This window comes from Beta vulgaris, chromosome 9, assembly GCF_026745355.1.
Source record: "Beta vulgaris subsp. vulgaris cultivar EL10 chromosome 9, EL10.2, whole genome shotgun sequence".
Taxonomy (NCBI): Eukaryota; Viridiplantae; Streptophyta; class Magnoliopsida; order Caryophyllales; family Amaranthaceae; genus Beta; species Beta vulgaris.
In genome coordinates this window covers 33,518,386-33,590,474 of record NC_079210.1, presented here as the reverse complement: position 1 = coordinate 33,590,474, position 72,089 = coordinate 33,518,386, and the positions used below count along the sequence as shown (strand labels likewise).

The following is a 72,089-nucleotide window of genomic DNA, read 5'->3' as shown; positions in this document are numbered from 1 at the left end:
CAGCATAATCATCCACTTCTCAACCCATATTTGAGCCTTTTTATCCTATATTTTCTTAACCCTCATAATAAGTCATGGCCGAACTTTTCCCAAAGTGGAGTACATGTCTAGTTTGTGTTGAGTTGAGTTGTTTTGATAAAGTCTTTGGTTGAAAGTGAATTAATGTGCGTATATAATTGTAAAAGTTGAGGCAATTTGTGAGAGAGGAAATGCAAAAGAAATGAAAGAAAGCTCTTATTATTTCATTTGGATTTCTATTGAAATGAAAAGAAAGAAGAGCAAATTGTTCAGAAAAATGAAAGGAAAACAATGTGCTCAAAAAGTGAAAATCAAAGTTGTGTGAGATTTCGATTTGAGTTGGTGTTTAGACTATCGTGGGGGAGACTTACCCCCTAGTTTGTACTCCACTTTACCCTTTTTGCACCACATTCCTAAATTGTTATCCACACCTTTAACCTAGCCCCGTTACAACCTTAATAAAGTCCTTTTTGACTTCTATATTGGACTTGGTCAATTTAGTAGTATCGTGAGATTTTGTGCAAGTCATGATGAGGGTCATCAAAATATGGTAGAGACGAGCTATTATGGTTGAGCATCCCTAGGGAGGAGTCAAACTTGGGACATGGAAGTGGAGAGGAGTGTGAAATCACACTTAGAAAGCCTATTTTTCAAGGAGACTCGGTTGATCGGTGGATTGAATCTCCTGAGTCACTCTTGTGCTTCCTAGTCATCATCTTCCCTTTTGTGTTTAGTTGGTCTCCTAAATCTTGTTATGTACTCAGTTAGCTTGTATGTCATGTTTGTAGCTTCGCATATATAACATTTAGGCTAGTTTGTTGCATGTTCTTTTTTCTTTTTATTCTTCTTTTTCTCCTCTTCTCTTTCTTCTTTCTCATTCTTGCTTTACTTGAGGACAAACAAAATGCTAAGCTTGGGAGAGTTTGATAAGAGCGTTTCTAACAAACTTTATGAGCACTTTTTAGCTGGTTTGATCCTCTTTCCTCCCTTTTCATCCCTCTTTCTTTCTTATTTCCTTCTCTATTCTTTCACTTATAGCTTGATCATTGTTGATCATAATGACATTTTTCTAGATTTTCGGTCAATTTTGACTGGATTTCTAGCACATTCGCTTTCACCGTGTTTTCCCGTGCTTTGATTGCATGTATGACCTTTTTCGAGGTCGAGGGTTGGGAGATATGGCATAAGAAACGAATTAGAGAGGCCGAACATGGACTCATATGCACTCGCACCACTCTATAGGTGCTCGCACAAGTTGGTGCGCTCGTACGTTAAAATGGTGCGTCCCCACCAGTCAAGTAGTGCGCCCGCACCTAATAGCGATGGAGGCATGTTGGAGAACAAAAGAAATGGTGCACCCGCACCTGATTTTGGTGCACCTGCACCATCTAAATTTGCAAAAAAAGAAGAAGCATTGATCTTGGTGTTTTGAGGCCTTAGGATAGATAATGATCACATTTATGCTTTGGTATTTTAATTTCAAATGTTCTTAATCGAATTTTGAACTCTTTTATTATCCCCATGAATCAACTTAATTTCTAAGCCAAGATATTGGGTAGAAATTAAGGGGATGTGCTATTAGGGGTTCTCCGAATTCATTGAATCTCTTAATCAATTGACTAAAGACCATTCGAGAGAGGATTTCGTTGATTGATTAAGTGATTATTCTTGAGGACCATTCGAGAGAGGACTCGAGTATATTAGAGGAAAACTAAACCTCGCATAATTGTTGCCTTTGAATCACAATTGCATTAATTATCGTTGTCCACTTTAATCCATACTAGTAACCTTAACTCTAGTGTCTTTCTATTTGATATTTCATCTCGTGTTATTTGCTAGTTCTTTGATAATAGTTAGTTTTAGTTGTTACCAAATCATTTTTAAACCCCCAAAAAAACCCTCAATTAGGTAATCTAGACTTGATTGATTTTGATCAAATTCATTTTCCATGTTGATCGACCCTTGACTTGTCTTTACTACGTTCTTAGTAATTGCTTGTCAGGTTTTATAAATTTTGTTTGAAAAGGGATTTTTGGTGCCTTAATGACACACTAAACACCTCTTATCAGCTTCCCCTCCCCTTTCTCCTGTTAGTGTACGATGTTGTGGTTGTCAGTTTGGGCTTCTCCTTCCCCTTCCCTGTTAGTGTTGCGTACCCCTTTAGGTTCCTGGTGGTTGTGAGTTTACTCCTCCTTCAGTTCAGTTATTTGCAACTTGTTGTTTAGTTCTTGGTTGTGTTAGTATGGCTTAATTTTTTGTCAACTTGTGTTGCTTGATACTTTTGTTCATTGCTGGAGGTAATCTTGATCTTCAAGAGGTTGGATTTTTATGTAGTTGGTTAGGGTTTGTGTGGCAAGAGATTTCATGGATGGGGTTTGTTTTGTCCGATTTTGAAAATCGGATGGTTCTTCGAGATCTAACCATGGTTGGATTTCAGTCTCGCTTGGTAATGATTTCATCAATCATTGCCTTGACAAAACAATATCTGAAGGCGGCTCCTCAATGCGTCAATTAGCTAGGTTTATAACGCGTCAACTAATTTGAGCTTCTCATCAAAGAAGAAGCCTGAAATACCCTTCGAAAGGGGTATTGAGTTACACATGAGTGTGACTCTTCCAGGAAACCTGGTCTTAGAATCCCATGTGAAAGAAGGTCTGTTGCGAGTTCCTATACCCGCTGTTACTTTGTTGCCCCGCTTGTGAAATTAGACATCTCCTCCCACTTCTTTCGTCAAGGTTCTGGCATCATCACCGACCGGCAGCAGTGTTGCACTACAATTATCTATCAACTGAGACCTCCAGATCGAGCAATTTTATCCTAGTTTAAGCTATTTATGTTTTTGTAATTGTTCTGTAAGAGCGATTGTCGCGCAGTTTAGTTTCTTTGTATTTGGTTGTAATAGCGTTAGGCCGTACTTATGTTTTTAATTAAATGCACATTTTCCCCGTTGTCAAAAAAATGAAAAGAAAATGCTCAATTGGTACTACAAATATGATTTGATAATATTATGTTTGACAATACTAATTAAAATTATATTAATTGTATCATTTTCATAATTTTTGTATTGGTATTAGGAAGTGTTTAGTTAAATATTATAATTTGTTAATTTCCTATTAGAAAGCATATCAATAATACTAATCTATTAAAAAAGTACAAAATGTACTGAAAAAAAACCTAGCCTCTATTCTCTCTAGCTTCTTGTTCCTCTCATAATAATATTGGACTTTAGGGGACCCCAACAACAGTTTTGTTGATGGTCGAAAAGTCCCCTTAATTGGTGTTCAAATTACTTTTTCTTAGTTTACATTGTTTATAAATATTTTATCCGCATGTGATTTTTTATCCCATTAGTTTTTTTTCTTCCTTATACTCATGTGCCCTTCTAATTTTTTTGTTAGTTTCTTTTTAGTCTTTTTGCATTCGAAAAGATTTGGTTCATCACTTAAGTTTTCTCCATCGAAACAATTATAATATAAGTTGTAGAGGCATTAATTTTGAAAAAAACTACAAATAATAGATTTTTCATGACAAAATTCGAGTATAACTTTAGTTAATTACTTTAATCTAATTTTTTGTTTCTTTTATTGTAGATCTTAAAAGTTGCATGTCTAACTTATTAGGGATGTCGAAGATGTTATATCAATGATATTACTCCCTTCGTTTTCTAAAGTTCTTCCTATTTTGATCGATTTCCTCGCACATAAAGATTCAAAATAGGAACAACAAAACAAAACAAAATAAAACAAAACAGAACGGAGGAGTGGAGAGAATAATAGTAGGGAACTTTTGAAGTTTTTCTCTCGCGAGGTTTCTAGCGATTGCTGGTTGCCATGGGGAAAACTCGAGGGACAAAGAGTTCCAAAGGAATTTTGAAGGGGAAAGAGAAGATGACTGGCCCATCTTATTAATTCCAATGCACGGAAAACGAGATCCCTGGATGAATTGATTGGATCCGGAAGATTGGAGATTCGAAAATTGGAGAATAGCGAGGAAGAAGGTGAGATTTTATCTCCAAAATCTTCTTTAATTGAGTTACGAAAATAATCTGTAGATAAAAATACTTTCTCACAATGGTTAGAAGTATTGAATAGTGGGTCTAAAATTGATAAGCGAGCTTCATGGATGTAGAAATTGAAGGAAATGTTGATAATCTTTAAATTACTCATGAATTGCCTGCAATTGTTAATACTGTTAATGTAGAACCCCCTGATAATGGGAAAATAGATGATGTGATTCCTGAAATTTAATGGGATGACATTCAAAAAGAGGTAAATTTCCAGAAGCCCTCTATTGTTTGTTATGTTCTTGGGGCCAATCTGCCTTCAAATATTGTCGAAGGGTTCATACGAAGGATTTGGGGAAGAAAAAAAATTGATAGAATTCTTCCAGTTGGGCATGGGTTATTCATTGTGAGATTTCAGAGTCTGGAGGTTAACAATGAAGTTCTATCAGGAGGGTTTCAATTCTTTTATGGGAAACCTCTTACCATGCAAGCTTGGTGCCCTGAAATGGAGTGGAAGAAGAAGAATGTGGACATTTTGCCCATATGGATTGAAATTAATGGGCTGGATTTAAAGTATTGATTGGAATGAGAAGAGTTTGACAAAAATCGTGAGTCCAATTGGGAAGTATTTGCAAGTTGATCATGCCACTCCGAATAGAGAGAGATCAATGTTTGCAATAGTTCTTGTGGAAGTTAAGATGTATCAAAGCTTCCCAGACACCCTATGTTTCAGAAATGAGCGGAAAGAAATGGTGGAGCAGAAGGTGTTCTCTACCTGGAAGCCAGTTCAATGCAAGAAGTGTAATGAGTATGGGCACTTAGGGACTGATTGTGTGAAGAAACATAGAGAGTGAAGAAGATTTGGGTGTAGAAGACTACTACTATGAGCACTAATCCTGATCAGAGGCAGGTTGTTCAGGTGGATAGGCCAACTGTAGTTCAAGAGACTGAGAAGGGTCAGGGTGGGGGAGTAGTTGTTGTCACAATCAAGGACTCAACTGGTGTAGTCTGTCACACCAACTAGGAATCAGTTTTTAGGTGTTAGATCATACTACAACAGAAGAACTTCTGTATGATATTGAACAACACAAGGAGAATGAAGTGCAAGAGTGGAAATCCCTTGACAACCATGGATAATATTATGGTTTGGAATGTCAGGGGACTGAATAAGGTACAAAAGCAAATTGAGGTTAGAAAATTTATTTCTACTCATAATATAGAAAATTTATTTCTACTCATAATATCAAGCTATTATGTATCTAGAAACTAAAGTAAAGATTCCTAAGACGGGGAATCTTTACAATAACATGTGCGCTGGCTCGTGTTTCATAACTATAGTTGTGTGATTGATAGGGGAAGGATTGTTGTTGGTTGGCTTGCAGATTATTTTACTGTTTGACATCCTTAGGGATCTTTGATCAAGCAATACATTGCAAGATCACCCATGTAGAGTCTATTGATGGTTTTTTGTGCTCTTTCATATATGGGTCCAATGATAGAAATAAGAGAGAAAGATTGTGGCTGGATTTGAATCAGATGCAGACTAGTAGTCCTTGGATAGCTATAGGAGATTTCAGCACTGTCTTAAACTTAGATGAAAGAGTAGGGTCTGTTTTCAAGATGCATGAAATTCAACCCTTCGGAGACTGTGTGCTTGGATGTGGCTTAATCGACATTAAAAGCTCTAGGAGATTTTACACATGGTCCAATAAACAGGAGGAGGAGCACAAGGTGTTCTCTAGGATTGACAGAGCTATGGGTAATGGGCAATGGATTGATAGATTTAAAGGTGCTAAAATTGCTTATTTTTCAGACGGGGACTTTGATCATAGTCCAGGAGTGTTGTGTGTGTATGATGGTAGGAATTAGGGTAAAAAACTTCTAGGTTTTTTTAATATATGGGCTTAGTCTCCCACTTTTCTTGAAACTGTAAAAAAGGTGTGGGAGAGACCTGTGTATGGGTTTCTTATGCACAAATCTAGGGAGAAGTTGAAGCATCTGAAGATGAATCTTAAGCAAATTAATAGGGAGGATTTTTTAAAGGTCCAGGTGAAGGCTACTCAAGCCTATTAAAACTTGGTTAGGGTGCATAACCTTGTACATCAACAACCTAATAATGTTGAGTACACTAGAGAGAAGAAAGAAGCAGGTTGTGTTTATAGACAGGCACAAGAGATTTACCTTAGCTTTCTAAGGCTAAATAGATTGATCAAGGTGATGATAGCTCAAGGCTTTTTCACCAATCCATTAAGGCAAGAAGAAATGCAAATAAGATCCATGCCATTCAAGATGTTGCAGGGACTTGGGTAAATAAATATGATAAAGTCAAGGATGCTTTTGTGCATTTCTACCAGGATCTCCTGAATAAAACCATGGAAGATAAATGTGATGTCAAGGGTAGAATAATTGACGAGGGGCCTAAGTTATCTACTCAACAACAACACTTGCTGAATTGTAATTTTATTGAGGTTGATGTGAAGAGAGTTATGCATTCTGTCCATGATAATAAAGCTCCAGATAGGTACAATAGCTTTTTCTTTAAAAAATGCTGGGAGATTATTGGGGGGAGAGGTTTCCGTTGCTGTCCTTGATTTTTTCAACATTTGAAAGTCACTAAAATCTATAAATGTCACTTCTATTACCTTGATTCCTAAGGTAAAGAGCCTTGTGAGTGTTAGTGAGTATAGACCCATATCTTGTTGCTCTGTCATTTATAAGTGTATCACCAAGTTGTGTGAGAAATTAAAGTTAGTTTTTACCTAGTGTGGTTTCAGAGACCCATGGCCTATTGCGGCGGTTTTGACTGCGCAATAATATTTTAACATATTGCTGCGATTTCTAGCGAAAATCGCAGTAATATATTCATTTTATATTAGAATAATTCAGTATATTGCTGCGATTTTACAGAAAAACCGCAGCAATATACTCTATTTTATAATAAATAATAAGCATATTGCTGCGGTTTTTACCAGAAACCGCAGCAATAGGTACAGGTGTAGGTAAAAAAAAATTTTTTTGTGCATTTCTCATTAATTTGAGTGCAAAATTCATTATTCGAGTGTATTTGTGCATTTGTCATTAATTCCATTGAAAATTTCAGGCATGTAATTATTTGTATTACTTTCCATTAATACAGAAGGCAAAATCTCGTTAGTTTCAGGCATGTTTTGTATTACTCTTTAGTTTGAGGCATGTTTTGTCATTAATCAAATACAAAATCTCGAGATTTGATGCCGGCGAGCCGAATTTTTTTTTTTTAAAAAAAAACAGAAGTACAAACAAAACAGAAGTACAAAATTAATAAAAAAATCAAAAAAATAAAGAAAAAGGTAAACAACAAAACAGATCTTGAAACTAAAGAGTGAATGATGACAAACGACCGCGAACAATGACCGACGACCGCGAACAACGAAGGAGCGAACGACTTGGTGAATTACGAAGAAGACAACGTTAGTTAGAGGGTTTGAAGGAGACGACGTCGGTGAGAGGTGAAGAAGATGACGTTGGTGAGAGTATGAGAGGTGGAGACGACGACGTTGGTGAGAGCTTGGGAGGTGAAGACGCTGACTTCGGTGGGAGGTGAACGACGACGACGTTGGTGGGAGGTGAACGACGACGACGTTGGTGAGGGTTTGAAAAGCGAACGAAGAGGGAAGAGGTGAGAGGTGAGAGGATGAGAGGAGAAAGAGGGTTTGAAAAATGGTTGAGGGTTTGCAAATAGATGAGAGAGAACTGAAGAGGGGAGAGGTGTGTAAGGTTGAGAGAGGGATAGTGGGAAAAAAAAACCCTAACAGATGGGTTTTATATTCTTTTTTAATGATATTGCTGCGTGTTTGGGCAACAACCGCAACAATATATTAAAATATTATTTTAATATATTGTTGCGGTTCTTGACAAAAACCTCAACAATATGTATAGTCAGATATTCAATTTTTTTTCAAAATTTTTTCTGTTGATACCATATTGCTGCGGTTTTAGGTCGAAACTGCAGCAATATCTTTATTTTATATTTTTTCTTTCTTTTTACGTGATATATTGCTACGTATGGGTAAAACCACAACAATACCAGCGCAGCAATAATCAATTATTCTACTAGTGGCCAGGGGGCTTTTATTGTTGGCAGGAGCGAGCATTTTGCACAATGTTCTATTATGTCAGGACATAGTGAGAATGTATAAGAGTGGGCAAAAGTAGAAATGTTATATGATGAAGGTTAACATCCAAAAAGCCTATGACAAAGTCTGTTGGGAGTTTGTGAAGGACATGATGAAAGCCTTAAACTTCCCTAATCAGTTTATTCATCTAGTGATGGTGTGTATGACAAGTCTAACCTTTACACTTATGATAAATGGTATTCCCAGAGGGTTTTTCACTTCTAAGAGAGGATTAAGACAAGGTAATCATATGTCTCCCCTCTTATTTGTGTTATGAATGGAGTACCTAACTAGGATCATGTCTTATATTAGGAAGCAACCTCACTTTGAATTTCATCCTAGGTGGAAAACCCTTGGACTAAATCATTTGTGCTTTGTTGATGATTTAGTTTTATTCTGTAAAGGTGACTATAGATCAGTGCAGATGATTTTGCAAGGTTTGAATCTTTTTACTGCTATAACTTGTCTCAAAGCTAGCCCTGCTAAGTCCAATGTGTATGGGTGTGGAATGAGTGACCAGGAGATGTAGAAAATTGTGGATAATGCAAGTTTTAAGATTAGAAGCCTTCCTTTTAGGTACCTTGGGGTACCTATTGGTGTCAAAAAACTCACTACAAATGATTGTGAGAAGCTTATTAAGAAGATGGTAGGTAGGATCAGGGTGTGGAGCACCAGACACATCTCTTTTGCTAGCTGGAGACAATTGATTAACTCGATCTGTTCTTTTGAGTATTAGTGTGTATTGGGAACAAATCTTTCTCATTTTTAGAGGAGTTATCAATCAGATCAATGCTATTTGTAGAGCATTTCTTTGGACTATGACCTACCAATATTCCTAAGCCTGGCTATGTGAACTGGAAAAATGTCTGTAGGCCAAAAGCTAATGGTGGTCTTAGTTTTAGGTCTTTGATGCACTAGAAATTAGCTATGGTAGGTAAGTAGGTATGGAACATTTCAAAAAAAGATAATAATCTTTGGGTGAGGTGGGTACATGTTATTTACATTAAAGAGCGGGACTAATATCAATTTACAGCCCCTTCCTCTGTCAGTTAGGCTGTGAAGTTTATTTGCAAAAGTAAACAAGAGATCAGTGTTCAGATTGGTACTAACTGGTTGACAGATGGATCATATAATACTTCTGATTTGTACAAGAAGTTGCATGCTGCTGGTGAGAAACTACCTTGGTGTATTTAATCATCATAATATTCCCAAACACAACTTCATATGTTGGTTGGCAATGCATAAGAGACTTCAAACAAGAGAGAAGCTAGATTCCATTGGTGTGGTTGATAATGACAGGTATTTTATAAGTCATATTTATATATAGTTTTTAAGTGCATTTAGGTTGCATTTTAGAGCACTTAGTTTCATATTTAGGTTCAAAAATGTATTATATTCTTAAGTTATGCTTTTCTACTCCTATTTGGTATGTTTTTTGTTTTTAATAAATTCCAAGCATTGAGGACGTATTTGGAGTATGATTAGCTAAAATCGAGGATTAGGAGCACTTGGAATGAAGCTACAATGCATAAGGATCGTTTGCATATTTCATAGTACGAGTTTGAGCGAAACAAAGCGGAAAATCATTAAAAGAAATGTGAAAAAAGAGTCACGTTTACTCTTCTGATTATAAATTTTGATGTGCTAATTGAAATCGAGTAATTCCAGTAGATATGGAAACTATACTTGAACAGCTTTCCAACGATAGGTGGCACTGGCACGCCCCGAGAAAACTTCTATTCAAGCAGTTATGCCTTCCGAAAAATTGCACCGTTTCCGTTGGAATCTGCCACGCCTACGCGCGGATCACTATTCCGCCCATTTAACGATATATTCAAGACTTTCCTTATCTTGTAAATTACTTTCCTAGCCATATTAGGTTATTGAATATTATTTAGATTAGGTTTTCATTCTCTCTCTCCTCCCTCACACGTTATTTCTTTGTTTTTGTTTTAGTTTAGTTTTCTCCTCTATTTCTCTCTAGTCTTTAGTTGTATACCCTAGTTGTCATTCTTCTTGATTAATTTATGAGTTTAATTCAGTTTATTTTCTTGATTTCTTTGATTATACTTTTCTTTGTAGATTTAGATTTCTTTATTTATTTCATGATAGAGTATTTTTTATTTCTAGGGTTCGGGAATTCATGTTTATATGATATATTATTGATTGATATTTATTCATGGTTTGGTTAGTTATTGATTTCTATAATTGAATAGTGTTTTGATTGTTAATCTTGCAATCTGATCAATTGTTTGCTAATATTGAGTCATAGATCGAGATATAGTCTTACCTACAAGTAGCGAATCTGATTATGTTGAGCTACTGTACTAGCATATGTTGATTTGACAGCGTTAAGACCCGACCATAGGATTAAGTTGTGCTCTAGATATTTGATTAATTGAACTACTGATGATATTTTGGTAGATTATAAGTATAAACATGGTTAACCATTGTCCTAGATCTTTTTACTTTGATTTTCTTTATTTATTAGTTTAGAACCTTAATTCACATATTTATGATCTTATTTAGATTTCCCATAATTTAGAAGCTAGATTAAATCGACCATCTCTCTGTGGATTCAACCCTACTTACCCTACTATATTGTTAGAAGGTTTTGGAAGAATTATTATTGACAGGTGTACGACAACCTATCAAATTTTGGCGCCATTTCCGGAGAGACGGTATAATTTTATTGATTTTTTATTGTTGGTGAGACTAAATTGTGTATATATATATATATATATATATATATATTTCCTTTTGTGAATTTTTATATTATTTTTTAAAACTTTTTTTTTTTTGTATCATGGAGTCATGGTATTTTGATGATGAGGATAATTCTTTTGCTAGGCAACATAGTAATAATTCTTGGGATTCTCATGTTTACAGTTTTGATGCATCATATCAAAATCCTCCCAATTTTTGCATGAGTTCTCCTGAATTACCCCATATGTTTTGTGAACCCCGTGTACATGTTAGTAATTCTAGAGCAATGTTTTCTTTTTCGCAGTATGAGAATGAAGCATTTTGGAAGTAGTATCATAGGCTTGGTGATTTTGTTGGTCCTAATCATGAAATTGAATTGTGGGATATGTGCCTAGTGGTTTATGAAGGGTTAAATGCAGAGACTAGGATGATGGTAGAATCAACGTCTAATGGGGGATTTCTATTCCAATCACCTGATTATTGTTAGGATTTAATTGTGTGGTTGGTTAGGGATACTTATGAATGAGAGATTTCTTCATTTGCTCTTTCACCCCAAACTTACATGACACCACCCCCTTATTGCTCTAATTGTCGGTCTACTTCTCATGATTTTTCTTCGTGTGATGTGAAATTAGTAAATGGTTTTGACCCCTCTTCCTAATTTCAATGTCAATCTGCTTAGAATTCTATCCCCAACCCGTTTATTTATGATGATAGTGAGGGGTGGATAATAAATGAGAGTTATTGGGATGATGTAAAGATTGAAAGAACGACTAATGTGATGAATGTTTTGTAGGAGGAATAAGCCATAGTTGAAATTTCCTCTTCGGAGGAAAGTCAAGTTGACCATGAGGTATTTATGAGTCTTTATCGGTACCACCTACTGTTTTTGAGTCTCATGTTCCATTCTCTCAAAAACTTGATTTTATTCCTTCTTCACCTATATTAATATTATATCCTCCATCTTTCTATTTTTCTCCCCATTTGAATGACACTTATGATCATGTAACTAATGTAAACTTAATTTCTTTTCCTACTTTTGAGTCATGTAAAAATACTAACATTTTCTCTTCTTTCTATTGTAAATATAATTTTTCCTTTGATTTTTCTTTTTGTAGTTTAATAATTTTAAAGAAATAATTTTTTCAATCATCCTTTCCACCGTTACATAATATGCTCTGAGATATTTGCAGGAGCACATCATAAGCTTCTTAGAGCATTGAACTATTATGAGTGATCTACTAATCTTAATAACTTTTTGATTAATTGAATTCACTCGACTTTAGTTCTTTTAGGTTAGTTATTTTATTTTTATTTCTTATTTTTGTGAATTCACTTGAATTCTCATTTTCTTATTTTAGTTAGTTGATTTTCGTAATTTATTCTTTGTCTTTGGATTCACTTGAATTCGTTTTTTTATTAATTTATTTTAGTCCCCTAACGAGCTAACAAAATTTGTGAGTTGTATAGTCAAGGTTTGAAAGCATATATAGGTTGAAATTGCGTGTTTCGACAAATTAGGCGTAATAACAAACTTGTCTAGAGCCCGCTTCCCACCCGTCGCCCCATGGGTCTCACACGCTGCACGAACTACATCTCTCTACCCATCCCGCTGGTTCGTCAGCGTTCGTTGGCCCACCCACTGCTCGACACTCCTTCTTCTTCGTCACACAATTCTTGTTCCTCAAGCACCCTCTTCACCATCCTTTCTCTCCTCCCATGCGACGCACATCCCGCCATTGCTGACACCTTCGCAATTCCACTCTAGCTCGCCAAATCCCACCACCCAACCAGCTCCGTCATCACTTGTACATCTCCACCAACGATCACCGCCACAACTTAACGACAGTCCATCAACCTTTTCTTAGCTTCGAAATCCCGCACACTCCTCTCTGCCATCTCCCTCTCGCCACAAAAACTAGCGCCAGCGACCCCCCCTTCGCGGAACCACCATCTCCGGTACCCTTGAAATCAGCAACCACCTTTCCTGGTCCTTGTACCACTAGTCGCCCCCTGTGCGCCACCATATCCTTCTGCCTTGCTGCCGCTGACCACTTTCACATGCACACCACCATTTTACTGCGGTGTCCAGCAGCCGCGCGCCAGACCAAACCCCCTGATTTCTTTTAGTCTCTTCTCGTTTCTTGTTTTGCTTTCTTCACTTTCTCATCTTTTAAATTTGTTTTTTCTCATTATCTTTTTCTTTCTTTTTTTTAATTCCTTTTCTTTTGTTTTTCTTTTTGATTTTCCAATTGTCTTAACACTTCTTTACATTTTGATTGATCGTTGTTATAGGATTGTGCAACTTGACAACATAATAATTCAAGTTGGTCTTTAAAGAGTGGTGCTATGTAATTGTAGAGCTTATTCGACTCTTTTTTGGGTTGTAAATCTTTTTATTTTATATTGTTTATACTCTATCTTGATAAGAATTTTAAGTTTTTGCTTGGATTTTTGTTTTAATGTCATCTTGTTGAGAATCTTTGAACACATCTATTAAATTTTTGGAGTGTCTGAGTTCATGTGTGGTTTTTGTGGTGTTGCAGCTTTTGGTGGGCGACCTTGGTGATTTGGTGATCTAGGGGTTGGTTTTGGTTCCTTCTCTGAACTCGTTTTTGTAGTGAGGACACTGCATATTCTAGCTTGGGGGAGGAATATTATATATCTTTTATTGTTTTCTAATGTAGATTTCATTGCTTTAGTAGGATGTTGCACGAATTGTACTACTTATTAGAAGTGGGAGTTTACGTGTCAACAAAAAAGTTATACTGTTTTCTTAGTTGCATTAGCATATATATTTCATCTAATATTAGATTTCATCTCATTTTAGTTACATCTATCGGACTACTGCTCTCACTTTTTGAGAATCTTGTTGATATTTTACTACGATTCGTAAGCGTCATTGATCATCTCGTTCATGATTTTTCATAGAACGATTGTTTCGCAATTGATTGTTTGTGGTAAGATTGATTGATCTATCTCTGGTTCGATTTAGCTTTACTGTGCAGACACCTTAACCTAAGTGAGCTTTTGTGCCTATAAACTGACGTATCTGTGTCAATTCTGTTCTTTTGATCTTAACTTTGACTTGTTACTCCTTGATATTTGACAGTGCATACATTTTGATATGATTGAAGCGTTTCATTTGATGATCTTAACTCCATAGTTATTCTTGTTTTCATATTATCCTTCCTCTAGCCCGCTGAGCCTTTTCTGACTTTGTTTGATTGATACCTACATTACAAGCCATTGGCCTCGTTTGATTCTTGTTCCACGCCTAGCTTGGGGGAGCGAGTATTAGTTTTGGTTGAGTTTGTATTGAATTGAAGTGATTTATTTGTGGTTTAGAAGGATGGAAAAATATGTTTAGTGAGCTTTGAAATTGAATTGAAAGTTCAAAAAAGAAAAGAAAAAAAAGTTAAAAATGAAATGAAAAAGAAGCTAAGTGAAGAAAAAAAGTTGTGAATAAAGTAAAATAAAAAGGGTTATGATTGAATTTCTTGAGTGAAAAAGGTTGTTATTATATTTGGAGATTGTTGGTTGTTGCAGGAGTTGTTGTGACTTTCTTGGTCATGTTTTCAGTTATATGATGCTCCCCTTCTCGTTTTTTCCACACAATTCCCAAATTATTTTCCATACCTTTAACCTAGCCCCATTACAACCCTTAAAAGTCCTCTTGATCATTATGTATTGTATTGTTAGTATTAAGTGAGTCAAAAAGTCAAAGTTAAAGAGTATATTGCTTCATCTGAGTCGACTTGTCTAGGTTGAGTTTGATTATTTATCCTTTAAACACATGAATGATTTGAGTATACATAATTATAGTGAGGTCTGTTAGGTTTTGTTAAATCCGGCTTGGGGGAGATGGTTTGTGGTATGATTGGAAAGTCGATTGTGATACATGACATACTATGCGGCTTTGTTCGAGATTGTTTCGACGCTTGGTTTATGTAGTGATTATATCTCTTGTGTTCTCAATTAAGTGTTTAGCCTTGTTTTAGTCCCATATTGTAAGTTGTCTAACTTTTCCGATGTCTATGTCTAATTGCTTGAAGACAAACAATGGTTTAGCTTGTGGGAGCCTGATAAGTCATATTTATATATAGTTTTTAGGTTCATTTAGGTTGCATTTTAGAGCATTTAGTTTCATATTTAGGTTCATTGTTGCATTATATTTTTAGTTATGTTTTTCTACTCCTATTCGGTATTTTTTTTTTTTGTTGATGAATTTCAGGCATCGAGGACGTATTTAGAATATGATTAGCTAAACTTGAAGATTAGGAGCACTTGGAAAGAAACTACAATGCATAAGGATCATTTGCATATTTTATAGTACGAGTTTGAGCAAAAACAAAGCGAAAAATCATTAAAAGAAATGTTAAAAAAAAGTCACGTCTACTTTTCTAATCATAACTTTTTATGTGCTAATTTAAATCCAAAAATTCCAGTAGATTTGGAAACTAGAGTTGAACAGCTTTCCAACGATAGGTGGCACGACCCGAGGAGTCTTCTATTCAAGGAGTTATGCCTTCCGGAAGATTGCACTATTTCTGCTGGAATCTGCCACACGTACGCGCGGATCACTATTCCTCCCATTTAATGATATATTCAAGACTTTTCTTATCTCTTGTAAATTACTTTCCTAACCATATTAGGTTATTGAATATTATTTAGATCAGGTTTTCATCCTCTCTCTCCTCCCTCACACGTTATTTCTTAGTTTTAGTTTTAGTTTAGTTTTCTAATCTCTTTCTCTTTAGTTTTTAGTTGTAAACCCTATTTTTTATTCTTCTTGATTAATTTATGAGTTTTGTTTAGTTTCTTTGCTTGATTTCTTTAATTATGCTTTCCTTTGTAGATTTAGATTTCTTTATTTATTTCATGATAGAGTAGTTTTTATTTCTAGGGTTTTGGGAAATGGGAATCCATGTTTATATGACATGATTATTGATTTTTATATATTCTTGGTTTGATTAGTTATTGATTTCTATAATTGAATAGTATTTTGATTGTTAATCTTGCAATCTGATCAATTGTTTGCTAATATTGAATCATAGATCGAGAGATAGTTTTACCTACAATTAGCGAATCTGATTATGTTGAGATACTGTAATACTATATGTTGATTTGACAAGACCCGACCATAGGATTAAGTTGTGCTCTAGATATCTGATTAATTGAACTATTGATGATATTTTGGTAGATTATAAGTATAAACATTGTGAACCATTGTCCTAGATCTTTTTACTTTGATTTTCTTTATTTATTAGTTTAGAACCTTAATTCACATATTTCTGATCTTATTTAGTTTTCCCATAATTTAGAAGCTAAATTAAAATGACCATCTATGTGTGGATTCAACCCTACTTATCCTACCACATCGTTAGAAGGTTTTGCAGGACTTGTTAGAAGGTTTTGCAGGAATTATTTTTGACAGGTGTACGACAGCCTATCAGTGTTTAATATGCGATGCCATCAACATTTATTTTCTGATTGTACTTACAGCAGACAATGCTTGAATTTGGTGAAGAAGTGGCCGGGTTTATCCACTATCGCTTGAGACCTCACAAAACTTTTGGACTGGACAAAGAGAAGATGTAAGGGGAGCAAGTTCAGGAAGCAAGTGATTAGAGCAGGTATCATTGCCACTATTTATATCATTTGGCAAGAACGTAATAATGCTCTTTGGAATATGCAAGTAAAATCTGTAGCTTAGGTTGTAAAGCATATACAATATACGGTCGAACAAAAAAGTAGGAAATATATCGCACAAAAAATGGAGGATAGGAATATTAAATGGCTTCAGAATTTGTGATGGTTCCGTGCTCTAGTGCCTATTACCAGTCGCATTCGTATAGTTGTTGGTTGAGGTTGACCTGGTGATAAGTTGTAATGCTTCATTGAGCTTATACAATACTTGATTATCAAAAAAACAAAAGAAAACGGAAGGAGTATTATTCTTTACTGGCATCAATCTAGAGGTGGGCATGGGCCGAGCCGGCGGCCCCGCCCGTTGTCCGCTACGTTGCCGCGGGCCTGTCACGGTCAAGAAATTTTATTTCCGGCCCGCACCGGCACGAGCCCCCGTGGGCCGGCCCGCGGGACGAACGCTCCTTTCCTTTGTTTTTTTTACCTTAAAACTATCAAAAATACAACATAAAACATGGCCCGGCCCGCGGGAAGCACGAGCCTGTCTCGCGAGAAGCACGATCCCGGCCCGCGGGCCCGTGGACTAATTTTTAAATTTTCAAGCCCGACCTGGCACGGCCCGCCGATCATGGGCCCGGCCCCAGCCCGGCCCACCAATTACTCAAGCCCGCGGGCGGGCCCGTGAACAGGCCCGACCCGGTCCATGCACACCTCTACTTGATCAATCTGTATACAACAAAAACAATATGCAACTACAACCGCAAAAACGCCTGTCATGACCCCCACCAGGCACCAGGAATTGGATTCTTTCTTTAATATCCATCAAAGTCATTTTCTGTCATACCCATTACAGGGTATCTTCAACAGGCAAAGAATAAAGCTTTTAATCAGAATAAACTCATAAAGTAGCCTACTAGCCTAGTAAGGCAAAAAATGCGTTACTATCCGCATATTACCGCAATTATTTAGGACAAGCGGAGGTGTAAGACACTCGAGGAAAAAAAAAAAAAGAGAGAAAAGAAAAACCAAGTTGCAAAACTATAAGAATCCTTTGCATTTGCACTTAAGAGCAACCATATACATTATCTCCATTGCTTGACCACCTGAAGAAAAGACAAGAGAGAAGGCACAATGATGAGGGGATACAGAGACTCTCTATCACATGGAGATGGGCAACTCAGATGGGATCATCCTTTTGTTTCTCAAGATGTAAGGCTAGTAGTTGGTATTTCAATTATGTTTTCAAGTGTTAAAAATCTTTTTCTCACATAGTTTGATGTTATAATATGACTGCAGAATCCAAGATATGGCGCACCGATTGGATATAGGCCATTAGAAGAAAGATCTGTTTTAAGACCCTTTGGCCTCACTAGGTGATTTTTGTTTACCTGATTTCATATTTTCATTTACGTTAGAGATTTTTGGTAGCATAATACGTACTCTCTCAGTTCAAAATTAGTAGCCTTGGTGTTATTTCAGGATTTTTGAAATAAGGTGTCATCTTGCATATATAACTAATATAAGTAATAGTATCAGATTTTCCAAAAATTTCACTGCCTAAATCTAGTGTTAGGTAGATTATAGAAATGACCAACTATTAAAAGTATATGGGACGATTAATTCTGTATAGGAGAGCTCTTCAAAAATATTTCATTCATATCTTACTCTTTTAGCCGGTCCAAACAATGTAAAATAATGGAAAAATATTTCTGAAGAAACGATTACCACCAAAGCAAAAAAATCCCAAGTATTTTCTTATAAGTTACTCACAGTATTACCTAATTCCCTAATTCACCCGCGAATCGCGAATTGAGAAAAGCGAATTATGGTTGGTTTTGGTTCATTTTGGGCGAATTGGCGAATTCAAAAGGTGAATTAGATAGGGAATTAGGTAACACTGGTTACTCAAAATAGGGCCATGTTTAAAACTCTGGATTAACATATTAAAACAAAAAAATGTTTTCTTGAACAAAAAGTGTGTAAGATCCTGAGTTCTTGATACAAGTTGTTAGTACGAAAGTATCGACATTTTTGCACCATTGCAGTATTCCCATGGATCCTTACGCAGCAACAAGAATGATGATGCTGAGCAACAACACAGGTCACGGAGTAAGCCCTAGACTTCCACAAATACAATATTCACAGCAGCTAATACCCAGATACATTGGCCAAGAAACTGATGGCTCAAAGCTAATAACAAGAGAAGAGCAAGAGATTGTTCTTAAGAAACTCAAGAAACAAATTTATAATCCTATGCCTAAGATTCTGGCAAGAAGAGTGAGCCTATACTATAGAGATCTTAATAGAGACCCTAATAGTAAGGCGATGGAAAAGCATAGAGATGAAGAAAAGAAAAGTTGTGCTATTTGTTTAGAGGATTTTGAGCCTAGAGAAGAAGTGATGCTGACTCCTTGCACTCATATGTTTCATGAAGAATGCATTGTACCTTGGGTGAAGGAACATGGGAAGTGTCCTGTTTGTAGGGCCAATTTTTTTGAGAGAAGAGAGAATGGCTCGGCGTCGAACATCGATAGCAGACAGGTGGTTCATCAGCCTGCTGCTGATCACCGTCTTCTGTTTTCTGACGAGCTTCTCTCTGTTATTCAAGCTATGGATGAAGCTTTTTCTTGGAGATTTTAATTAGCTCTTTTGGACATTTTTAGGGGGGCATCAAACGAATGTTGTTATGTAATTATGTTATAGTGTTAAAGGAGAAAACTCCAAGATATTTGAAAATACTTGCAACCAACGTGCTCCAAATCAATTACCATTTTTGAATTGCCGAATTTTCAATTCAGCAATCAGTAGACAAACAATACCTCCCTTCTTTTTTGCCTCTTATCATCCTTAGAAAGCCCAGATCAGTTTAAATTGTAAGGTAATAGTACTGTCTTTTTATTTATCTTTTTGCACTGTGTAGATGCATTTTATTGCTATATTCCCCTCTTTCCCTCTATACTGTTAGTCTATTGCACACTCTCTCCCCCCCCCCCCCTTATGTTGGTTATTGTTTTCTTAGAAAAATGTAATTTCCAGTTCTTAAAAATGATAGGTTTAGTATAAATATGACTAAGTTTAAGTTTATTATAACCCTTAGTTATATCATATGATATCTACAAGTTGTTGATTTCATTTTTTTTCAATAAAAATTGTCCGCTGGTTAATGATCTTTTTAGGCCCAAAAGTTCAAATGTAGATGCTAGTACGCTACTTTAATAATGCTTATTTAATCACAAAATGGTTGCAAAAAGTTTGAAACTACTCATTATTAGTTGCTAAAATAAGTGCCTTAGTTGTGTTAGAGACTTAAGCAACTGATAGTCAGTAGTGGTCGCAAAATCATTTTAGCGATTGATTTGGTCTTTTGCGACTTGTTAGGCGGTTGCTAATTTTTTTTTTCCTTGTAGTGAGGTTTGTCTATACTATATTGCTCTAATAAAGCAACAAAATGAGAATGGAACAATCTTTGAAGGCATGGAAGGAGCATAATTCTATCACTTTATGAATTATAGAAAATAAATTATTACGTGGCCAAATATAAATATGAAAGTTAAACATATATTTTTAGTAGGATTGATTCATCAATCCGGTGGATAATCGACTAACTAGACATAAATAATTAAATCATTATTTTATGTTGCATCATTGACTTCCACAAAGTATTAGTATCTACCTCTATTAGGTTAATTATTCACTAAATAAATAAATTTTAGTCCATATTAATAATATATCCACAATATAAATAAAGTTTTCCTGACTAGTACAAGTATTTATTATTTTTTGACACAATCACAACATAATCACATGGTGAGCCTCCACTCATTTTATTTGCACACGTTATCATTTCAGAATTTAATTTGTTGCAAATAATATAAAACCATCTAACCCTAATTGACGAGTCCATTATTTCCCACCAATATTGAATACTTATCTTTTCTTGTCAAGGCAGTACATTTATACCCTAATGCCTTACCAATAACATCTTGAACATAATTAGCCACTTCAAATTTGGTTCTCCCACCACTCCCACAAGTACAAGCTTCAGGCAACTTGTCAAGGAATTGCACATAATAGGAAGGCCATGGATTCATCATCAAGCAGAAAGGATCAAAGGCCTTCATCCCACTAGCTGTTGTCCCATAGAACATGCTAACATTAAGTTGAAGAGCAACAGGAATAATATCATCACTAATCTCTGCAAAAAAGGGACTAAACCTCAGTAAATAAGGCTCTCTACATGTTGTCCCTTCAGGGCACATCACAATATTTCTTCCTTGTCTCAACACTTTGTGCATGATTGCGGCATCTTTCTCCCTATTCCTTGTTAAGGCAATTGTGTTAAGCGGACTCAGAAATGCGGACAATTTGCTTATGCCATAGAAAAGCAGACTGCAATTCATCCTACAGATGTATGAGATGTAGATAGAGTCGAGTACGGTTTTGTGATTGCATACATAAATCATGCCCTTTGGAATTTTATTTATACTACTAGTAGTATGTTGCATATGGATGTGTTTTAAAGAAAGAGGCATTGATGTAGGGTATCTTAGTCCAATAAAAGCTAAGATTGGAAGGGATAGTTGGTAAGGTAATAGTATTGTAATGAGTACTCTTGAGATGCTTAGGATAAACCCAAATGGTAGCCAAATAAACATAACTAGGGTGTCTCCTGGTGTGGGCATAAACGCGAGTCTACCATCATGAAATATCAAGGTTTTCGGGTACTTGTCTCTTGGAAGATTGTTCCACCTCTTCTTATCATCCTTGCTCACATAATAAATGTCCTGACAAAGATTACATACATACAAGTTATTATTGGTACCTAAAATATACCATTTTATTATATGATGAGATATTGGCGGATTTGGGTATGAGACCATAGCATTAATATTTTAGCATTTGATGCGAAATTACGGAAATATTTCTACATTGGAGTGGCTCCTAGTTCAGTTTTAGAAATTAAGGTAATATTTTACATGTCACAATATAATTTAGCTAGTTGTATAATTGAGATAGTGTCACCAAAACTTACTCAAAATCCTACTAATACCCGTAAATTTCTTTACCAGGGTTCTCCTCAAAATTCTCAAATTTGGGCCGTTCACTCATATTTAAAGTAAGGATTTTTTTATCCCAAACTATTTTGCAAGTAACTATCATATAAAAATTTTATGGTCCCAAACTACCTTATTTTTACCATTTTATTGTTGACAACTACCTAATATCGGTTTTTGGCATTGACTTTTTCTTTTAAGTTCAAAATTGTGGGAGAAAGCAAAGTTACCATTTTGAAAATTGCTTGAAATGGAGGAGATTGAGAGGGTGATTGTTTCAATTTTAGTTTAAGTAGAAGAAAATTTAATGATGGATTGGTAGTACATAGTGTCGACATAGATATGAGAGAGAGAGAGAGAGAGAGAGCGCACAAGGAAATGGGGAAAATGAAAAAGGGTTTAAAGAGGTTAAGCAAGTGAGAATCCTAGGTTTAAATATGATCCAAGATGTAAGGGGCTGCAACTGACTCATCTGGTGTTTGCAGATGATGTGATTTTGTGTATTGGGGGTGTGTTTTCTTCTATCTATCTCCAGTTACAGGCTTTTATGCTGTTTTTGATGTCTTCTAGGCTGTATATAAATGATCATAAGTCAGAGTTTTATACAGTTGGCATGTCTTCTACTGAGGTGCAGAGAGTGAAGGATGTGTCTGGCTTCTCTCATAATACTCTCCCCTTCAAGTACTTGGGAGTTCCCATATGCTCCAAGAGATTGTCTGTGACTGACTGCAGTGTTTTGGTTGAGAAAATGTGTGCAGGATCAGGATTTGGACTAGCAAGCAGCTGTCATATGCAGGTATGCTACAGCTAATTAACTATGTTCTTTTAAGAATTCATATATACTGGGCACATGTTTTTGTGCTTCCTAAAAGTGTCTTGCAATGTATTATAAAAGTGTGCAGAGCTTTCCTTTGGCACGGCTCTTACGCTATAGTGGGAAACCAAGAAGAGTAAAGTGGGAGGATGTGTGTAAGTAAGCCTAAGACTAAAGGTGGCCTTGGCTAGATATGTATGGGCCTTAGCTACAAAGCTAAATAGCCTGTAAATCAAGTGGGTTCACTCTATCTATATTAAAGATCAGAATTGGTGGGACTGTAAACCACCTTAGGGTTGTAGCTGGTATTGGAAGCAGATTTGCTTGGTAAAGGAGGAGATAAAGCATAAGATCACTTTGCAAAATCTCACAGGTATGTGAAAATTCAGTTAGAAAAGCATATATGCCAAGATGGCTAATGAAGGTAGTTCTTTCTACTGGGACAAATTTGTATGGAACAAAATTTCATTCCCCAAGCACAAACTTATTACTTGGCTTGTATTGTTATATAGCTAAGTACTGCTGATAGGATGTTAAAACTTGGGATAATGGATGATGATAATTGTCTACTGTGCTTAAATGGTAGAGAATCACATGAACACATTTTCTTTCAATGTGATTACTCTAGAACTTGTATAGATAATTTGAGAGATTGGCTGGGTATGGATAGTCATCAGTATATGTTTCAGAGAGTTGTTGTGTTCGGGAGAAAATGGAAAATTTCAAGTTTCAAGAAGATGTTTGCTGATGTAATAGAGGCATGGGTTTATTCATTTGGTGGGAAAGGAATGAGGTCATCTGGAATCATAGTGTTTGGATTCCTTCTCAGGTGATGAAGGAAGTGAAAAGCCTCATTATTATATTGAGGGTTAGTGCTATGCTTCCCAAGAAAATTTCTGCGAAAGATAGGGAATGGTTTGATTTGTTAAAATCTAGATGATTTTTTTTTGTTGGATGTTGTTGATGTTGTATGGAAAAAACTTGGTTAACCCACCGGGTAGACAACCCACCCCATAATATAAGATTGTGGTAATTATGATAGTGAAATCCAACTAGACTTAAATACTAATATTTTAATTGTCTATTAATAGCGGGTAGTCTACCCGGTGGGTTACTCAAGCAATGTCCATGTTGTATTAGTTTGCCTTTTTAGGTTGTTTCCTTTCCTTGAGAGTTAGGGGTCCAATCTAGTTGGTTTGTCTCCCTCTTGGAATTGGTTTAGGTTGTAATGGTTTTTTGGTTTTTTTTTTATATATATTCTTATAATCTTACTTAGTAAAGAAAGAGGTTAAGTTATATTACGTGATATTAAGAAAAAATAAAAATAAAAATAAAGAGTCAATGCTAGAGTAGCGGTCAATAACAAAATGTTAAAAATAAGGTAGTTCAAGATAATAATTTTTTTTATAAGGTAGTTTCTCGCAAAAATTTAAAAATTAAAGGTAGTTTGGGACAAAATATCATTAAAGTAAATACGGAAATTTTTTTAACCACAACTTCAGTAAAGTATATAAAAATATTGGCAATTACAATATAAACATAAAAGAAAAAAAAAAACAGATGAAATGACTTAAAATGTGTTGCTCATTATCGATCATCAATTTTTTCCTCAATCTAAAAAACTGTATATCATATTACCAAAGCTTGTAATTTTTCTTTTATAAATTCTAGATCTGTGTTGAATATAGGAAACTGGTAGAAATAATAGATCTTTAGTTCGAATTTTAACGTCACCATCATCAATTTCATGAAAAATAAAAGATTAAACCGTTAAAATTTAGAAATAAAATAACAATGTCAACCACCTTCACAACTTCTATCAGAAGTATGTCATATATCTCTGTTATATAAGTCAAGAGGTGAGCTACGTGTCCTCCTGTAAGGTTACTTTTCTACCCTTCACTTAGTAAAAAATGCTAATTATAAAATATTCAATTCCTTCTTGACCTATATTTATGTGTAATAACTAATAAGAAAACTTAAGATTGCCGAACTTATAATAAAATGTAATGTACACACATAACATTTTCCAAAAAGATATGCTTAAAAAGAGATATATGTGATTGAAAATTAAACTAATCTAACTAAAGTAATTCCAAATAATTAAAAAGTAATAAGAACTTACAAAGTTTCTTTCTAACTAAACTTTCAATTGCGAGCAATTACAATTTCTAAAAACATACATTAACATAAACATACCAAAAACAAAAAAGGGACAATCTCATCTTTTTATTTTTGCCTTTTATAATTGTCTTATGTGTCAATTAGGATAATTTATCATTTTATTTATTTAAAGGCTCATAGTTGTCGTTTATGTTAGTTGGGATAATCCATCTCATCATTATTTAAATATATATTCATAATTCAAATATATCAAAGAAATATACTTATACCATCCAATTTCTCAATGAAATGTTACGCAGTGAATTACACATATATTAAAGAGATTAGCATATATCATTTTATAATATCAACTTATAGTACATTCTGGTACACGTTTATTTATCACAGTGGAAAAAGTTGTGAATGATCAAATTAAAAAACAATAAAATAGTATAAGTTCATTTAGTGTTTTATTGTCAATATTAATGTTAATATGTTTTCGCACGTATCGCGTGCATATGAAACTAGTTAATGAATATGTTTTGAGGTAATGATATTAATGGAATTTTGATAAATAAAATTTGTGATAGAACCAAATTAAAATTAAAGGATTCAGTTTTGGAATTTGGAAGAAGGGAGGAATGAATATAGTTCCTCCGTACATAATGATTACAATAAATGAATATTTTACATTTTACAAATAATATTCATTTGTTGTTGTTACTATGATACAGAGGAAGTAGAAAACTTAGGGTAAAAAAGAGATAAAAAAAAAAAGAATGAGTTGGTAGTATGAGATACTGCTAGTGTCTACTTTTAATTTAAAACTAGATAACGGCCTAAAGCCAATAATAATAATAAGAGAAGTAGTTATTAGACCCGGGCTACACCCCAGATAAGAAAAATTTTCATTCATTAATATTATACTTTAAGATAATAATAGTAAAAGTTATTTGGTCTAGTGGTTAAAACTTTATTATATGTTCTTGAGGTCCCGGGATCAAACACTATACTATGCAATTTCTAGTTTTGTTTATTGTTGTGAATTACATCGAGTAAAACGCCCTTAGGGAGAGCGCCACATGGCACCGTTTCTTGTTTAGGCACGCCTTTTAATATATTAGTATAGATATACCACTTTCCTAAATATAAGGACTACTTTAGTTTATTGAGTGATCATTTTTAATCTAATAATCTATTTTGAGATCAGTTTAATGCATTAGGTATTTACCTCCTTTAATTTACTTAGTGACTAGTTTAATCCATTAAGTCACTGGTTGAATTTGTTCGGTAGGACTAGCAAGTTAATTTTGTAAAAAATATGTGCTATACTTAAACAAAGGAAGGAGAAGGAGCGACTATATTGGTGTGAAATATTTAGAGATAGTACTAGATTAGATTGAAATGGAATGAACTTACTAAGATTATATAGACTTAGATTGAGATGGAATTAACTAAACTAGATTGGTTTTATTATTTGTAAGATGTATTTTATTTTTGATTGACTTAGTTATGGTCCAACATATTTCAAAATAATGTAGGACCAGAGGTAAAGCTAAGTTTAAAATAACACATGATGCATGAACATCTAAATTATTATTTGTGGTCCAACAATATTTATTGTACGATCTATTTAATTTCAATCCTTGACTCTCGTTTGACATGTGTTTGATAAAATGCAACAAAATACGATATAGTTTTTCAATATTTTAATGCTTGCAAAAGTCTTAAATTATTCATCTATTAACTTTGTCTATAACCTTTTTATGTTATATAAAATAAGAATGCTCTTAGTTAAGATGTTGTTGGAAAGGTTTCTATATTTATTTTTATAATTTATACTAATTTGTAATTAAAAATATTAATGGTTAAAAATGTTAATTAGCAAACATAAAAATCAAATGATTACAAATATTATAAAATGGAGGGAGTATATTTTATTTACATAGTAGAAGTTTCAAAGGCCTACAAAAAAAAACCTTCTAACAATATACTAGAGTGGGTGGAGTTGATTCCACATAGAGATGGTTAACATTTTGAAAATTAAATTGGTCTACTAGAAATATATGAATAGAGCTATTTGATGTGAATAATATAAACTGTATTATTACTTGTGCAATATAATATATGAGGGTTTACTAACGAGTAAATATTCCAATTTCCAAGTTTATTATTTTGGAGAAAATTATGAAATAAAAATTAAATTAAAAGAAAATCATTTATTTCAACATGTTTTGAAATTTAAAAAGTTCAGAAATAGTAATTTTTTGAGTTTTCTGGTAATATAACATTATCAGGATGTCATCGTGTTAGTGAGCTCCATAAAATTTTGTATGACACAAAAGTAAAGTTCTTATTATTTATTGCAAATTGTTTAATTTGTTGAATTATATATGCATATACCAATGAAATTTTATATTACTTTCAGCTAATTTTTCATCATTTATTTTCCGAGAGGAGGATATCACTAGTTACCTTGCAGTAGGTGAACGGAGGTGTCTGGAAACATTTGTTGATGCAACAAATCCCAACTTTTTGACTCTGAGACATTATATGTGCAAAGATCATCTCTTGCTCGTCATTTACTACACCCACATCCAACAAACCGGTGTAATATCCACCTAAAACTTTAATCTCTCTCCCAACAATGTCTTCAATACCCAAGTAATCCATGAGGAATCCTTCAACCATAATCCTAGGCAAATTAGTGACTCCCACTTTTCTACCAAACCTCATTACCACTTCAAGGCTTCCATCACCAACATTTTCTAAGAAGAACTTAGGCAAAACCGTTCTCCCTATAGTAAATCTTGCTTTTTTGATGCCAAAAAAGCAAATAAAAATCATGGCTTTTAACCTCATTTCCTCTTTCAAAATGCACATAAATGGGTATACAATGAGCAAGACTAGGGCTCTAAGTGGCCCTCCACCTTCAAAAGCCACCAACATGAAGTAAGGAAACATTGAAAAGGATTTCAATAGTGTCTCTTCTACATTAAACAACAAGGTCTTGTTTTGAAGCACTTGATTATCTATTTTGGTAAGAGAAGCGTACTTGTGATATTTTTGTTGCATGGTTAAGAATTCAACCTCGTGACCGGTAGTAATTTGGGTTTTTTGATATATGAAGCAAGGACAAGGAATATAATCACATAAGTAGGATTTAATATGAAATTGAAAACCCCCTACTCATCACCTCATTTTTATAATGGAGCCATGTTTTTAACTTTGCAAGTACAATGAGTAAACAGTATATATAGTAGGACCCAGAAACAAGTAGTTAGGTTTTAGATTATTTTTTTTTATTGGGAAATTAAGCCAACCCAAGGGCTAACCCCTACCAAGGCTACTAGCCTTGTAGGAACTACCAGCACATTGGCTGGTAAAGCATGCTAAGGAAATACCCCAACATAATGTTGGGGGTAAGGATCCAACACCTGACCTCAGAGATCAGAGCGGAGTGCTCTACCACATGAGCTAGCTCCTCATCCTTGTAGTTAGGTTTTAGATGGTCAAGGGAATTGTTTAGCGTAAAAAAAAAACATCAGCAAGCCAGTCACTTGGAGTAGGCAAGCTAAGAAGTAGTGATTTTGGAGCGGCCACTCCTAGAGTCCTAGTAATTAGTAAAGGAGAGCATTCGAGTCTTCTTCGTGCCAGATGAATAATCTTGCAGATTGGTTTATTGCTCTTTCATTCTGGAACTTCCTAGTTTAGTCTTTTTTTTACAGGAAGAAAAAGGATTTTATTAATCATAAGGCCAAACGTCACTTACAAAAATTTCTGAAAAATTTAAAAAACTAACAGACATACATGAATCTTCATAATTGACTACATCACTGGTTTGATAAAATTTAGCCTTAAAAAATTCGCTTCATATGAAGCAATATAATTCTGTGAGTTCGTTCTGTTTCGACATTCTATCTGTTGATGCATGATTAATCTGGTGAACATACATCTGCAGTCTTCGCAACTCTGGCAAAAATCATGAAACCCTGTATCTTCTACACACCAATTAATACCTGTAAAATCAAGAGATTTATTTATGCACATGGGTATTAAAATCACACAAAAGCACAAAAAAAATAAAGGAACACACCAAAACAATTAAATCCTCCATCTTAGAATAGACTACACAGCCATATACCCTGCCAAACGCAAGATCAGATCCTTCCCTGATCGGACATGGATAGCGGCACCGGAACCTAACCCTTAAGCCCAAAAATTGATAGAATCCAACCAAGGTTTCGCAACCAAAATACCCAAGCCCAGAAGACCCGCACCAGGGTATCGATCTGCGGACTGCACGAAGGATTCCAATCCCACACAAGACGGACGTTGATCTTAGCATAGCAAGAAGGAGGAGAAGATGGGTGGCCCGTCGGCAAGGGATGGTTAGGGCCCGATCCCGGCCGACAGGCCCCCTTTCGGCCAACCACCAAAACCGGGAAAAAAGAAGAATAGAAAGAAAAGGAGAGAGAGATGAGAGAAAGAGGCCCGATCTTGGGGCAAAACCTTCAAAAGAGAAGAAAAAAACTCTCCCAAGAGATGAACCCTAGAGGGAACATTCTCCCTCTAAAAAATTAGAGAGAGAACTAGTTTTAGTTTAGGCAAGTTAAAATTCTTATAGAGCAAGATAAATGTTAAATCTGAAAATTTGCATAAGGACGAAGCAAACTGATGAGAAGTTGACAACCAGATTGATTCGTTGGGATGAGATGAAACAAAGGGGGAACAGGCAAAAAGACACAAGGAAGTGTTGATGCGGAAAGACCTAATAATGATGGGTAAAAAACTACTGGTGGCTATGATTCCAAATAGTCACCAATCCACTAGTGCAACTGTTGCAAATGAAGGAGGACAATCAATACAATCTAAGAAAATTAACTAAGTACAATGTTATGAGTAGAATGTTTGTAACTAATGATGAATGATAGGGTTTTAACGATAAAGAATAACAATGGTTGCTTTGAATGCTCTGAGTTTGCTTCAAATTATGTGAGTGAGTAACCTGTTTTCTCTAGGTCAAATATGCTTACATATAGGTAGCTCAACACGTCCAAGTTGTTCCCACAATATAGCAGGAAATAACGGCAACTAGTTGATCTTCCAATGAAACAGGTAATTTCGCCGTTGAATTCCTTATCAATTCACTTTGTTATCTCTGAATTATGGGTCCTCGCCGCTGTAGCACTAGATTAATCACTACTTCTATAACAGATAGGGCTAAATCAAAGAAAAAAGCAATGACACTGAAATAGTTTACAACGGTCAGTCACTGGTCACTTAATTAATCTGACTTAAGAAAATATTTAATTTCACAACGCTTTTCAGTTTTGTAGCACATTACGATTAGAACAATCATTCACGAAGAGCGTCTTGAGGACTGTCCCGAAGACTAGGGAGTCTTGTATGAGTATTCTTTTAAAAACTTGGTTTAGATTACCTTTCTCCGCTCTAATCAGAGATCTACTAGAGATTTACAATGTTAGCCTAGGACAAATCATACCCCAGGTTTCGAGGGTATTGAGTGTGGTTGAGATAATAATGTCTTGTGACAATCCAATTACACTCCAAGATCTGATGTATAGCTACGAGGTTAGGGTTAAGAAGCATAGGCTATCTCTTCATGTTAACGCAGGAATGACCATGTTGGTCTAAGGGACAAATGTAAACGACACGGGTTGGAAGAATCATTACATTTTTGTGAAGGAATCGTCGTTGGGATATCTAGGAGATTTCCTAAGAGGAGGATCGAATTTGGAAGGTTGGGTACCGATTTAGTCTTGATTTTTGTACTTTGCGTCATTAACTTGGTGCTCACATCTTGATCTATGCAGATATAGAACCGCGTTTGGTGGACTGTCATGAAGATTCAAGGCACAAAAATGACTAATTAGTTTCAAGAAAATGATCCCAATCAACCAAGGATCTTGCTCGTCAATGGCATCTGGTACATGTTCGATTTCTGACTTTTGGTTTGTTTTCTGACGTCTTTGCTAGTCGACTAACATAATGAGTCATCTGATAGGTGTTTACGCTGAATTTCGCCTTCGCGACGTGAGGGATTATCAGGGAAACGACACAAAGGAGTGTTGACGCGGAAAACCCCAATGAAGGTGGGTAGAAACTGCGGCCACCAATCCACTATATGCAATTGTCACTCACAGTGAATGACAATCAATACAATCTATGCTATTTGATCGAAGTACAAAGATTACTTATTCGAATGAAAGTAAATAAAGTATTGTGCAGTGTAAAGTAATTTTCAAACGAGGGTTGTAATGTGTGCCTTTTTGAATAATCCTTATCTCCACTTGCCTTACAGCTTAAATACTCTTTACGAAGTCATGACGTAGTTGCAGCGAACCTCCAAGGATCTCAGAGGTAGCTCTCTGCACGATCTCTGCAGAATCTCAACTGAATTCCTATCTTGGTGCCTCCTTCTTTTGGCTTTATTTCCATTGGTGACATGGCAAACAATAATCGATGCGCATACCTTATTCTTCGGACAATCAGTTTGATCCTTGACTCCGTCAGAACGTCAACGTTGGACCTGGAAGAGTGTCAACCTGGAATTTCAGACATAACAGTTTGCCCCCAATTGTTGAAATAAGGAAATACCAACAGTCATGAAATAATTGTTAGTCAAAATACTTCCAGCGTAATAAGAACACCGATCACAGCTCATTATCATCTTGTTAGGAGATTTGTCAATAGATAAAGAAAAAGTTATCACAATTATATAATTTGTTAATTTTGCCAAAGATAACCCAAAATCCACCGGAGAAAGATAAAAATCATAAGAAAAGATAACTCAAAAATCCACATTTAATATATATTTGTTGCATGCTGATTATTATTGTTGATACTATAAGAAAAATATGCCAGAACCGCTTCCCTGTTGCCAGGTAATCTCCGTGCTCTTTATCTCCAAATTTCAATTTCTGTCAATTCCACTTTCTGAACTCATGGCTCCAAGTAGGCATAACATTATAAACTTTGTTAAGAACCAAGAAAAAACCAAAGCAGAAGAGAAAATTGTAGAAAAAAGGATGAAATTGACGAAGAGAAATCACTATGTCGCAAGAAGATCTAATAAAATTCCTAGACTTAGGAAACATACCTATTGATACTGTCTTGAGGAACGCTGAATCTCGCGAACGACCGGAAATGTGTCCATATGGCTGGGTGATACTTAATGAATATCCCTTCAGGCTAGGTCTTAGGCTACCCTTTCGCCCATAGTCATAGAATCAATGTAAGTTTACCAAATTAGCCCTGGACAAATCATGCCCCAGTTATGGAGGATTCTAAGCATAGTTGATAGAGTAACAGCGTCTTCGGAGGAGCCTTTTACTCTTCATGATTTGTTTCTTTGCTACAAAATTAGGGTTAGAGCCAAAAATAGGTTAGCCCTACATGCTAGGACAAGACATGACGCATTGGTTGGAGGAGTTCAATCGAACGACAGAGGTTGGAAGAAACATTATGTTTTTGTCAAGAAGTCATCTTTGGGAGACGTAGGAAAACATTTAATCGGAAGCTGGAACGTAGAAGGGTTGTGAACTTTTTTTATAAATTGCTCACATGTCATGACGTTAAAGTTATTATTACGTCGCTTCTTTTGCAGATCTAGACCAAAATTTGTTGACACACTGCGAAGAATCTGAACAGTTGTGCGAGAAGTTTTAAAGAGTAAAAGAAGAAGAAAGGTACGTCATGAGAGTAACTGTCGTTAGCTAAGACAATTGCTCTTCAATGGCTTCGGGTAAGCGTTTCCCTTCATTGTTTTTAATTCCATCGTCACTGCAGTCTATTTTCTGACTTAATGATCAATTTGCAACAGAGTCTTCTCAATCACGACCAAGAGGGTCGATGGAGGACAACTAGTCTCTGAGACGCTTCGTAAGGAAAAGGGAATGGGAGCTATCTATCGTGTCGGCGTTTGCTTATTTTGACAAGTAGCAGCATGCAGACGTCATTCATGTTAAGGACGATGATTATGACGTCGCCCAAAAAATACGCAAAACTGACTTCATTGGCCCTCTTAACGAAGGAGGTCCGTCGTACACTATGACAGTTCCCAATGACTTCATGTCATTAGATAAGATGATTTGGCTGGAAGCAGAAAGACTTCTATTCTCTTGCGCTAAAGATCGTTTACAAGAACTTACCTCGCCCACGCTTATGTCAGATAGCTTAGAACTCGTCTTCCAGGTATGCTAATCAAGATTATTTTCTTTTTTCCTTTTTTGTTTTAAATACATCGGACGGGGTCGCTTATCTTTCATCTGTTGTTTTGCAGGCTTCACAACATTTCCTCATGGTGAAAAATGAAATGTCGTTGTTGTTCAAAGCACACCAGGCGATGAAGTCTAGAGCTAACAAAAGCGAGTTAGCTTTGAAGGGTAAAGAGGTAGAATTGAGGAAAACTTAGCTGGAGATGGTCAAGATGGGGGAGAAGCTGAAGAAGAATGGTGAAGAACTGAACAAGAAGGCAGATGAAGTTGAGGAGGCATCGCGTCTAGAAATCGAAGCCCTTCAGGCACAAGTCACTGCTAAAAAGAATGAACTCGACCTGCTAGAAGCTGAGGTGATCACACAAGTGAGGGCGAAGCTGATGTACCAGTTTATGATGAAGCGAACAACATCATAGGAGCCATAAAAGAAAATCGATTTGTACCTCGATTGCTTAAGAGGTATGAAGGATTTGATGGACCCCGAGGACCTCAAGGTGACGGTTGATTATTCATCAAACATTGATCAGCCAGAGTGTGGAGTTTTCACCTCATGTGCTGCTTTTACAATGTTGGACATCCTTCTAGAAGCTAACGCACTGAAGGGAGTCGTGTCGGAGGTTCTGTCGTCGGCTACGCCAGCTGGAAGGGGATCCGATGACACTCGTAGCATCTAGCCATCATGCGTTGATTTTCATTTGGAAAATTGACTAAAAGAATACCAACTGATTGGTCCGCTCAAAATAATCCGAACTTTGGGTTATCCTGGAATAATCCAAACTATTTGAGGCACCTTCCAAAAATAATCCAAACTTTAATTTTTCTTGCATTCAATGATCCCTTTTGGGTCTATTATATATAGAAATAATTAAAATTTTGGATTATTTTGAGAAAGTACTCCGAATAGTTTGGATTATTCTAGAATAACTCATAGTTGGGATTATTTTGAGCTGAATAGTGATAGTTTGGATTATTCTTGTCAATTTTTCCTTTTCATTTAGTCTTTGGAAACATTTTAAATCTTTTGTTGTTTTGAAACAATTTATCTCTTTGGATCACCCATCATGGGAGTGTCCACAACTAAAGTACTTTTGGGCTAGTCATGGGAGTGGTCATAACGTTTGTTTGCATTTGGTCATTTGCATGAATGACGTAATGTTATGATACTATGATTGTTGTAATGTTATGTCGATTGTCTGACGTCTAAGTATGTTGGTCAGGCGATTTGGGAGCCTTTCTTTGTCGTATAGGATAGACCTTGTCGTCGTAAAAATTAAATATGCGCAAAATATGTTTACTTACTTGATGTGAACATGTCGGGTGTTTACAACGCGATGCACATTTATGATACTAAAGTCGGCCTTATAACGTTTATGAAAACTCAAGATGCTCTAGTGTCTTTATTGGCATTCTCTGGAACACTTTGTCATTCTAGTTGACTTATTATGCAAACGGTAACTGCTGGTCGCTTCGTATGAACGTCGCGATCTTTATTGAAAAACATGAGGAATCCTGTAAAAGAAACACACAATAATGTTCCGTCGTTGGTGTTTCTACGAGTCTGCGATGACATGTTCATCACTTATTGAATACAATATAAATAACTTAAAATATACTTAGGACTTAGCTAGAAAAAACATCTTTTGAGAAGGAGAGCTTCCAACTTCGAGGGACCATGGCGTCGTTGCGTCGGACTAGCTGGTAGTCACCGTTGCAAACGACTTTTCTCATTTGATAAGGACCTTCCCATTTTGGATCTAGCTTTCATGCACTGGGCGCCTGTGTATTCTGAAAGACCTTCCTTCACAAGTAGAAAAAGGATGATTTGCGTTGCCCCATTTACGTCGCATGAAAGGAAAAACGACGCAAAAGCCTAATTTGCGTCGCATGCTGTAAAGACTACGTCGCAAAACATCATTGCATAAGCACTAGATACGATCCATATGCGTCGTACCCTATGATGTGCGACGCATATAACTCATGTGCGTCGGACTTTGAGGCCCATCCGACGCACATCGCTGCATCCAAGTGACAAAATTTGAAGCCCTATTTGTGTCGCACTTGACTAATATGTGTTGCAAAGGATAATGTGCGTCGGATGCCTTGGCCCATCCGACGCAGATCATCCCAAAAGCCTAACTTAAGTTTTTTAAACCCTAGCGCCTCACTCAATTCCCTCGCACGTGTTCTTTTTTTCTAGCGCCTCTCTCTCTCTCTCGCATGTCTCTCTCAACTCTTGAGCATTTCTCATCCTCTCCTCTAAACCCTAAAATCACTCTTCTTCCCATCTAAAATCGCCATTGAAGAAATTGATAATGGCATAACACGATTTTTTTTGGCGAGAACACGATTTTTTTTTGGCGAGAACGCAATTGATAATTGAAGAAATCGCCATTGACGAAATTGATAATGGCAAAACACAATTTTTTTTGGCAAGAACACAATTGATAATTGAAGAAATCGCCATTGAAGAAATTTATAATGGCAGAACTCGCAATCGCTGAACTCGCAATTTGCGACTACACAAGTTCGAATTTTTTTCCATTTTCGATCTGATTCGTTTAGGGTTTCATTTTTTTCATTTTTTTCATTTTTTAGATCTGATTTTCGGTTTTAATTTTCAGATCTAAAAATTCGTTTTTTCATTTTTAGATATAAAAACTAAAATTTTCATGTTTACTAAAACACAAGCAGCAGGTGAGGAGGAAGATTGGAAAGACAACGCAAGCAACAACATAGTAGCGATAGCGGTGGCAGTAGCAGCACCGGCGACAGTAGTACAGCTCCGCAAAACAGAGAAGTAGCAGCAGCACTAACAGAGATTTCGGCGAGAAGGGAAACAGACATCGGTAAATACAACTTATGTTTGGTGGTCACGAAACAGAGCAACGGGAGGGATGCGAGTGATTCAATGTTAGGTTTTAGATTTTTTGGAATACAACTTCTGTTTGCAATACATACTCATTTTGTTTTCAATACATACTGCAATAAACTTATGTTTGCAATACATGCGAGTGATTCAATGTTAGTTTTAGATCTTGATGTTTGAAGGACGCATACAATTTTTTATAATAAAAAAGGCATGATTTGCATCGCATATAGTGACAAATGCGACGAAAATTCATTTTTTCAACAAAAAAATACAAGATTTACATCGCACATAGTGATTCATGCGACGCAAAAAGCTAAAAAAATGGTTGGGGTTCACAGGTCATGTGTGTCGAACATCGCTTAAGTCCGACGCAAATAGCTCTTCAGGTACGTCGTTTCCTCATCGGACGCATATCATGTATCTCGATTTGCATCGAGACCTGTGCCGTCGAACCATTGTCCGACGTAAATGATGGTCCTAGGTCCGACGCAAATCGATAATTCTGTACTAGTGCTTAACACCAAGTCACCTTCAACGAATGATTTGGCTTGTACGTTCTTGTTGAAGCTCCTTGCGACAATCTTCTGATGTGCCACCTTGGGAATCAGCGTTGCATCTCGCAATTCTTATATGGTATCTCGATCACTGAGTAGTTCGTTATGATTTTTGCTACTTTGTCATCAGGCCATACCTGGCAATTGTAATACTTATCTTAGCTGGTAGGACTGCCTCACTACCATAAACTAGTGAAAAGGGGGTTTGTCCAGTCGCAATATGTGGCGTTGTGCGATTCGCCCATAAGATAGCTGGCAACGCTTTTTGCCCATTTTCCTTTATTAGCGGTGAGAGGCTTCTTCAGTGTGTCTCTGACAGTCTTGTTGATGGACTCAACTTGTCTATTGGCTTGAGGATATCTAGGTGTTGATGTCAGCAACGTGATGCTCCACTCGTCGCATAAGTGCTTTGTTTTATCGCTGATAAATTGTGTCCCATTGTTGCATATAAATTCTGACGGGATACCAAACTTGCAAATAATGTTAGTATGTATGAAAGAAATTACTCCTTGTCGTGTACTCGTTGGAAATAATATGCCTCTATCCACTTAGAAAAGTAATCTGTTAATACTAACATAAAGACAATATGTCCTAGGGCTAGAGGTAGTTTCCCAACTATGTCCATCCCCCACTTCATAAAAGGCCAAGGAGTTAAAGAAGGGTGTAAAATTTCACAAGGTTTGTGCGTCATACTTGCATGTCGCTGACAACTATCACATCTTGTGACATACCTTGATGGAGTCTTGCTCCAGAATGGTTTCTACATGTCCCTTCGTGTATATATTTTAAGACTTGCTTCCATTGACGTTTTTCTAAGCAACGCAAACAAGGCCCAGCGACGAACTTTTTGAATAACTCCTTGGATAATGACGTATCTAGATGCTTTGAAGCGGAGCCGTCGTGCTTCTGCACTATTTGCTGGGAGTATATTGTTAGTTAATTAATCGTAAAAAGGTTTTGTCCAACTAATACTTACCTCCTCGTTGGCAGGAATGTCATCGTTAGTCGTGTCAACTTTGTTGTTTACTGGTTTGACGTCATTTGTTGTGAGATCATCATCGTCATTTTCCTGGTTGGTGCTTCTAATTGCTGCGACGATGTCTATAACGTCCTTGCATTTACTTATTGCTGACGCTGTAAGAGGGACGATGGGGACGGATGTGAACGACGCGTATCTCAAGGACGATCCTGCTTGCGTCAGGTATCTTGGTATCTGCATAATATAAAAAGGGTTAAACATTTTACTTTTACCTTGCGCGACTTCCATGTAGAGTGCCATTTTGGAATCCTTCGCAGCGGATTCGCCTTTGAGCTGACTAACTATTAGCAATAAAAATAGAGTTCTAAGTAGATTTAAATAAACATAATAAGTTTTGGATAAAGAGAACTCTTTTACAAAAATAGAGTTCTACATAGATTTAAATACGTATAAGGAGTTCTAGATAATCTAAAATTAGACTTTGATTTTGCATGAACAACCTAAATTATTATATTATATAAATTGTGTATAACTTTTGCTACATAATTTGGAATATTATAATTTTTGTTACATTGAGTATTGCTCGAAATATGCTCCGAAATAAGATCCATTTACAATATAGTTCTACAACTTATGAAAATAGATGAATGGTAAGACATTACTTAGTCTTTCTTTTAGATATATACAATAATAGTTATAATTATAGTGTACAGTATGTGACTCTAATATTTTATCATAAGTTTAACTTACATGATTAAACATATTATCTTTCAAAACCTCAGTCTTTCGAGTTTGGATCCTCTAGAGTTTTAATAAAATTCTACAAGGTAGAGTTGTATACGAACCACACATTTTGAAATCAAGAGCGTGTATTGGTGAAAGGGGGGGAAAATGTGGTGGATTTTGATGCGAAAAAATACAGTGGGTTTTGGGAAGATAATATATGAGCTATTGATTTTGTATTCAATGTTGATATTGCTCAGACCGTACATTGTAGAGTTCTTTTAGAACTCTAGAAGATCCAAAAAACACCAGCCTTACTCAACTAAATCAAAACAATTTAGTATTTCAACAAAAAATATTAAGGAAATTTTGTTATTACAACAAAAATTAAAATTTATAGCAATATGATGAAAAAATTAGAGTATGATTTTACAAAAACAACTTTAGAATATTATATAGAACTCCACCCAAACATGACATGTCATTCTTTTTAAATTTTTTTTTAAAAAAAATAGTATCTAGCATAGATATAATTATATATAAGGTGTTTTTAATAAATAAGGATTACACTCTGATTTTGAATAAACAACCTAAATTATTCAACTATGTAAATTGGATATAACTTTTGCTACATAATTTGTAATATTATATTTTTTTTACCATCGAGAGTGTTTGAAATATGTTTCAAAATAAGTTCCCTATACAATATAATTTAACAACTTACGAAAATATATTTATTTAGATGAACAATAACATATTATTTATTATTTATTTTAAATACATTAAAATTAACTATAAAAATAGTGTATTATATGTAACAATAACAATTATGCTTTTCAAAATGATACTTTTAAAATTTGAGTTATATAAAGATAAAAAATAGAAACATATAGTTTTAAACCTATAGCATACTCTGATGACATTACATGAATGAAATTTTGTCAACGACATTGCAGAGGTATTATGCAATTAACTAATTATTTTATTCCCGGAAGATTTATTGTATAAATAATTATTTATGTTTTTATTTTTCATATATCTATATGTTAGATCTTATTCTTTTCTCAATGAACTTAATTCTACTTAAACTAATTGGGAAATTAAGGTTCGCGTTTCTAGACTAGTTGAGGTCGCAAATCATAAAAAAGAGGAAGTTTGCTAAGTCTTGATATGGTCATGATTGATGAATATATTTTTTCTCTTAGATTGTATTTTCGATAATTAATAGAGGTTAGTTTGATATTTAATCTAATTTATTCATGATACCATCATTATGATCTTCTTTTTTGCTTTCCCATCTTCTATCGTATATGCGTTTGTGTTTAGTGTTTAGTGTTTAGTTGTGGCTGACACTCATATATTTTTATTTACTCTTTCTGTCCTACATCTATTAAATTTTTATCTTCTACTTTCTTAAATCATCATTCGAGTATTTTTTATGTTAAATATGTTAGCTATTGTTAGGCGTACAATTATTGGGATAATATTTAATAATAGACTAAACTACAATATTCAACTAAACATTAAAAATAAAAAATTTATATATCACAATAACAAATCTAGAAATTAAAATATAATGACAAATACTTTTTCTTTCTTTTTCTACTGAAACAATGACTTTGGGCATGGTTTGTAAGAAAATAAAAAGGGTAGTTTAGCATCCAGGGTTAAACTAGAGTAGGGGATAAGTAAATCTTTAATAAAGTACTGCAACTTACTCCCTCCGTTTCCTAAAGATCTCCCCTCTTTCCGTTTAAGTGTGTTTCCAAAAGATCTTCCCTCTTTTACTTATTCCTTATTTGGAATTTTTTTCCCTTTTTACGCTCTCATGTCCCTATCATATGGTCCACCATTACATTATTAATTCAATTTTATTCCCTTTCTCTCTCCTACTTTAACCCCTTTTATCTGTTTATTTATCTTAACCCCTTTCTCTCTCCTACTTTACCCATCCCACACCCTACACAAGTGGATTCTCCTTGGTATATGTAGGAACAGTAACAAATAAGATCTTTAGGAAACGGAGGGAGTATGAGGCAATTTGATTAGTTAATGATGGTTTTATTAACATAAAGTAAAGGCGATGTTGTCAACTATAGTTGCTTTTTTTACCAAAAGTAAAGTGATTTGAATAGATGAAACTACTCAAAGTGGTAATTGTTGCAATAGAAAAAGAATGGAGAAATTATATAGCAATTGTTTTGAAAAATCTCATTTCATATCAACAAAAAACCAACAATGTTAACAAAAAATTTACAAAATAAAATAAACAATAACCCGTGCAAAGCACGGGCTTCAAAACTAATATTAATCCTAATAATTAAAGGTTGAAGTTGTGGCTGACACTAATATTTTTTCTTTATTTTTTCTGTCCTGGATCTATTAAATTTTACCTTTACTTTCTTAAAGTATCATTCGGGTATTTTTCATGTTAAAAATATGTTAGCTATTGTTAGTCATACCAATTATTGGGATACTATTTAATAATAGACTTAACTACAATATTCAACAAAAATGTCCTCACTTATGCTATAGTCTAACATAGTACTAATTTGCTTGAGAAGGTGATTAGTTATAGCATATAGTTCACTTCATCACATCCACACCTCAATTAACTAGCTCTCCATTGACTATCTCATATGAACTTAGATTGGAGCCTCATCCCTAAGACCTATTTTCATCATATTGTACTCTCTTTATAACTTAATTGTGTGACCTAGTTTAATACAACCCTCAATCCTAGTTGTAACCGAGACTCATCCTCTAATAGTCCGAAATTTGTGTTCACTGTCGGTTCTCCCTTGGGTTCGATCCCTTACTTGCCTTTGCTACTTGTTAGTGAATGTGTTGAGGTGTTTTATAAATTGTAATTTGGAGGGGATCCTTAGGCCTTACGACATCCCGAGTGTCAAGATCCTGCCCTGCCACCCCTGGGTCGGACCAATTAAGATCGCGGTATGTTTTATCATTGGATCCATAAATGGAAAGACATTATCATGTGTCTATAGCCACATTAAACTTACTTATGTCATTTTCTTTTGTTTTTCACTTTTAAGATTTATTTATGTTTCCAATTAATAGATTTTGCAAGTCCTAACATAATGATTATGTTGGAAGGTAAAGAAAGACCATGTTTAGATCTCTAACTCTTACAATTTCTAGTCTAGCATTTGGAAATCAGATGTTTAAACGTAGGGGGTAAGATAAGGGAACCTCATCTCCAAACTGAAAACACCGTACTTGACAAAATTTCGAAATCTAAGATTTTTAAGATCTAGCCATCTAGGTAAAAACCTTATCAAATTACCAAGTACGGCTTAGTTTGACATAGGAATGATTGGGTTATTCGAATCTATTCTGGGCGTAAGATATTTCTGAAGTTTTGGAGATTAAGATATTATAGATATTTTGTACCAACTGTATTTATGTTGTCTACTGCCTTGTGTCAATTTTCTCGGATTCTTTTAGGCATTAATTAAGGGGCCAGTTGGGTGATTTCATGTAATATGATAAGAGCCTCCTTCATTAGACATCAATCCCTTAATTATTTTTGCCAAAAAACAAAAATGCCTTGATGGTCAAATTTTACAGCTGTTACATGTTTTGGCTTTTGATAGGTCAGATATATCTCAGTATTCCCTACGTTTGAAATAACTCTTCTGATCATATGTTTCATGTTGATTTTGCTTTCCTGTTATGCCCAAGTACATTACTTACTTATTAATCTATATAATATATTTAAAGGCATTTTTATCATAGAAATGGTGTCACATAACATTCTCTAATATATGTGACGTTTTGAAATGCAACGTGAGATATTAACCACCAATCAACAATTTCAATGTTGATGTTTCAAAGTAAAACATAATAAAGTCTTAAAATTATATATAACTATAAAGACAGACACACATTTTGATCTCTATCACTTTTATTAAGGTAATAACATTCTCTTACCCTTATCGGAAGGATAATCCCTCAGGTAAGTCTACTCTTATAAATGTGTATGCTAGGATGTCCTCTAGTGATTCTATTGCCTGAAGTCAACGTCCCCTTAGTATTGTTCAATGTAGCTATGTCTTCAAAATTACATGGCACCTCCCTATCACTCCAAATTGAAAGGCTTTTCTATGGAAAATAGTTCAGAATAGGCTTCATACGTGAGAAAACCTTCACAAACGTGGTGTTATCGGATACTCAATTCTATGAGCGAATGTGCTTATTACATTGAAACTCATAATCATATTTTCAGAGATTGTACTGTTACTTCATCTTTCCGCAACCAAAATAATCTTTTGAGTCCAACAATTGCATATGATCTAACTGTTCAAACTCATTGGGTGATGGGTCATTAGTCATATTTTGCTATTTACAAGCGAGGATAGCCTGGATATATAGTGATAGGATGATAAAATTCACTATTTTCCTCTCAAGTCTTTGGGTGCATAGAAATCAAAAGTTCTTTCAAGGATCAGCCACCAGGATGAATCACTCAAAAAATGCATAATTTTAGTCAATTTCATATCAAATAGAACACTCGACAACACATCTCTAGATTAAGTTTTTTTCACCTTCCTGAACAAGAGTATGCGAATCCTCCGGGATTTTTTGGGCTAATCTAGGGAGAGTGCGTTAGGGCACTACTCTAAGGGGCTTGTTCTCTTAAGTTTAAAGTAATGGGGGCTGGTTAGTGTCCCAAGAAAAGAAGTAATCTTTGAGCCACTCCTTATTCACTTGGAGGCACTTATGGCACAACAAACTCAGCTATGAAGGCAGAAGCTATTTTTTGCCTTCATGCTATGACTTGGGCAATCCAGAATCAATTCACTCATGTCTGCTTCTTCACAGATTCTATTAACTCAGTCTCCCTTTTGCATGATAAATCAGTTTTTAATATTAATCTCTTTTGGACCATTGCAAAAATCAAAGACATTGTGCAAGAATTCAATTTGCGTATCAAAGTTCCAAGGAAAATGGTTGCGGAAGCTGACAGAGTTGCTAGAAGATGTTTAGCAACCATGACAACCTTTTAAATATAGTTTAGTATGCTTGCTTTATTTTATTCATCCAGTGTCAAAACAAAAGCATTTTCTTGCCTCAATTTCATTGAAATTATTACTTTTATCCCCAATTTCTTAAAAGTTATTTTAAACAACTTATCATGTCATACGTTCATTTTTCAATTATTGACTAGACCAATGAACGTATGACATGATAAGTTGTTTAAAATAACTTTTAAGAAATTGGGGATAAAAGTAATAATTTCAATGAAATTGAGGCAAGAAAATGCTTTTGTTTTGACACTGGATGAATAAAATAAAGCAAGCATACTAAACTATATTTAAAAGGTTGTCATGGTTATATATATTTGTAACTGATTAGCTGCGTCATCCGGATCAAAATACTAGTTCTTGGTAGAAGCTCGTGATATACATGCAAGGGTTGTTGTGCTAAAATTAGAGAATTGATCAATGAATAGCAAGTTTTGTGTGCACTTGATACACACTAATATTAACCTCGACAAAAGCAATTTATGTGACGTAGTGACCCTTATTTTTCTTATAATCACCTTTTACAATATAGAATAGTTCTTGTCCCGGAGGATATGCCCCATATTATTTACCAAAGTGCATTTGAAGTCTTCAAAACTAGAAATAGTATCTTGTCTTTAAATGATTTTTTCCCTCACAAAGACAAACATGAGTATGCTAGTGTCGTTGGTTACTGCATTAGCATATCAAATGAGAGGTCATGGATTTGAGTCTTGCAACAAACAATTTTATTGCTTAATGCCTCATTTGATTTTGTGGATGAGGGCAAAGTACATGTGACAGCATGACATTTGTTTGTCTTGGACTATATATATATATATATATATATATATATATATATATATATATATATATATATATATATATATATATATATATATATATATATATATATATATATATATATACACACACCTAACATAGTGATAGTTTATTTCCATACAGTGGCTCTTTATTACATTAATTTATTACAAAAAAATTACACTTTTTAACATAATAACTTATTTTCACACCGGTCCTCATAGACCGATAAGAATCGTCATGGTCAATGCATTCATTAAAGAACCGTTGACTTTGTAATACCGGTTTTATCAGGATACCTTAACGGTACTCCTCCTTGGGCCATTCTCATATAGGCCTGGGCTTGATCCAGTTACTATCTAAATGTGCCTATGGACCTAAAGATAAGTATTGAAAGAGGATAGAACTCAAGGACTCTTGTCGGCCCCTATAAATACCTTGTTGATCTAAGTCAAAAGGTACATTCACAATCATTATTATACTTCACTTGAGAGCTTCCGGTTTATCCTTTACTGACTTAGGCATCGGAGGGGCGTTCCTCGGATAACCCTCGAGGTTAGTTTACGTGTTCTATTTTGCAGGACATCAAACTGACTTACATACATTCACGCCCTACCACTTATTCCATACTGGAACAATTGGCGCTAGAAGGAGGGGTGTTCCTCGGATCAACCCCCCGAGGTTAGTTTACGTGTTCTATTTTGAAGGACATCAAATCGGCTTACATACAAAGAGGATACCGGTTCACACCCTACCACTTATTCTATACCGGAACAATTGGGGCTAGAAGGAGGGGCGTTCCTCGGACCAACCCCCGAGGTTAGTTTACGTGTTCTATTTTGCAGGACATTAAACCGGATTACATACAAACGGGATACCAGTTCACACCCTACCACTTATTCCATACCGGAACAACTGGCGCTAGAAGGAGGGGTAAACTATACCTTTGAGTCTCAAGCCAAAATTTTGCTAACGTAACCACTCTCATGGATCCTATTCAGAACTTTGGGATATAGGAAACTGATGAGAACAATGTCCCACTAGGTAAAGCACCACCAGGGTTCTCAACCCCGCTACCCGTGGTAGGATCGTCCAAACCACCAACTGATATGAGGAAGAAAGTCACTGAGACCCCTTAACCAAATATCTTTGAAGCACTCCAACACATGTTCACTCCAGAACAGCTCCGGAGTGCAGCGGAGGTTTTTCAGGCCATGGCTAGCCAGACACCACCGACCGGTCAAACCGGCAAGCGTCCTCAAGCAGACCCCATAGTCCAGTGAGAAAGATGCGCTCACTAGCGACGGGTCGCTAGGGTGAACAAGACCCCCACTGAGCAGGTGGGAGGAGAGTACAAGGAGGGGGTCAAGAGACCGAGATCCAACAGTCAACCCAGCCCAGAAGGGAAAGAAAATACCGATGAACGGTGTCGGTATCTCTAAGAAACTCCCCCTTCTCTATTGCCATCCTCCAGGAGCCCATGGAGAAGATCAAAATGCCGACATGCAAATATGACGCCAAGAGAGACCCGGAGGATCACATATTGGCATACGAAGGCCATATGCTACTGTACACTGATACGGACTCAGTATGGTGTAAGGTATTTCCTTCTAAGTTGATTGGGCTTCATCAGACATGGATCAAGAGCATACCACCGGCAACTGTCTTCCATTTCCGCCAACTCACTTCCATGTTCGTTACGCATCTGTAACAAACGCAGGGAGAAAACTACCGGCAAGCTGATGTCTATCAAGCAGGGAGACTCAGAGAGCTTGAATGACTATGTGGGGCGCTTCAATGCAGAAGCCGTCACCATCCCTAGTCTGCAGCAGGAGGTAGCGGTCTTAGCCCTGATGATACGCTTAAAAAAGAAGGGACTACTTTCAGAAGCTACCTGGTCGCAAAAAGCTGATAAGCCTAACAGAAGTCTTGGGAAGGCGAATGACTTCATCCAAGGAGAAGATTTCCACAAGGTGGCAACTGCTAAAAGGCCAGAAAAAGATGGAAAGGAGAAGGAGAAAGACAAGTTTCGGAAGGACAAGAAGCCGGACAATTCCGGCAGGAGGGAGGAAAATAATTCGGTAAAGAAGGGTCAGCAAGGGCAATCTGACCGTTATCGCAATTAAACACCTCTGACAATGTCCCGGGCAGAGATCTACGAGCTCCACAAGAAAGACGATAAGTGGCAACGGCGCGAAAGATGTACTATAAGGGCCGAGATAAATTGAAGTGGTGCGAGTTCCATAGGGATTACGGCCATGTCACGGATGACTGTAAGTACCTGAAAGCGAAGGGGTTCCATCACGCAGTACCAAGCAAGAATTGATCAAAAATCCCCGTTGAGAGAAGATGAAAACGGCAACCGAAAGTCTATGAGAGATCGGATTACTGAAATCCATGTCATCTCAGGAGGACCAGTGCATGGGAGAAACATACATGGTGCCAAAGCTAGCCTAAAGGAGGTTAGGTACCAAGTCAATTATCACAACGCTAGACAGTGGCCGGCACCCCCAAGCATGTCGTTCGTCGCCTTTACGTCACAGGATGCTAAGGGAATCATCTACCCTCACGATGACCCCTTGGTAGTATCTCTGCAAATCTTAACGACGATGGTCCAACGCATACTGTCAGATGGTAGCAGTTCCGCTAACATCCTGTATAAAGACACGTTCGAAAAGATGGGCATCGAAGTGTCATGTCTAAAGCCGGTCTCGTATCCCGTGATCGGATTTATAGGGGCATCAGTCGTCTCAGGATAGACCGTCAAGCTATCGGTGAAGATCGGGGAGGGATCCCGGTCTAGGGATATGATGGTTGAATTCCTCGTCGTCGACGTCCCGGCTACCTACAACGCCATCATTAGGCGACCTCTGATCCATGATGCGCAGGCAGTAGTGTCCACCTATCATTTGATGATGATTTACACGTTAAACAAGGGGAAGCCGGAGAAAATGAAGGGGAATCGATCAGGAGTCAGCCAGGGCTGGTTACCTGACGGCTCTCAAGAATTCCGATCACAAGCGGCTGGTAGAGACACTGCGATCAGAAAGAAAAAGGCGCCGGATAGAGAATAAAGCTAAACGAGATCTATCAATGGAGAACTTTGCGGAATGGCCGACAGACATGTCGAGACCTAGCCCGAAAAGCGAGACAAAAGAAATTAGCCTAGAGCTAGACAGGCCGGAAAGAACGGTGAAGATTGGGGCCAACATGGCGGCTGACGTCAAGATCAACTTGATACGCCTCTTGTGAAATCACCTTGACGTCTTTGCTTTCTCTGTAAACTAGATGCTGGGAATTGACCCATCATTTATGGTCCACCGGTTGAACGTCAATGAAGACGTAAGACCGGTAAAACAAAAAAAGAGGAACTTCTCCTCAGAAAAAAACGCAGCCATCATTGAAGAGGTCGATAAAACTACTAGTGGTAGATTTCATTGAACCGTGTGACTATCTGGAGTGGTTAGCCAATGTGGTAATGGTCAAGAAGGACAATGGGTCATGGGCGGATGTGTGTAGACTTCACTAACCTCAACAAAGCCTGCCCCAAAGACTGTTGCCCATCTCCCAGGATTGACCAAATGGTAGACTCCACAAGTGGCCACGCTCTGCTAAGCTTCATGGACGCCTTCTCTGGGTACCATCAGATCACCCTGCTAGAGTCTGATAGAAGCAAAGCGGCTTTCATCACTGATGTAGGGGTATATGCTTACAAAGTCATGTCATTTGGTCTCAAGAATGCTGGTGCTACCTATTGTTTATGCTAAAATTTATCGATTATGACGAAATTAAAGTTTGGGACGATTTAACCAGATTATGTTTAAGACAATGCAATAAACGAGTGCAATGGGGATCAAAGGGGATGAACACACAAAAATGGTGACGCGGAAAACCCCAAAGATGGGTAAAAACCGCGGGTGGATGGAGATCCACCAATCTACTAAGGTTGACTGTCTTTCTTAGCAAGTGACAATCGTTACAAAAATATCTTTCCCCTTGGCTTACTTCTACCAATGTTGCGTAAAAAATGACTAATGATCCCCCTCTCTCTTTTGTATGCCTCTTTTTTCCCTTGGCTTTTTCTCAACGAATACATAATAAATTCTCTAATTATTACATTAACTTCGATCCTTCAATCATGGGAGATCTTTCTCATTTATGCTCCAATGTCACAATCGACGCTCCTCAACGGCTGATTTTATGCCTCATTATGCTCCTTCCTTATTTAGTAAAACCGTTACTGCTTAATGCTTAGCTCTAATCTTGCGTTCTCTGCTGCGTCTTCAAGTCATAGTCACTACGTCACCATGTCAGATGGCATAATGTCATCGCGTCATCATGCCGTCGCGTCAATGTCATCCTGTGAAAAAATTCAGCCATAACAGTTTGCCCCCAATTGTTGAATCGGGGTAACACAAAATCCATGAGACAATTGTTAAAAGAAATCAATAAATCAAATGAAATTCCTTCTAAGTTATCAAAATCACAGGAAGAATCTCGCTTTTGTCAATTATAGAAAAAATTCTCCAAAGAAACACAAGGAAGGAAGGAAAATCCATTTAGGCGGTTATACTAGGTAGCCCAATGGTCTCGAAATATAAAAGGTAGTTTTCTTTTTAAATAGCCGTTTTAATTCTAACCATTGGCACAATGTCATGATGGCTCTTGATGACATAAATAACTTGGGCGGTTAAGGATTCTAACTTTTATTCCAACTTTATCAAATCTTTCTCTCTCCTTAAGTAAGATAGTTTCCATAACTCTTCTTATTCTCTCCGCCGGGAAAACCGATCAGTAATACCAGGTAATTTTCATACTTTTCCGCTCATCAATTCCTTTAACTCGTAGTGCTTTTCTTCCTTGCTTGCACTCATGGCTCCTAGTAGACACAATATTAGAACGTTCATAAAGAACCAAGAAAAATCGAGAGGGAAAGAGAGAGTCGTAGAACAGAGGGTTGAGAATGAAGACGAACTGTCAACGATGTCAGAAGAGGACATGTTTAGGTTTTTAGATTTAGGGAATTTGCCCGAAAGTACTGTCATTAGGAATGCTGAGTCTAACGAACCACCAGAGTCATGTCCCCCCAAATGGGTGGTGCTCTACGAGTACCCTTTCAAAATAGGCCTGAGACTTCCCTTCACCCCCCTAGCAAGGGACCTTATGCAAATTTACCAGATCAGCCCTGGGCAAATTATGCCCCAAGTCTGTCGGATTCTGAGCGTCATCGACAGGGTGACGGCGTCATGGGAAGAAGCCTTCACCCTCCATGACCTATTGTTGTACTATGAATTAGGGTCAAGGCAAAAAATAGAATAGCCCTACATGCAAAGGCGAGGTTAGAACCTCTGGTCGGGGGAATCCAGTCCAATGACAAGGGTAGGAAAAACAGATTTGTATTTGTGAAGAGGTCGTCGCTAGGGGAAGCTGGGACATCTTTGGTTAGCGGCTGGAATACCGAAGGTGTGTTTATTTTCAGTCTTTTTACATTCATGTCAGGTCGTTAACGCTACTCTTACATCGTTTCTACTTCAGGTCTTAACCCTAAACTACTGTCGAATCGCGATGAGTCTCAGAGTCTTTGCGGCAAATTTTTGAAAGTACCAGAAGAAGACAGGCAATTCAGAAGAATTCTATTTGCTTCTCAAGACAGTTGTTCATCTATGGCATCTGGTTAGTCTATCTATTCTCTCTGATTTTTTTATTTTGGGTAGGACTTTACCAGGATGAGTTTCACGTTACTGACTCAAACACTACTGGGCAGGTTCATCACAATCGCGCCCTAGGGGGAGTCTGGACGGCCAAGCATTAGCTGAGATACTGCGCAAACGTAAGAGGGAGTCCTCTGCTGACAGTGCGTCCCTGTCGACAGCGTCGACAAAGAAGGACATAGCGGTCGTTGTCCACTTGGACGACGAGCATGACGTCGCGTCTAAGACGCGCATAACTGATTTCCTGGCCCCTCCGGACAAGAACGGGCCTTCGTATATTGTGACCGTCCCGAACGACTTCATGTCGTTGCAGAGGTCCATATGGCCTGAGGCTGATAGGTTCCTTTTTCCCAGCGCTATGGAAAGGATCAAGGACCATACTCTTCCTCGCATGATGTCAGATGGACTAGAGCTCCTATTCCAGGTATAGACACTCGCTTTACTTTTGAGACACTTTGCTATTATGACAATGACTTATGACTTTCAAATGACACGCATCCTCTCTTTTCTATGCAGTCCTCTCAACATCTCCTAATAGCGAAGAGGGAGATGTAATCTCTGCTGAAGGGTCATCTGACCATGAAGCAGAGAATGGAGAAGGCTGAATCGGACGTGAAGTCCAAAGGCGCTGAAGTGGGTTCTTGCAAGAAGACTATGGAGGATATTGGGGAAACTCTGAAGAAGAATGGACAAGAGCTGGAAGAGATTAGGAAAAAGGCGACTAAGCTGGAAGAATCCTCGCGTCGGAAGATCGAGACTCTCCAGGCGAGCGTTGACGCACAGAAGAATGAGCTGGATCTTCTTGAGGCTAAAGTGACGACCAGGGTCAGGGCTAAGCTAATGTACCAGTTCCTAATGAAAAAGACGGCGTCATGGACGCCACAAAAGGACATTGACCTGTTCCTCCAGTACATGGGGTCAATGAAGGATCTGATGGACGAAGAAGACTTGGCTGCGACGGCGGATTCTTCATCAAAAATTGATGAAAACGCCCCGTCTTGTGCCGGGTTCATAGCGTCAGATGTGCCACCTGACCCTGAAACTTAAAAGGAAGTTCAACCCACTGTCTTGCTAGCTGTAGCGTCAAAGGAGAAGGAAGCTGAGGATGCCCCTGACGTTTAACTTTTAATCATTCTATATTACGCCCCTTTCACTTGAACTTTAATCAAACTTTGTTCTAGGTCACTCAAGGGAGTGACTGTTTGTATTGTACTTTTGGGTCACCTATGGGGGTGATCATAACTTTTATCGTTTGAGCTTTTGGGTCGCCTATGGGCATGACCATTACTTTGATGCTTTTGAATTTTAACAAAGTTAATCTTATGTCTTCACTTTGTGTCATATGCATGTGTCTCAGTCGCTATTCTGACGTTTCTAAAGGATGGTCAGGCGCTTAGTAAGCCATCTTTGGTCGTTCAGACGTAACGTTTGGACTTAGTAAAAGTCATTTTTGGTCGTTCAGACGTAACGTTTAGATTAAATAACTTTAGATACACATAGGAAATACATAGATACATACGTGTGTTTGTCAGAAAGATAGATGAAATGTCGTAAGCAGTTGTGGCTTTAAAATGACTGTGCCCCTGTTGTAGCGTCAGCTGGGGTAATAGAGGACCAAAAGACTTTATATGGTAGTAAAATGCAAGTCTGCCTGTTGTCTTGTAAAAATCGTCGCAACGTTATTAAGATGGACGGGAGCGACTTCCCTGAAATTCAACAACACCCAGTGAGAGAACACTATGGTCGCTAACAACTAGCGACACAGATACAATAGTATTATCGTCTACTTCTTACATAATGAAGGGAAAACAAAACGCATTACTTAGCCTAAAAGAAGTATCGTTTGAGGTGTGTAGCGTTCCAGCTACGTGGTACGGAGCTTCCGTCACGTCGGACCAATTAGTAGGCTCCATTGCCTACCAGCTTACTATATTGGTATGGTCCTTCCCATTTAGGCCCCAGCTTACCAGTGTTACCCTCTTGTGTGTTCTGAAATACTTTTCTTAGGACCCAATCACCTTCTACGAAGGACCTTGCTTGGACTTTTTTGTTGAAACTCCTTGCGACCATTTGCTGCTGAGCCGCCATGCGTACCAATGCTGCGTCGCGCAACTCTTCAATGGTGTCTAAGTCGTTCACGAGCGCTAGACCACATCTCGCAGTCGGGACGTTCACTTCTGAAGGCAGGACTGCTTCACACCCATATACTAGTGAGAACGGTGTTTGTCCAGTCGCGGTGCGCGGTGTCGTGCGATTAGCCCATAAGATGGAAGGCAACGCCTCCGCTCATTTACCCTTCTTGGTTGTGAGTCGTTTCTTCAAGGTGTCAATGATCGTCTTATTACTGGACTCAGCTTGTCCATTGGCTTGCGGATATCTTGGTGTTGACGTGAACAACGTTATGCTCCATTCGTCACAGAAACGTCTTGTCTCATTGCTAATGAATTGTGACCCATTGTCGCATACTATCTCGGACGGGACACCAAACCTGCAAATAATGTTAGTATATATAAAAGAAATCACTTCCTTGTCGCGTACCTGTTGAAAAGAACCTGCTTAAATCCACTTAGAAAAGTAGTCAGTTAGCGCCAACATAAAGAACTTCTGGCCTGGGGCTGGAGGTAACTTGCCAACTATGTCCATGCCCCATTTCATGAAAGGCCAAGGTGTTAGAGTAGGATGCAAAACCTCACAAGGTTTATGCGTCATACCTTCATGTCGTTGACAGCTATCGCACTTGGCGACATACCTTATTGCATCTTTCTTCATTGTGAGCCAATAGTATCCCATGCGTAACACTCTATTGGATAAGATGCGTCCTCCTGAATGATCTCCACAAGTGCCTTCATGCATGTCCTTCAGGACTTGCCCCCACTGATCCTTTTCCAAACAACACAGGTAGGGGCCTGCGACAATTTTTTTGAACAGTACTCCTTGAATGAGTATTTACCGCGACGCTTTAAACCGAAGTCTACGCGCCTCTACCTTATCTGTTGGAAGTACATCGTTAGCAAGAAAATCATAAAGCGGTTTTGTACAACTGACACTTACCTCCTCGACGTCAGGGTCGCTCGCAGCTGCGAGGTTACCGATGTTACTAACGACCTCATGGTTGTCTTGAAGCCGTTCGGTCGTCATCGCGACAACATCCCCAACATTCCTAGCGACAGCGTGATTCGCCAGATGAACTATAGGGACGAAAGTAAATGAAATGTCCCTTAAAGAAGATCCGAGATTGGCCAATGCATCCGCCTGCGTATTCTGGTCCCTTGGTATCTGCAAAATGTCAAACGAATTAAACACTTTACTTTTACGCTGAACTATTTTTAAGTACATGGCCATTTTAGAGTCTTTTGCCGCAAATTCGCAGCAATGAATCGCTGAAGACTTTCAATGCTTTTGCTCCCATGTCTTCTGCTAACGCCATTCCTGCTATGAGCGCCTCGTGTTCGGCTTTGTTATTCGTCACTCTAAATTCACAGCAAATGGCTCGTACTATCTTGCCCCCTTCTGGCGACTTTAGCACAATGCCAAGACCTGCACCATGAAAATTGGAAGGCCCATCAACAAATAATATCCAAGAATCATCGTTTACTTGATTAATCTTTGCGACTTCATCATCTGCAAGCTTTTCTAACTCTGGGCTAAAGTCTGCCACAAAATCTGTCAAAGCTTGTGACTTGATAGCTATTCTTGGATGAAACTGGATGTCGTACGCACTGATGCTATTGCCCACTTGCTCATGCGTCTTGTTATGTCGGGGTGTCGCAAGACAGACTTGACAGGATAGTTAGTCATAACAATAACTGTATGTGTTTCAAAATAGTGCCTAAGCTTTTTAACAGCTACGACTATGGCTAAAATGAGTTTCTCCAATGAAGAATACCTGGTCTCCGCGTCTAGCAGAGACTTACTGACATAATAGATTGGTAGCTGCTGGCTTTCTGCTTCCAGCGTGAGGACATCACTGACAGACACGTTGCTTACCGCGAGATAAAGCTGCAACGTCTCTCCGATGCTTGGCTTCGACAGCAACGGCGGCGACGCTAAGTAGCTTTTGAGTTTCTGCAGCGCGTCTTCATGTTGCTGCGACCAGTCGAAGTCCTTATTCTTCCTTAGGACGTCATAAAATAGATGGCAATTTTTTCAGACGACCGGGATATGAAGCGATTCAGCGCGGCTACACGACCGGTCAACTTTTGCACCTCCTTGACGCTCCGTGGAGATTGGATATTGATAATAGCTTTTATTTGATCCGGGATGGCTTCAATTCCTCGTTGCATAACGACATACCCTAAGAACTTTCCTACAGACACTCCAAATGTGCATTTAGTGGGATTTAATTTCATGCCATACCTTCGCAGGACATCGAAAGCCTCCGACAAATGTTGGATGTGATCGCTTGCTTGCTTGGATTTGACGAGCATATCATCTATATATACTTCCATGGTGTCGCCCAGTTGATCTTTAAACATTTGGTTGACCAATCATTGATAGGTGGCACCTGCATATTTCAAACCAAAAGGCATAACCTTATAGCAATATATACCCTGTATCAGTGACAAACGCGGTCTTTTCCTGATCGTCTGGATGCATCAATATTTGGTTGTACCCAGAATATGCGTCCATGAACGTTAAAAGCTCGTGGCCTGCTGTCACGTCGACCATTGCGTCTATATGAGGGAGAGGGAACGGATCCTTGGGACATGCTTTATTCAAGTATGTGAAGTCGATGCAGACTCTCCACTTCCCGTTCTTTTTGCTAACCACCACGACATTGGCTAGCCAATCTGGATACTTTACCTCACGGATCTTTCCGGTGTCGATCAGCTTTTGAACCTTGTCATTGATGACTTGATTCCTTTCAGGTGCGAATTTGCGTCTTTTTTGCTTTACGGGCTTGTGACTGGGATCGACGTTGAGTTTATGCGTGATGACGTCAGGACTTATTCCTGTCATATCCTCATGGGACCATGCAAAAAAATCTTGGTTAGCTTTCAAAAAATCGACTAACTGACCTCGTATTTCTTGCGACAGCGTCGTTCCGATTGGAACGACATGATCGAGGATGGATGGATCGAGCATCACTTCATCCACGTCCTGCTTGTTGGGCGCGTCGGGCGCTGACCCATCCTTTAATTGCTAGATGGACGCCTTTGGGGGCTTGAGCGACGAACTATAGCATTCTCTTGCAGATTTCTGCTCGCCCTTTATTTCTTGGACGCCCCACTTAGTTGGAAACTTCAGCGACTGGTGATAGGTTGAGGGGACGGCCTTCATCTTGTGTATCCATGGAGTGCCGAGAATGATGTTATACGCGGACGGGCAATCCACAACGTTGAATCTGGTCGGCAGGTTGACGCCTTTGGCTAACGTTGGCAATGTGACCTCTCCGACAGTATGTTGGGCCTCTCCACTGAATCCTACCAAAACAATAGATTTTTCACTAGTAGAATAAATGTCATTTGCTGCAGTGATATTGCTGCAGTTTTACCCATACGCAGCAATATATCACGTAAAAAAAACATAAAATATAAAATAAAGATATTACTGCGATTTCTACCAAAAATCGCAGCAATATGATATCAACAGAAATTTTTTTTGAAAAAAATTTGACCATTTGACCGAAATATTGCTGCGGTTTTTGTAAAGAACCGTATCAATATATTAAAATAAAATTAAAAAATAATATTTTAATATATTGTTGCGGTTCTTGTCAGAAACCGCAGCAATATCATTTAAAAAAAATATAAAAGACAACAATTAGGGTTTTTTTCCTCTTCATCTCTCAAACTCACGCAGCTCCCTTCTCAACTCTCTTCTCTCACGCAGCTTTCTTCTCTCTCTCTCTCTTCTCTCTCTTCTCTCTCATCTCTCTTCTCACTTCTCTCTTCTCACTTCTCTCTTATTGGCTTTCTGGAGATTGTTCTTCGCACACCACCTACGACGCGTGCCACACATTGGATGATCGTCGTCGCCGCTTTCTTTCTGGAGCCTCCGACGAAGTCACAACCTTACACCCTCACACCGCGAAGATCGCCGTCGCCGCTTTCTTTCTAGAGCCTCCGACGAAGTCACAACCTCACACACTCACACCGCGAAGATCACCGTCACACCCTCACAAGTCACAACCTCACATGTCACACCGACGAAGCCGACGCGACCGGTGTGTTCGATGAAGCCTCCGACGAGTTCCTGCGGTTTTTTTTCGTTTTTGCTTTTTGTTTCTTTTTTTCGTTTTTTTTTTCACTTTTTAGATTTGTTGGTAGATTTTTTTAGATCTGATTTTCTTTTCATTTTTCTCGTCTTTCACCAAGCCAGCGCCATCGCCATAGCTGTCTACCTTACCGGCGCCGTCGTCGGCCGTACCGGCGCCGTCGTTGTTGCTATGTAAACAGAAAAGAGATTTCAAAGTTTTTCCTAAATAGTAAGGCTTTAAATTGAATCTCAAAATAATTGAAAAGAGATCCGGGTGTATGCCTATAAGACATTTTCATCCTCTGTAAATATGAGATCATTTAAATTAATTCAGAGAGGGTTTTAAGCTTCAGCTACTCGAGAATTATTACAAAAGAGTTTAGTCAGATTTTCTTAGTACTTCTGTATTTTTTTTAATTCCTCTTTTATTTATGTTATTATTATGTAATTTTGCAGAATCGTTGTTGTTGTTATGTAGCAGAAATTTTATGTTAGTTTATATAATTTTATTGTTTGTTTTTTCATGTTCTAGTTATTTTTTTTGGATTACAAGTTATCTACTCATTTGCTGTTGAGTATAAGATGTTATTTTATCTTGGATCGATGGCTTAGTTTTAATATTTCAAATTTGATTACAAAATACAAAAGAAAAAAAAAAATACTGTAGTATGACGTATTGCTGCGGTTCTTGTCAAAAACCGCAGCAATAAACCTATTTTTTTATTATTAACTACAACATATTGCTGCGGTTTTACCTAAAAACCGCAGCAATATGCTTTGGACATCTGATATAAAATAAATATATTGCTGCAGTTTTACTCAGAAACCGCAGCAATATGTTCAAATATTGTTGCGGTTTAAAACCGCAGCAATATAATTAATACCTATTGCTGCGCCCTTAATTGCTGCGCGCCCAAAACCGCAGCAATAGGCCACTTTTTAACCGCAGCAAATAGCATTTATTCTACTAGTGTTTAGTAATATCTTTATCGCACAAACCCATACCTTCGAGGGCGCTTTTGAATATAATGTTGGCTGAGCTGCCCCCATCGACTAACACCCGCTTCAAGAAGCAATTAGTGACAGTCAGGGATATGACTAGTCCATCGTGATGTTCTACGTCGCAGACGTCGTCGTCATCAAAGGTTATTGCCATTGCTTCGAGCTTGCGTTCTTCCGCTGACCTGCAAGATTTAAAAACGGCGGACGAGAGAGTGCCCTTTCTTACTAGCCTTTTGGCTGCGGAATACGTTAGTCCACAAACATCAGACCCACCAGAAATAACATTGATTATCTTTACGTGTGTGGGCGACGCAGGGGGGTCAGACTACGCGGTATTTCTCTTGAAGGACGCTTTACCTTTGTCGCTTAAGAGGTCTTTAAGGTGCCCCTTATTAAGCATGAACGCGACCTCTCGTCGCAACGCAATGCATTCTTCCGTCTTATGGCCATGGTCATGATGGAACTGACACCACCTTGTTTGATCTTTTTGCGCTTCCGGTCGGTCGCTCTTCTTTAGCCAACGGACGGGTGCTCCGATTTTGGATAAGGCATTTACGACGCCTCCGACATCGACGGAAAATCCGTAAGAGTCTAGATCTGGGAAGGTCAACGACTCTGTCCTTGCGTCACTACCTGCATTCTCGACAATGTTAGTAACATTGTTTACCTGATTTGAGCAACCATATGGGTGGCTTGGCCAATTATTCTTCTTGGGGACGAAAGCCTTCTGGTCAGCAGGGGTCTCTGGTGCACGTCGTGTTGATATGGTGTTAAGGATGGCATCGTCATCCTCCAGTCTCATCTGTGCTAGTGCTCGCGACTAGACTTCCTCGAACGTCTGGCATGGATACTTTGTCAGACGGTTGTAGAGCTTTGATTGCAAGGTTAATCCTTTCCTAAAACATTCAATAGCAGTCTTAGTATCAATAGCGAACAGATTCTTTAGGCCCTTGGACGACGCCATATAGGTCACTCGTCTGCTTTTCCAGGCTACGACTGCCTTCAAACTTCTCATAGAACTTATTGACTAGGGTGGAAAAATTGTCAATGCTCCCTGGCCTGAGGTATCCGAGCCATTTGAGAGCGGGACCGGTGAGCGTGGCTCCAAAAGACTTGCACATGCAGGCCTCTACCAAATGCCAAGGAATTGACGCTTGCCACATCCGCTGCTTGTATTGGGCGACATGCTCGCCTGGATCGGTTGAACCATCATAATTAACAGCGAGGGTAGGCAGATTGAGATTCTTGGAAAGCACAGCCCTCGCGATCCTTTCGATGAATGGTGACTCTGCATAACCGTCTGGATGCTCCACGATGCCTGGCGTCGGAGCCCCGGGGAGCTGGTACATGAGCTTGATTAAGCGCTTATTCTACTTTTCGATCTGGACCATGCGCTTTGCCATAAGATTCGCTTCTCCTTCGCCTTGGTCGTTCTCTTCATTGTTTAAGGGCTCTTCGTCCTCGGGCTCTTCGTCATTTTCAGGCTCCTCACTACCAGACTCAGAAAAGTTCCCCATGAAAGGGATGTCGTTTAGATTAGCGCGACATCGGACCTTCGAATATTTGGACGATGCTAACTCTTCCTGTAATTTCTGGATTCTCTCCTACGATGTCGTGAAGTCGATAGCTAGCCGCTCATTGGCTTGCTTCATTTCGAGCAATTCTGCTCTCATCTGTTCATATTGTCTCTCCATTTCCTCGAGGTTAGGTGTTTCTCCCATTTGATGGATTTTGAACAATAGATGGTCTGGTTATGCCCCACAGTGGGCGCCAAATTATTTATGCTAAAATTTATCGCTTACGACGAAATTAAAGTTTGGGACGATTTAACCAGATTATGTTTAAGACAATGCAATAAACGTGTGCAATGGGGATCAAAGGGGATCAACACGCAAAATTGGTGACGCGAAAAACCCCAATGAAGATGGTTAAAAACCGCGGGTGGATGGAGATCCACCAATCTACTAAGGTTGACTGTCTTTCTTAGCAAGTGACAATCGTTACGGAAATATCTTTCTCCTTGGCTTACTTCTAACAATGTAGCGTAAAAAATGACTAATGATCCCCCTCTCTCTTTTGTATGCCTCTTTTTTCCCTTGGTTTTTTCTCAACGAATACATAATAAATTCTCTAATTATTACATTAACTTCGGTCCTTCAATCATGGGAGATCTTTCTCATTTATGCTCCAACGTCACAATCCACACTCCTCAACGGCTGATTTTATGCCTCATTATGCTCCTTCCTTATTTAGCAAAACCGTTACTGCTTAATGCTTAGCTCCAATCTTGCGTTCTCTGCTGCGTCTTCAAGTCATAGTCACTATGTCACCATGTCAGATGGCATCATGTCATCACGTCATCATGCCGTCGCGTCAATGTCATCCTGTGAAAAAATTCAGGCATAACACCTATCAAAAGCTGGTGGATAAGATCTTTGATCATCAGAAAGGCCGGAATGTGGAGGTATACGTTGATGACAGCATCGTGAAAAGCCTCACGGAAGAGACTCATGTCGTCGATCTAGGCAAGTTTGGTGTTAGGTCCGATAACTTTCTGGGCTTCATGGTAAGCGAGAGGGGAATAGACGCCAACCCCGACAAGATCATGGCCATCAGCGAGCTGCTGGAGCCAAATAGCATGGCGGTCATAACCAGGTTTGTCCCAAATCGGCAGAAAAAGCCCTGCCATTCTTCAAAGCCCGTAGGGGAATTAAGAAGTTCGAATGGGGGGATGAGCAAAAGCAGGCCTTTGAGCAAGTCAAGAAGCACTTCAAGAAAATGCCAACGATAACCCGGCAGGAACTTGGGGATAACTGTAGCTATATGTCTCGGTATTTGAGAGGACGTTAACTGTGGTACTATTAGTGGAAAAGCAGAGGCAGCAAAGCCCCATATATTTCATAAGCCACGTCCTTGTTGGAGCAGTCACAGGTATGAACTGCTGGAGAAAATGGCATATGTCGTGCTCCCAGCGACAAGAAAGTTGAGGCCATACTTTGACTCCCATACCATCCAGATTCTCACCTACCAGCCTTTAGAAAAGGCTCTACATAAGCTCGATACGACCGGTAGACTGCTCAAGGGGGCAATAGAGATGTCAGAGTTTGACATTGAGTACCGGCCTCGCACGACTATTAAAGCCCAAGCATTGGCGAACTTCATTGTCGAAACAACATATGCAGATGCATCTTAACTTGTCGGCATCTGGCAAATAGCAGTTGACGGCTTAGCCGCACAAACAGGAGCAGGGGCATGCGTAGTAATGACGTCCCAAAACGGAGAGATTTTCGAGTACGTCGTCCGTTTTGGTTTCAAGGCTTCCAATAACGAGGCAGAATACGAAGCAGCCTTGGCTGGTATAAGCCTGAGCATTACAGCAGGTGCCAAGAAGATTCTGATGATGACGGACTCCCAGCTGGTGTTAAGTCATATAGAAGGCAAGTACAAAGCTCGAGTGCCCGTTATGCAAAAATACCTGAGTAACGTCAAGAGCATGACGGCAGGGTTGCAGAGCTTCGAAGTAAAGCTGGTACCAACAGAGAACATGGCGGTTGACGCCCTGTCCAAATTGGCAAGCTCAAGCATAAGCGACATGAAGCGGACTGTCATGGTCAAGATATTGTCAGAGAAAAGTGTTGACACTTCCCCATCTACATTCAACAGCGTCAGTCAGGACACAGAATGGTATGATGGTATATTAGCCTACAAGCTGACTGATACTCTACTAGAAGATAAGATGGCGGCCAAGAAACTCCGAAGGGACTCACCGTGGTATTGCATCTTCCAAGGCTAGTTATACAAGAAAGGCTTCTCACTCCCGCTCCTAAGGTGCGTAACAGCCAACGAGGCCACAAAAAAAAATAGAAGAAATACACGAAGGAGTATGTGGAAACCATGTCGGCAGTAAAACACTGGCATTAAAGGCGCTCAGAGCAAGATTCTACTGGCCCATGATGCTCACAGACGCACAGGCCCACGTGAAGAAGCGCGACAAATGCCAAATCTTTGCACCGATAATTAACCAGTCGGCAAATGATTTACAGCCGATAGTCAACTCAATCCCTTTTGCTCAATAAGGGATGGACATTATAAGGCCATACACCACCGGCCTCCGGGGGAAGGAAATTCCTGATTGTGGGTATAGATTACTTCACAAAATGGATTGAGGAAGAGCCGACGACAAAAATGACGGCCAACCAAGTGAAGAAATTCATCTGGCAGAATGTCTTAAGCCCGTATGGCATCAAATTCGCATACTCATCAGTATGTCATCCTTAGAGCAACGACCAAGCAGAAGCCGCCAACAAGCAGATCTTGAACGCATTGAAGAAGAGACTGGATGATCTGAAGGCTGCATGGGCAGACATGGTTCCAGTAGTACTATGGTCGAATAGGACCACTGAAAAGGAAGCTACCGGTGAAACGCCCTTCAAGCTAGCTTTTGGGGCAGAAGCGGTGTTGCCGCTCGAAGTAGGTCTGCCCAACTGGCGGATCCTGAACTATGACCCAGCGCTGAACGATAAGCTGCACAAAGAAGATCTGGACCTCTTGCCTGAGGTTAGACTCGCCGCAGAACTCAAGTCGGCAGCATACAAGGATCGGATCAGCGGGGCCTATAACAAGCGAGTGCGAAGCCGACCAATAGCGAAAAGAAGATCTGGTACTCAAGCGTACAACGGCTACTGGCAAAGCACATGCTGACGGAAAGCTCACGGCCATTGGGAAGGACCCTACCTTGTGATGGAAGAAATCGTCCCAGGAGCCTACCGGCTAGAGGATATGTGAGGCAAACTGCTGAAAAACAGCTGGAATGCCAGCTTCCTAAAGAAGTATTATGTCTAAGTAAGTCTAGATGTCGGTCAGTTAGCAATAAGGCATTGTTGCCAGTAAGTTTTACTTATTTAGCAATGGCCATATAGCCGGTAGTCGCATGTACAATTCCTGTTATAGGCAATAAATCCGGATAAGCCGGGAAGAGCCGTTTTATTTAATAAAATGAGCATCTTCTATAAAAGTGATTGTCAACAAGTTCTATAATGGTCCATGACCTATGCGGATTTGCTGTTAACAAAATGTTTATATAAGGGAAGGCCTTATAAGTCAATGACCAATTCAGATGTGTCGTCCAAAGATAGTCCAGCGTAAGTCCCCTAACGGTCAATGACCTAAGTGGATCTGCCGTTAGGAGCGACCTTATACATCAAGTAATTAACCGGTTAATGACCCTAGTGGATATCCCGAATTAACTCGATCAGTATTACATTCATAACCGGTCAACGACCTTAGTGGATCTGCCAGATTAATTACTTAAGCGTTGATTGTTAACCAGCCAATAACCTTAGTGGATCTGCCGGATTTAATTCAAAATGCATTAAAATTGTTTAGCCGATCATTGATCTACGCTGATCTGCCAGATTAAGCAAGTACTCTAACAGTTGTTAAGTACGAACAAACAACAAAGCAATTAAATTGACAAAAGTAAAACGACTCGAAATGGATGTATATATTGATCAATGTTTGATGACATCCTAAAGATCTAAAAAACATAATACCAGCCATAGGCTCCCAGATTTACAAAAAGAGACGGGAAGAAAATAAATCCTACTCTTTAGGCTCTTCGTTCTCAGGACCGTCAATGACAACCACCTGATCATTCTGTTCTTCAGCAACAACAACGGTGTTAGCAACATCCTGGCCCTGTTCTTCCTCGAACTCGTAGCGCGGATCGGCATTGGCAATATCAGCCTCAGTAACCCCAAAGTCGAGGACCTCGCCCTCAATCGGAAGTTCTAAATCCCGGCGACCATGAGCTTCCTCCACTTGGGACCAGTCCAAGTCAGGAATAGTATGCTTGACACACCTCATGGCCGCTTCCCAACTGCCGTTATAACGGTTGGCCAAAGGGGTGACGAAGTCCATAGACTTTTGGTACTCCGCCACTATATTACGCTCCCAGTCTGTGGACTCCTTGAGCTGCTCCCTCAGCTTGGTTATCTCGATATCTTTGTTAGATATGATGAGGGAGTGACCTTCAATCTGCTTATTCACAGCCTCCAAGTCTGCCTTGACCTTACTCATGTCAGTTTCAGTTGTCTTCAACTTGGACTCGGCCGACTCCAAATCAGCCTTCCTGTTGGCCAATTGCTCAGTAGAGAGTTGGTGCGCATCCTGCATTAGATAATGTTAGCGTGGTCCTTGCCATTTCTTCCAATTTTCTGCTCTTTCTTTCTATCACTCAATTTTGTTGTGGAGTTCTAGGAGTAGAAAAGTTATGAGACACTTCATGAACACTGCAATACTCATGAAACTAACATTATCTAATGCAGAACCATGATAAGATCATATTGTTGCTAGTTGAATGTCAATCTTATTCTGAACCTATTTCACCAAATTAAAACTTCAAATTTATCAACAATTTTGTTCTTAAACTTTAGAAAAATAGTTCAAGTAAAACAAGAATAATCATCAACCATAACAAATACATAGTAATAACCACTTTCACTTTGTACATGCATAGGTCAACACAAATCCATGTGGGATAGCTCAAAGGGTCTAGAAGTACTTACCACATTCTTTGGCTTAAAGGAAGATATGACATGCTTATTATACTTAGCACATTCATCACAGATCTGGTCTGCTGCAAACTTGATATTTGGCAGCCAATGACCAAGTCTTGAGATCTCAATTTATTCAATAATGATAAACTCACATGACCAGGTCTCTTATGCCATAGCCACTAACAATCCTCAACAACACTAAGAAAAGTTGCATTTTATTTGGGAATTTGACTCAAATATTATGTTATATAAACATTATTGTGTCTAGTTCCCTGACAGACTAGTTTTCTTGTCTCCGTGTTTACTATAAGACAAAGTGTAATACCCTCATGATTGCTTTAGAGGGATTTAACAGGCAACTCATTCCAAGTTCCAACAAGATGCATCTTGCTTTTAGGTAGCCTATTTCCTAAGTTACTCCACAGTTAAGCGTGCTATACCTTATAAAAGAATACAGAGGAAGTATGTTCATTGAAAATTGTGCAACTAATATTGTAGGCGTGTTGTGTCTACAACTATTATTATAAAGAGTCATTAAAATGAAAAAGAATACTAATTATTATCAAGGTAATTTGGTTATAATTATTTAATCTACATCATTTTCAAATAAAAAGAGAATAATTAAGGAAGACATGCATGCATATATATTCAACAAATATTGTCATTGTAAAAATAAATTATGACATATTAGACTATGCAAGCATACTGAACTAGACTTTGAACTTACATGAGAGTAAGCAGGCTAGGTGATAGGGAAGCCTAGACTTTGAACTTACATTTAGAGTAAGAAGGCTAAACCTAAAGATGACTAGACTTTGAACTTACGGATGAGTAAGCAGGGTACATAATAAGGAAGGTTAGACTTTGAACTTACATTATTTAAAGTAAGCAGGTAAACCTAAAGATGATTAGACTTTGAACTTACGTGTGAGTAAGCAAGCTAGGGAATAAGGAACGAAGACTTTGAACTTATATTTAGAATAAGCAGGCTAGACCTAAGGATGACTACAATTTGAACTTACGAGTGAGTAAGTGTAGGCATGAATTTTTCAATTCCTTTAATGCCTACACGCGGTGTGAGAGCGTTTTTTTGACTAAACCATTGTTAAGGTTTTATTTATTGAAAATTGTTTTGAAAGAAGTCGCCAACAATTCTTTAAGGGAAGAATCACAAACCAAATTGGTTATTGAAATGGAAAGGACATCTTAGATACTTATCCAATGTAGACTTCCACATCATGACTCCATAGATGGTCAGGAACCAAAAATTGAGTTTGAGGGCGAGGGTACAACATAGTCAGGAACTATATTACCCATCACTGGGCTTTACTAAATATCAATCCGTAATATATTTTATGCCAAAGAATAATCATATAATATTTTAAACACCCTAAAAATATTTAGACTAAGTTGGTTTAGGAAACACATAAAAAAGACTATATTTTTAGCGACTAGTTATTATGCAATCCAATTACAAGGGTCCTAGCAGGTTGTCCAAAATGAATTAATAAAAACAGTTCTTTAGGTCTTGATTAACAATAATAACAAGTAGGTGATAAAAATCATGCATAGGAAAATCATATAATAACAAGAATATTATGTACAAATATAAGAGAAAAAGTGGTCAAAATATACAAAGAGACGCGATTAGTTTTAAAAAACTACATCATGACAAGAAACGGTTAGTAACTTCAATAAAAAAAATATTATTCAAGGATCCTCACGATTACACCTATGAGGTTTAGATCGGAGGGCGTAACACTAGCGGAAAAAACCCCACCTGATGCGGTCAAAACTGACCTTTCAGATGCGGTTTTGGTCTGCATCAGGTGGGGTCGCAGCAACTCTCTAATAATTTCTGATATGTCCAAAACCGCATCGGAAAACGATAATTCGATGCGGTTTTCCCTATGAATCGCATCAGACTATTGTCTCATGCACGCATCTTATAAAGTACTCAAAATGGTATTATTATATATAATATTTTGACAATGTACTACAAATGAAGTTATAAATAAGTACGAAAACAAAAAATAAACATATATAGTGTAAGTAGCTAGTAACATAATCCTAACAAAGAAGCTCAAAGCCGCGACATCATCCTCACATGCAAATGTCGGTAAGGTAGCGTGCTAGCAAATTCTCGAACCTCGTTTATCTCGGAGGTGGTGAAAGAATCCTCCCTTGGCTTGCCCTTGATGAACCCCTTTTAAAAACAAACATAAGGAAATATACATAAGAAGTCAATAATGAGACTAAGTGCGGGTGGTTAATGAAAGTTGAGCTAAGAAGTCAAAAATCGACCCGAAATGGCCTTCACTTACCCAAATTGGGTTTCAAAGCATGAAAAATGATTTAACTTGACTCTAATGGTGAAATATGTTGTTATTACAGCTATACATGTTCTAACATGTGACTAAATGCGGGAATTAGGGAGAATGAACATGAAAATTTAATATCGGCCTTGAATGACCTTCATTTACCCAAATTGGGTTTCAAAGCATGATGAGTGGTTTTTCTTGACTCTAATGGTTATATATGTTGCTATTAGTACTATATATGTCCTAACATGTGACTAAATATGGCAATTGAGGAGAATGAATATGCAAATCTAATATCGGCCCTAAATGACCTTCATTTACCCAAATTGGGTTTCAAAGCATAAGGATGGTTTTTCTTGACTTTAATGGTTATATATGTTGCTATTAGTACTATATATGTCCTAACATGTGATTAAATGCAGGAATTAGGGAGAATGAACATGAATATCTAATATGGACCCTAAATGACCTTCATTTACCCAAATTGGGTTTCAAAGCATGATGAATGGTTTTTCTTGACTCTAAAGATTTGAGGAGTAAGGATCGTAATTAGGTTTATTGAATTTCCCTTGCTTCTTTCCTTTATTGTTGACCTTCTTACCTTTACCCTTAAACTTATCAGATCCTGATGAAGTAGCATTAGTTTCAACCACGTTAGCTTTGGTAACATTAACAAGAACAGAGTCTTGATTATCCTTGATGCGGTTTGCCTCTTTAATCCTCATATGACTGATTACTTCCTAAAGAGACATAACCTCTTTCCTACGCTTCAGATTGTTACGGAACTCCCTCTAGGAAAGAGGAAATTTTTCCAGCAATACATTCGCTTGAAAAACTTCACAAATCTTCATGTCTTCATTTAAAACATCAGCACCAAGATTTTCATAGACATCAACTTGGTCCATGACAGGTTTGTCATCAACCATTTGGAAAGCCAGCCACTTTCCGACAACATATTTTTGTTTCCCAGCATCATCATCCCCATATTTTTTTCTCAAGGGCCTCCCCAATCAGTTTAGATGACCTATACACCATGAATAAATCAAACAGATTATTTGTCATCAGATTAAGGAGATGGAAACAAAGAGTTTTATTATCGTTTTCATATTTTAAAATTTCGTCCTCATTCTGCTTAATAACAGTAGCAGAAGGAGAAGAGGATGAATCACCTATAGCAGTAATGGTAGCAGGACAGTCCTTGAACAAAACATAGTCGATGTCCAACTGTTCGAAAAACATGAGCAGTTTCTGAGCCCAACGTTTGTAGTTATTTCCGTCAAGAGACTCGAGCTTGGAAAGATGAGCCATGGATTTGGTTGAACTATCAGCCATTGCGAATGAGATAATTGCTTTCGAATTGTTAAAAACTGACAATTGCAATGGCAAGGGGACAATGATTTCAAGGCTGTGCCATGGTAGGAGACCACTAACTTGAAACCAATTACGGCCCGACAACGGTGGTAATCAATCTGGCCGGAAAGCTCCCCAAGGTTAACACAGCAGCCTAAAACTGCCACCACTAGCAGTATAGACTTGGAGAGTAGCACGAATTTAGGAAAAGAAAGAGAAGAGAAGAGAATGTTTTCTGTGTCTTGCACTGATCAGGAAGCACTGCTTTTGTAAAAAGAAACCAGGCCAAAATCAAGCCAAAAAACGGAAGGCGGTAAAAGGGGAGGATATCATGGGATTATTAATCCCGTAACGGTCAAAACGAAACAAATCTTCATCAGTCACACACGCACCCAGCCTGGGTCCAAAAAGTTAGTTAAGTTTAAGGCCCAAGGCCCATGGCCCTGGCCCGATCCGGGCGAGGTGCGTGTGTGATAGCACGCCCAAACATAAACATGACATCCAACCACAAAAGCATCTCAAGTACTAACTCAATAAGAGGAAGGAGGGAGGGAATATATAAAGCATGGAAGTATTCCCTCCCACAAGCAATGTGGGATATTTAATGAATTGAAGACAACAAGGCTTTTCAAGCCTTGATTCCAACACTGCGTATAGATTTGTGTGGGTAAAAATAAGTAAGAATGTATGAGGAGTTTTATTTTTATTTGTGTTTAAAGAACATGCGGGTGATCATCATCTATGATTATGAAAATCAAGTGGTGCTAATTATAGAAAAAGGTGATGATGATGCTTGGTGGTGTATGATGTGTAAATATTGGTGATTAGTGTAATAGCAGCATTAGTGGTGCATAAGATTAATGGTGATGGAGATCAGATGGTGTTGATTAATTATTGTGGTGATGTGGTGCCCTCAGGGCTCATTTGGTTGAAATTGAGAAGTATAACTTTTCATGAATTTACATTTATCATGAAATTTATTTTCTAGGAAGTACATTTTTTGTTTGGTTGAACATGGGAAATTCTATTTCCAATGGAAATTTCTACTTACCTAGGGAGGGCCTAGATAAGTTATTTTCTCCCTTTTGTAGGAAATAGAACTTCCTAAGAAGTTCTATTTCCCATGTTTTTGTCAACCAAACAGCAACACATATATTTACTTTCTAAGAATTCTAATTTCTCATGTATTTGAAGCTAACCAAACCAGCTCTTAGTATGAATTAGGTACGATGAGGATGGAGTCAATGAGATGTAGAAAATAAGTGAGATATAAGATGAATCAATGTGATTAGACGGTGGATTTTCTTTCAGGGAATTATAGGCGTTTTAATAGTGAGGTGAAGGGATTGAGGTGGTATATATGTGTATAGGTGTTTGGGAAGCAATAGGAAACCGAAAACAATAAGCTTTCTAAAATATTTTCTTTTTAAAAGATTTTAGAAAATAGTTTAGATAAAAGATATTTATAAACACTTTTTTTTAGGGGAATATTTATAAACACTTTAACGAAAGATGATTTTTATAAAAGATATTTCTATTAATAAAACTAGTTAATATAATTAATTAATTAAGTTTATAATTAAATTGGGCTAGAAAAGTAGTTTTAGAAATTGGGTTCTCATAAAACCATTTTGAAAAGGTTTTCGAAGATGGACTATTTTAAAATGTTTTGGAAAGTGAGCTTAGTAAAACTATTTATAAAGGAGATTTTCCAAAATTGATTAATAAAAAGAATTAGAAAATGATTTTGGGCTTAAAATATTTTATTTAGACTCATTCTATATCCTTTCCTCGATCTGGACCAATTAGAGCGAGGTATTAGTCATCATAGGGTGCTAAATAGGGAGATATGATTATGTGTCTACAATGCGATACACAGTTCATTTTCGTATCTTTTTTTAATATTTTGCTATAAATTTGATTTTTCGGAGCAATAATACTTTCTTACACTCTATATACTCAAACTCTTCCGATCTCTCAAATTCTCGTACTCCCATATACTCATATTTACGAACACATTAACACATAAACATACACATACTTTGATTGATCTTCACAAGTTTTCATTAAAAGGCTTCACGATTCCCAAAGGTTGTTATTCCCTCATACCCAAGCCACACCAGTATATTATTGAGGGTCCTTAAATATTTATTATTATATTATTGAAGTTACTAACAGTTTCTTTTAATGATGTAGATCCTTAATAAAAATTTGTTCTTTCATACATTATAATCTTTACTCTTTCTTTTTACTTCTTATATATTTTAATTTCATGATTGTCCTGCTTATGCTTTCATGTAATCCCCCACATTTTTAAAGGATTTTCATAAATATATTAAGGTATTTATGTAGTTATATTTAAATCCAAATGAGTTTGGAAAATGATTTGACTTTTAAAAAGGGTTGACTATTTTAAAAGTCAACTAAAAATATTTTTCTTAGCTTAATAAAATTTGTAATATTTTAATTAAGCGTGTTTTAAATAAGAGTTTAATTATTAAAAGTATATTTGAAAAGAAAACTTAATGGAATCGAAAGCCCAAAAGTAATAAAAAGGGAAAGGATAATTTGATGACTAAAGTCCTAATAAGCCCATCTTGTTAGTCATCAAAGTTTTAATTATTGAAATTTCTTTTCCTAAGCCCAAAAGGATTAGCCTATTTAAATATCCTAAAAACCCAAATATTTTGCCCTACACTCTATTTTCTCTCTCCTCCCTTGCACGACTCGACATTTTCTCTCTCCTCTTCCTCTTGAGCGTGAGTTTCATATTTTCCTCTCAAGGATTGTTTCTTCTTCGCTAAGTAACGTTTCTTGTTGAAAAGAAACGTCACAAACCTTGAGTGAACCAGAAAGCTGCTGCCGCACCTCCTTGCTGCTGTCACAGCCGCCGGCCTCTCCTTTCTCCTATTTCGGTTGTTTTCTTTACTTCTCCCTTAAGATTCCATTAAAGTCCTAATTTTTATTGTTATTTTATTACTTTTTACATGTTTATGATTTAAGTTATTATTTATTATGAAGAATATATTTTCGGTTTCATATGTATAAAAGTAAAAAAATTTCATATTTATGATTTTTAGCTTTAATCATGAAAGATATGGTTTTTAGGGTTTTGAATCACTAGAAACCGTATATTTAAAGTATGAATATGAATTTTGATTGGAATACGATTTTATATGCATTTAAAATATTTTCAGAAGGTTTAGAAAATTTTATAAATGCTGGAAATTCAGAAAGTTAGTATTTTAAGGTTTTTAATGATTTTTAATCACTAGAATAGTTGTACTATACTAGGGATTAAAAATAACGAGAGTTTAAATTATAAAAACGATTTTTAAAGACGTTTAAAAGGGTTTGGGACGTTTTTAAAGTTGCTGTATTTTTTTTAGTTCAAGTATTTACTTGATTATTTGATTGTTCTAGGCGGAGAATTCATAGTAGGGGACTTTTAGAGCATAAAAGTGGCCTACCGTTGCGTTTACACAAGGTACGTACATAGTCTACGTGCTATATGGTTTAGAAACATGCCTTGGGATGTTTTTATTTATTAGTATCATGTATAGGACCTTGTTGTTCATGTATATGATTTACTATAATTGCTTTACATGTTATTGCCTGTGTGCTACATGTAAACTGAGAATATGTATGAGTATGACTTGTTTGTATGGAAGTTTGATGCAAGCAATAAGTTCAGTTTTGGTATTAATTCGTAAGTGGATTAATTTAAGTAAGTTGGAATCATGTGTTACATAGATTTCTTGGAGATTATTAATTTATCTTATAAGAACTGTGGATCTTATTTGGTAAGTATGGATTATACCTATGTAAAGGTACGGAGTTTTGTTGGCTAGGTTCAACAAAGGATAAAAAGAAATAAAAGGAGTCTTGATTGATAAGTTGTGAACACTTGTTAATCAAAGATAAAAAGAATGTTGTCTGATTATGTGATTTTTTAATTGTGTATTATATGGTTGTTGTGGTGTCAACACAAGTAATAAAATATATTTAACGTAAAGTGAAATGAGAATAAGTTATAGACTTTAGACTGGTGCACGTCTAGAGTTGGACACTAAGGGTTGGGATACATAGTCCGCCGTGATATGTATTTTCGAGGGTTGGATTGATCACCATTCCTCTTTAGTTCAAAGGTTCCTCGATATCGTAGGTCATTCTGGTTTACGGAGTCATGACCGTATTTCCTATTTTTGGTTGGTCAACTCGTCCAATAACTATTCCATAAAAGTAATAAAAGTTGGGTCAAGTGTAGTTCAGTAAAAGTTATCTGTAGAGTATTATTTACTTATGTTATTATTTATTCCTACAAGTTATGTTTGTAGTATCATGCTTAGGATTATTTGTGTCTGATATGTAGTACTCAGCTTTGCTGATTACGTGCTTGTTTGTGTGTGTGATCATGGCTTTGCCTATTGATCCTGTGATGATCCTTCTGGTGAGCAGAGTCAGTATTGCATTGACATTACAGGTTTGCAGATGCATTGCATTGGGAATCTGGAATGGAGAGGCTTATACTTAGTATAGTTAAGTTGTTTTCGTAGGGACATCTTTAATTAAGTTTGAGGTTTTTAGTTGGTGTGCTTTAGTTTCAAAACAGTTGTCATTTATTTCATAAGTTAATAAAGTTGGTTTTATTTAGTAAATTGTTTTTCCGCTGCAAAATTCTGAGTAAGCCGAAACGTTATCACACGGGCGATAATGCCTGGGTAATTCTCTAGATTTGTTATAAAAGTATTTTCCAGAAAGAGAGAATTATCGGGGTGTTACATTTCATCATCAACATCATTATTATTGCTAATCAAAACCTAAGTAATTGTTCTAATATTAGTCAGATAATTTGAACAACATGTTACGAACACTGTAATTTTGATTGATTAATAATGCGTTATTAAAAATAGTTTTCAGATGTGTTTAATCAACCAACTTAGACTAATATTTTTAGGGGCTCGAAAATATTCTATGGTTACTCTTTTGCATAAAACTTGACATGAATCGATATTTAATAGAGTCCAACAATGGGCAAATGTTGTTTCTGATCGTGTTCGTATCCTCACCCCCAAACTCAATCTATGGTTCATTGATCATTAATGGAGTCATGACAAGAAAGTCTACATTGGATTAGTCCTAAAGTGTCTTTGATTTTTCATATCCAATTAGGTTTATGAGCCTTCCTTTAAAGACTTGTTGACGATTTTTTTATTTCAATACAATTTTCAAAAC

The 72,089-nt window shown here is 37.4% G+C and overlaps 3 protein-coding genes and 1 long non-coding RNA gene across 4 annotated transcripts; 2 read left to right on the top strand and 2 right to left on the bottom strand.

Moving 5' to 3' along the window:
- The first annotated feature begins 17,400 nt into the window (after positions 1-17,400).
- On the top strand, positions 17,401-19,486 carry LOC104903400 (RING-H2 finger protein ATL68). The gene is made up of 3 exons (XM_010691425.4): positions 17,401-17,739; positions 17,827-17,903; positions 18,576-19,486. The coding sequence occupies exons 1-3, from the start codon at positions 17,662-17,664 to the stop codon at positions 19,168-19,170; spliced, it is 750 nt and encodes a 249-aa protein (XP_010689727.2). The 5' UTR covers positions 17,401-17,661; the 3' UTR covers positions 19,171-19,486.
- Positions 19,487-20,268: 782 nt separating this feature from the next.
- Positions 20,269-27,986, bottom strand: LOC104903399 (probable glycerol-3-phosphate acyltransferase 2). Its single transcript, XM_010691424.4, has 2 exons — positions 26,977-27,986; positions 20,269-21,314 (listed from the first exon to the last, which is right to left on the bottom strand). The coding sequence occupies exons 1-2, from the start codon at positions 27,574-27,576 to the stop codon at positions 20,418-20,420; spliced, it is 1,497 nt and encodes a 498-aa protein (XP_010689726.2). The 5' UTR covers positions 27,577-27,986; the 3' UTR covers positions 20,269-20,417.
- A 2,605-nt stretch (positions 27,987-30,591) lies between these two features.
- LOC125493146 (uncharacterized) lies at positions 30,592-31,877 on the bottom strand. Its single transcript, XR_007269602.2, has 2 exons — positions 31,625-31,877; positions 30,592-31,054 (listed from the first exon to the last, which is right to left on the bottom strand). It is a non-coding gene; the product is annotated as an uncharacterized LOC125493146 (long non-coding RNA).
- A 13,349-nt stretch (positions 31,878-45,226) lies between these two features.
- LOC125493608 (uncharacterized) lies at positions 45,227-45,841 on the top strand. Its single transcript, XM_048637077.1, has 2 exons — positions 45,227-45,315; positions 45,436-45,841. Exons 1-2 carry the CDS (start codon positions 45,227-45,229, stop codon positions 45,839-45,841), a joined length of 495 nt encoding a protein of 164 aa, XP_048493034.1.
- Positions 45,842-72,089: the final 26,248 nt, after the last annotated feature.

Coding starts and splice junctions, on each gene's coding strand:
- LOC104903400 (XM_010691425.4), top strand. CDS start 17,662: ATGATGAGGGGATACAGAGACTCTCTATCACATGGAGATGGGCAACTC. Junction 17,740..17,826: donor ATCCTTTTGTTTCTCAAGAT/GTAAGGCTAGTA, acceptor ATATGACTGCAG/AATCCAAGATATGGCGCACC. Junction 17,904..18,575: donor AGACCCTTTGGCCTCACTAG/GTGATTTTTGTT, acceptor GCACCATTGCAG/TATTCCCATGGATCCTTACG.
- LOC104903399 (XM_010691424.4), bottom strand. CDS start 27,576: ATGCAACAAAAATATCACAAGTACGCTTCTCTTACCAAAATAGATAAT. Junction 21,315..26,976: donor CTCCGTTCACCTACTGCAAG/GTAACTAGTGAT, acceptor AATCTTTGTCAG/GACATTTATTATGTGAGCAA.
- LOC125493608 (XM_048637077.1), top strand. CDS start 45,227: ATGACGCCAAGAGAGACCCGGAGGATCACATATTGGCATACGAAGGCC. Junction 45,316..45,435: donor CGGACTCAGTATGGTGTAAG/GTATTTCCTTCT, acceptor TAACAAACGCAG/GGAGAAAACTACCGGCAAGC.